The sequence below is a fragment of the Lactuca sativa genome, chromosome 7 (genome assembly GCF_002870075.4).
Source record: "Lactuca sativa cultivar Salinas chromosome 7, Lsat_Salinas_v11, whole genome shotgun sequence".
NCBI lineage: Eukaryota > Viridiplantae > Streptophyta > Magnoliopsida > Asterales > Asteraceae > Lactuca > Lactuca sativa.
In genome coordinates, this window is record NC_056629.2 from 17,033,894 (window position 1) to 17,105,982 (window position 72,089).

General features: G+C 36.6%; 6 protein-coding genes across 8 annotated transcripts; 4 read left to right on the forward strand and 2 right to left on the reverse strand.

Annotated features, from left to right (window-relative positions):
- Nucleotides 1-10,248: 10,248 nt before the first annotated feature.
- Nucleotides 10,249-10,782, reverse strand: LOC111885437 (uncharacterized). The gene has a single exon (XM_023881971.3). The coding sequence runs from the start codon at nucleotides 10,730-10,732 to the stop codon at nucleotides 10,442-10,444; it is 291 nt and encodes a 96-aa protein (XP_023737739.1). The 5' UTR covers nucleotides 10,733-10,782; the 3' UTR covers nucleotides 10,249-10,441.
- Nucleotides 10,783-13,190: 2,408 nt separating this feature from the next.
- On the forward strand, nucleotides 13,191-14,766 carry LOC111886303 (TPD1 protein homolog 1). Of its 2 annotated transcripts, none has more exons than XM_023882845.3 (4): nucleotides 13,191-13,289; nucleotides 13,498-13,590; nucleotides 13,979-14,101; nucleotides 14,189-14,766. In XM_023882845.3, the coding sequence occupies exons 2-4, from the start codon at nucleotides 13,524-13,526 to the stop codon at nucleotides 14,590-14,592; spliced, it is 594 nt and encodes a 197-aa protein (XP_023738613.1). In that variant the 5' UTR covers nucleotides 13,191-13,289; nucleotides 13,498-13,523; the 3' UTR covers nucleotides 14,593-14,766. The 2 variants fall into 2 exon arrangements, with proteins under 2 accessions (XP_023738613.1, XP_023739147.1); XM_023883379.3 differs by having other exon boundaries at nucleotides 13,192-13,269.
- Nucleotides 14,767-38,943: 24,177 nt separating this feature from the next.
- LOC111877264 (O-fucosyltransferase 29) lies at nucleotides 38,944-41,904 on the forward strand. Of its 2 annotated transcripts, none has more exons than XM_023874673.3 (8): nucleotides 38,944-39,447; nucleotides 39,549-39,785; nucleotides 39,866-40,036; nucleotides 40,120-40,208; nucleotides 40,327-40,516; nucleotides 40,598-40,882; nucleotides 40,970-41,313; nucleotides 41,392-41,904. In XM_023874673.3, the coding sequence occupies exons 2-8, from the start codon at nucleotides 39,627-39,629 to the stop codon at nucleotides 41,768-41,770; spliced, it is 1,617 nt and encodes a 538-aa protein (XP_023730441.1). In that variant the 5' UTR covers nucleotides 38,944-39,447; nucleotides 39,549-39,626; the 3' UTR covers nucleotides 41,771-41,904. The 2 variants fall into 2 exon arrangements, with proteins under 2 accessions (XP_023730441.1, XP_023729848.1); XM_023874080.3 differs by having other exon boundaries at nucleotides 38,944-39,409.
- A 668-nt stretch (nucleotides 41,905-42,572) lies between these two features.
- On the forward strand, nucleotides 42,573-46,240 carry LOC111878735 (uncharacterized). Its single transcript, XM_023875509.3, has 5 exons — nucleotides 42,573-43,088; nucleotides 44,265-44,434; nucleotides 44,512-45,216; nucleotides 45,397-45,616; nucleotides 45,713-46,240. The coding sequence occupies exons 2-5, from the start codon at nucleotides 44,375-44,377 to the stop codon at nucleotides 45,997-45,999; spliced, it is 1,272 nt and encodes a 423-aa protein (XP_023731277.1). The 5' UTR covers nucleotides 42,573-43,088; nucleotides 44,265-44,374; the 3' UTR covers nucleotides 46,000-46,240.
- Nucleotides 46,241-55,023: 8,783 nt separating this feature from the next.
- On the forward strand, nucleotides 55,024-57,260 carry LOC111879612 (uncharacterized). Its single transcript, XM_023876335.3, has 5 exons — nucleotides 55,024-55,714; nucleotides 56,272-56,490; nucleotides 56,591-56,692; nucleotides 56,800-56,883; nucleotides 56,962-57,260. The coding sequence occupies exons 1-5, from the start codon at nucleotides 55,166-55,168 to the stop codon at nucleotides 57,145-57,147; spliced, it is 1,140 nt and encodes a 379-aa protein (XP_023732103.1). The 5' UTR covers nucleotides 55,024-55,165; the 3' UTR covers nucleotides 57,148-57,260.
- Nucleotides 57,261-62,376: 5,116 nt separating this feature from the next.
- LOC111880460 (CASP-like protein 2B1) lies at nucleotides 62,377-63,323 on the reverse strand. The gene is made up of 2 exons (XM_023877170.3): nucleotides 63,034-63,323; nucleotides 62,377-62,959 (listed from the first exon to the last, which is right to left on the reverse strand). The coding sequence occupies exons 1-2, from the start codon at nucleotides 63,255-63,257 to the stop codon at nucleotides 62,566-62,568; spliced, it is 618 nt and encodes a 205-aa protein (XP_023732938.1). The 5' UTR covers nucleotides 63,258-63,323; the 3' UTR covers nucleotides 62,377-62,565.
- Nucleotides 63,324-72,089: the final 8,766 nt, after the last annotated feature.

Consider the following 72,089-nt stretch of genomic DNA (forward strand, 5'->3'; position numbering starts at 1 on the left):
TCCAATTTAATCCAAATAATAAATCATTATCATATAAAGAAATTATTATTCATTCAAATGGTAATTATCTTTTGTTTTGTCAAGAATATACTCATATATATCATAAAATTCGGATATTGATGACCCAAAATAGTTAAGGCAAGTATCCTCAAGCAAAACAACAAGAAATCCTGAGATAAGCTCTATCTGACCCTTGAACTCGCCGAGTACCACAATGGACTCGCCGAGTTGGTGCTACTCGCCGAGTCCAATATGGAACTCGCCAAGTTCACCAGGCAGATCCACAAAAATTGAATTATCAAGCAACAATCAATCAACCAATGCATTAATTCAATAGAAACCAATCAAGGCTCTAATACCACTGGTGGGTTTGAGCCATAAGAACTTTCCTATGTGTACATGCAAACCCTAAAGCTTGGATCTAGGTTTCTCTAATTGAACATGCAATGTATCCAAGACTTTCATTCATAGATCTAGTGTAAACAAACAATTCATAACATATGAAATCATATCTAGAAGAATATCTTGAGTTGCTTGCTTGAAACTTCTTGTTCTTGGAGCTTAGAGTCACAATTGTCACTCTTCTAATGGCTTACAAACACCAACTAGCAAGAAGACGATTTGAAAGAGATAGAGAGGAGAGAAATCGGCCCTAGGGTTTCTTCTATCAAAGAGTAGTCCATTTCCTCAACCCTTAGGGCCTATTTATACTATGAGCTCCTAGGGTTTCACCCAAAACCCTAATTGGATAACTTAGCCTCTAAGCAATCCAAAGATCCTTCTAGATGATAACCTTTGACGATTTTAAGATATCTTTATCCTAAAAATCGTCCCCCCTTATTATCCATGAGGATTCACAACCCAAAACACAACTATCATACATTTGACAGTTTAAGCCCCTTTATTCAATTAATCTCTTTAAGTCACCAAATTAATTCTTAATTAATTTATGACTTATATTAATCAAATAATATTATTATTCCTTTAACATATTATTCTTATAATACATTAATAATAATATCTCTTCTCTCTATATAAATCATCCTGTCAAGTTGCTATGGTGAAGGAAACCCAAAAGGACTATGCACAACCGGGTCAAGTACTTACCAAGTACAGTTACAGCCTTAGACACTAATCCAACAATTTTATCTTTCATTTAAGTTAAAATGTTCCCCATGTATGCTAGATAGGATCATGAACCTTGGAAATCAATTTTGCATGAATCTTAGACAAACATAGTTCCAAGGTTTATTAGGGTTGCATGTACACTTAGGAAGTATTAGAATGCTCAAAAACCATCAGGTTTTGGAGAAGGAAACACTTGGGAAGCAAGCTAGTTGAAGCAAGAATTTATGGGTTTCGAGTTCTGCATCAGAAAGGGATCTCTTGAAGGTATTAGATCGTTTTTCCCTTGGCTCATTTTCTCCTAAACCCTTTTGTGCTTGAGTTTAGTAAAGGATTCTTGTGCTTAAGCCAAGATCTGAAATTGTAACTTCAAATCTGGACTCCCCTGGGCTTCTAGATTCATAAAGCCATCAGCCTTGTCTAGTATGAGCCTTCTCTCAAGGATGTGACTTCATTGCAAGCTTAATTGTGCCATTTTAGGGTCTTACAGCCTTGCATGCATGTAGAGTTTGCAACTTTACGTGATAAGCATGCCTAAGGAAGTTAGATCTGCAATTTGGGGCCTTGGCATGGCTTAAAAAGTGTTTGCATGGTTAAAGGGCTGGAGGGCCTCGACGAGTCGCGTAGTCGACTCGGCGAGTCATATGAAGATAGGCATTGAACTCGATGAGTTGGATGAACAACTCGGCGAGTCCGATGAAGATTGTCGTAGACTCGACAAGTTGATAGAACAACTCGGCAAGTCGGTTAATGTTTCCCCAAATTGATGAATGCATGTGAACCTGTCGAGTTGCAAGAAGGAAAACTTGACGAGTGGCCTTAGGGTTTCGATCGAGAACCTTAGGAACTCGACGAGTCACTCCGGGGACTCAGCGAGTGGACGAGTATCTCGTGGAACTCGGTGAGTAGCCAAGGTTACTCGACGAGTAAGGGTCAACATGGACTGTTGACTTTGACTTTGACCATGGGTTGACTAGTTGACTTATGGGGTACCTTGAAAGGTTGAGAACTTACGAGTATGGTTCTATTAGGATAATAGGTGGTGGAGTTTGTGGCCGTGATCTGAGAGTTGGAGTTTAGTTACCGAGCCGACATTTGCAAGGTGAGTTATCCTCACTATACTATGGGGTCTAAGGCACCAAGGTCGGCCCATTGAATATGTTATCCTAGCAGTGTTAGTATGTTGAGTATGAAGTTAATGTTGCATGCTCAATGGTTATGCCAGTTCGGTAGATCTGTAGGACTACCTGTGTTGATATATGATTATCTGCATGCTCAGTGGTTATGCCAATTAGGTAGATCTGTAGGACTACTAGTGTTATATGATTATCTGCATGCTCAGTGGTTATGTTATATGTTGATATGTCATGTGGGATGGGTTGAGGTGGGACTGCTTCGTGCGGTAACCAACAAACCTGGGAGCATTCCAGTTACAGGCTAAGGGAGACTCGTACTGTGGGCTCGATGGCAAGCCAGATGTGACCTGTGGGCCCGCAAGGCAATCTAGACTCACACTATGGGCCCAGGGGGTAATCCAGTCTGTAAAGTTGTGGACCTGTTGCATTATGTTCAGTTTGTTATGTTATGATGTTGCTGACATGGTTATGTGAACTGTATGTGTATCAGTATTTTGGGGGAGCTCACTAAGCTTTCGGGCTTACAGTTTCAATTTATTGTTCCAGGTACTTCAGGGGATCGGGGCAAGGCAAAGGTGTGATCGTACAGCTCCTCACTTTTTATGAATTTGTTTCTAGATACTCAGATATGATACATTTTGAAAACAAGTTTGTAATTCTTAATGGATTTGAAATGTTTTAAAAGTTTAAATTGGCTTGAATTTTTATGGGTGTTACAAATTGGTTGAATTTGCTAGTTTACTATCACTTATAAATGTATCACCATCTGTAGTTATATGGAAACCAAAGAACTCAAGTGGCATGCTAACTCTACTACAGCGACGAAGAGGTAATGAATTGTCAACTGGTTTAACTGGAACCTCTTCCACTGGTTGAACCTAGCATCTTCAGAGGTTCCTTCATCGTTTGACTCTTGAATCTCTTCAAGGTCAATGCTACTCCCACTGTCCTCTTTACATATGAGCTCACTCTCTCTCTCTCTCTCTCAAAATATTCCTCCTCGTGCTACAAAGACCACGTTCTCACTAGTTTTGTAGAACAAATATCCAAAGGATTTACGTGGTAGCCGATGAAAATACATCTCTTAGTTCGAGGTTCAAGCTTTTCGTGAGTCTCTCGTCTAATGAAAACTTCACAACCCCAAACATTGATATGTGCTAACGAGGGAACTTTCCCTGTCCACATCTCGTGAGGTGTTTTGGCAACCTTTTTAGTTGGGACAAGATAAAAAAATATGGGCGGAAATCTCTAAGGCATACCCCCAGAATGAAATAGCTCGACTCATCATGTAACAAACTATGCCCAACGAGGTTTGATTGCGCCTCTTAGCCATACCATTAATTTGTGGTGTCCTAGGAGGGGACAAATTTCAAACTATTCCACATTCCTTGAGGTGGTCGTGGAACTTGATACTAGGATACTCTATGCCTCTATATGATCGGAGCATCTTTATCTCCCTGCCCAATTGACTCTAGACTTCATGTTTAAACTCTTTGAACTTTTCAAAGATTTCCGATTTATGTTTGATTAAGTAAATATAACCATATCTACTATAAACCATTACCTCTTTCATAAGATCCAGTGAAATGTGATTTTCTACATCTTGCCCAATAGACAAGATTCGTATGCATCATCCAACCTTAGGTCAAATGATTCCAATACTCCATCCTTTTGGAGTTGGGCAATGTGTTTCTTGTCAATGTGTCCAAGACGACAATACCACAAGCAAGCCTTGTCTATACCATTATACGAATCAATTTGAAATACATTATTGCCTAAATTGTCTACATTCGTCACAGTTTCATACACGTCATCACAAGGTAAAGCTTCAAAATAAAAATAAAAACACCATTTTTAAGCAGAAATAGAACCATTCAAATCATTAAATGAATATCTAAACCCTTGTTTGAACAATGCATGAAAAGAAATAATGTGTCGTTTCATTTCGGATGGGCAGCAATAATTTATTAAATCTAAACAAGCACCACTACTAAGCACTAGACTATAAACTCAAATCTTCATGACAAGTGAAGATCGTCTATTTCCCAAGATCAGGCACATTCTAGACTATCTAAACCCTTGTTTGAACAATGCATGAAAAGAAATAATGCATCATTTCATTTCTGACGGGCAACAATAATTTATTAAATCTAAACAAACACCACTACTAAGCACTAGACTATAAACTCAGATCTTCATGACAGGTGAAGATCGTCTATTTCCCATGATCAGGCACATTCTACCATGCTCCACCTCCTCACTTCTTCTTAGCCCTTGCAAATTAGAACAAATGTGAAATCCACATCTTATATCAAGGACCCAAGAACTAGAAGATGATGAGTTATTAGATGAAATAGTGTATATACCTGTAGAAGTTGGCTTCACCTTTCCATTATTGATATATTGTAGATACGGCAGGCATCGTCTTTCCTATGCCTCTTGTCGTTGCAGTTAAATCAAATAGCCTCTTTGGGATCAGAAGAGGGTAGGTGATCAGAACTGGACTTTCCTTTGGGACCACTACTAGATGGCCCTGCATGACCAACTCTAAAATGGCACCATCATCATAATCTCGTGGGTATAGTATCTCTCTTGCTTACATCAATTTAAGAATGTTGATAAATTGTTAAATTAGTTTATTCAAACGCTTGGTGTTTGTAGGGAGGTCATATTGAGGAGCAACTAAATTGTAGTTGGTGGTGCTATTTTTCACCTCAAGTACCTATTTATAGAAAAATCGTTGTTGTGATATTGAATGCTTCATATTTTCATTAGTTGTACTTAGTTATTGATTGCAAGAACCATCAAAGTTATGGAAAATGCTAAAAACCCTCATAATTTCATGTGTTTGAATTTGCACATTCCTTGGTAGTGGTTGATAGAACAAATGCTATTGACAAACATGGCCAGGTAACCAACCAAAATTATAGACACTTGCGTTTTCATTATTTTCTTTAATGTTAATTATCTCTTATCTCTCATTTGTTTTAATTTTTTCACACAAAAAAGGAAGCATCTACATCAGGAATCCATGCATTGAACCAAAGGCCAAAATCCATATCAGGAATCATCTTACACTTTTACATCAATAGGTACTAGAAATGGAAGACTAAAACATTATAGAAGATGGACCTACAACAGTCACTAACAAACCAATTCTAGAATCTACATCCATGTATGCCTCTGAATATGAAGGCAAGATGCACCTCCTCTTTTCTCTTTCTACATTGTTCAATTGAGCAGCTCATCTAAATGATAATGAGTTAAACCTCTTGATTTTTACAGGAAAAATCTACGATCTTGGAGCTTAAGTTCTTGCAGCAAATAGTGCCTGCACTGTTTTCCACTTGGCAAAAGAACTTGTGTCTAAGTGTAAAGGCTGGTAAAATAAGATATGCCTTATGCTTATGGATGGACTACTTTTGGATATGGATTTGTTGAAGATATGCCTTATGCTTAGATTCATGAATTCATAAGAACTTCAAAGGCTGGTAAAATAAGATGGTTTAAAGGTGGGTATATGGGATTCTGGAAGAAATTAAGCAAATCTTTCCCTAGAGAAGTTCTATGCAACACAAAATAAGGAAGTCAAAACCATGGAATTCGATAAGATCATCATTTACGGATCTTTTCTTTTTACAAATGAGAAAATATACAAATCACCAACCTATGTTCCACTAGGTAGGTGCATTGCAATGTGTCAGTTTGTGGTTGATATTGAGTTTTGGTTTCCTCTTGGGAAGAAACCAGTTGTACAATACCAATCAGCTTTGACGATAGGTTTGGGTCTGATGACAACAAAAAGAGAGTCGGGGTGATAATAATAAGTCTTTTACAACATGGAATACGATGCTATTTCCCACTCTTAAATATCAAGAAATAGCAACATAGTTACATTAATTTATTTATTATAACATCCTACTTTAAATGTAAATAAATTGTTATAATAAAGTTGGAGATAAGGATAAAGTTCTAATGATTCAAAATAAGAAGATGAATAACAAAGTTGACATATTTTATTGATATATATATATATATATATATATATATATATATATATATATATATATATATATATATATATATATATATATATATGACAATGCTTTTACCTGATCACACCTCATAACAATTTTCCTAACATATTCTTAGGTGAGACTGCAAGTAAGATATTGGGGGATCGATGTTGAAGGTGACACTTTCAAAACCCAAGAATGGAAATGCACAAACGGTCAGTCGTTGGTGGTATGGTTTAGTTCATAAGTTGTTAGTAAGGTTATGGGAATTTTAGTCTCTCATAATTTTAGAATTCGTTTAGGGAGTAAATTGGTCTAAATCCTGACACATGGACTTTGAATTCGCCATTGAACAACCTCCCTGCTTCGTCTCCTTTGACCTACTCACTTTCTGTATCTTGATACCCTCACCGATGCCTTTGATTTTTGATGATGACGAACTATATTCAATTTTTAAACATGTTAATGGTGTCTTTTTGTTGAAGTTGATGTGGGTTTGTGTCGTTTCTAATATTACCAGATAGACTACATGCTTGAAGAAGGTGATATGTCAGTTTTTGAAGATGATTTGGATCAATAGGAAAACAATGGTGGTAATCGAAATCTTAATGGTTACAAAATGGTTAGTCTCATAGTTTCATCACTTTTACTGTTTTAGTCCGGAATCTAATATCAAATGTATATGTATTATGATTATGTAATACACTTGATTCCGTATCATTCCTTTTACGATTTTTGCATTGTTATTCTTCATCCTAATCTATTTGCTTACTCTATTCAGTAATTAGGTTTCAGATAAGCACCATATAGCACATGCTATTACAAAAATTATTTAGATGACCTTGTGGTACCTTTTATTTTAATAACGATAAACAATGCAAATGTATTTCTATCGATATTTATGTAAATTATATGCATATACTTACTACTATGGTTTTTAAGTAAGCTTTGACGAATGTGGGAGTGTTGTTGGCCCAATTACTAGTACCAATGATGTTTATCTTACACATGTATCTTCCATTTATTTGTAGCATCTAGATGTGGCTAAAAAGAATATGGTTGTTTTAAAGTCAAAAAGGAGAAAAGCATCTACATTTGAACAGCATCCATGTCATAAAGAAGTAGCTGAAGGTTGTACAAAGCTTCATGATACGAGGTGTGTGCCAGATCATACCCCATTAACTTCTTACTACATGTGTTTGTACATTAAGAAGTTTAAAATTTATGACAATTTCATTGTTTTGCGGCAATGATGAGCTAGAATGGGCATACTCTGTAAACTGGATACCTGAAAAGTAGCAGAGTTAATTTCAATTGTTAACCGAAAGACAAATGGACTTATCTTAACAACACAACTTATGCAAAATGTTGTTTCGATCAGCACCAAATGTTGTCATTTCAAAAGATGCTACTAAACAGTGTCATACAATCACTTACGCAAAATCTTGTTACGATCTGCACCAAATATTGCACTGAATATATGTTTTTTTTACATATTAATTTGGCCTCTTATCGGAACAAGTTTGCAAAAACTTTCTTGATGCAGTGGAGAAAAATCAATATGGTTGATTTTCAGTTTGTAATAATGGGAATAAAGAGTGTCATTACATGTTCAAGTCCTCAATGAAGGCTTTTTTTAGAATAAAAAAACTAAGAAGCTACCTATTGAAGATCAGATAAGATTTCATGTTTTCCACAGAAGTAGTAATTTTCTTTATTTATGCTTAAAGTAAGGATGAAAGTGGGTCCAAACCCGGACCGGATGGACCCGGACCCGGAAAACCCGGAACCGATTAATGAGATTTTGAAGAATCGGAAACCGGACCGGTATGTAAGAACCGGTTCTGGGTACCGTACCAGGTAAAGTGGGTCTAGAACCGGAAAACCCGGAAACATCAAAGTGGGTAGGTTGGAACCGGATAAAGTGGGTTTAGAACCGGAAAACCCGGAAAAACCGGAATATTTTGATAATTAGTTACTACTTAGTGGGTTGAACTTTGAAAACTTTCATATTGATATCCCGACTTTGGGGGACTGTAACTCATCGAATATGAAACCAAAATTAACAAAATTATAGTCTAAAATCATGTCCAAACTCTAAAGTACACTTTGGGAAAAACCGTATGTCAATCCGACTTTAAACGAATGAGATATGCATGTGTTAACATTTTCACAGAATACAAAGTACAAAAACAAATAGCTAAAAAGTTGGAAATTTTCAGTTTTGATATCTCGAGTTCGGATATCTGTAAATCATTAAATATTAAAGCAAAAATGACAAAATTATAGTCTAAACTCATGTACAAACTATAAACTACAAGTTACAAAAAACCACATGTCAATCCGACTTCAAACGAATTAGATATGCATGTTTTAAAACTTTCACCGAAAACTAAAAAACTAAAAACTTCCAGTTTTGATATCTCGACTTTGGGGCAATGTAAGTCAATGAATATAAAACTAAAAATGGAAAATTTATAGTCTAAAATCATGTACAAACTCTAAACTACATGTTGGAAAAAACCGCATGTCAATCGGAGTTGAAACGAATGAGATATGTATCTTTTAAACTTTTCACAAAAACCGGTTCCGGCCCTAAAAGTGGTTTCGGTTCCAAACACCGGTTCCAGTTTTTAGACCTGGTTTCCCCGGACCCGATGGACCCAAACCCAGATTACCCGGAACCCGGATAAAGCCAATTTTTAAACCCAGAACCGGAACCGGTTTTATATATTCCGGTTCTAACGGTTCCGGTTCCGGTTCCGGTCCAATTCCGGTTCCGAGCCGGTTTCTCGGTTCTAAATCTCATCCCTAGCTTAAAGTACTCTTGAATCTTAAACGATCTATTTCCAAGTGTTCCTTAAAAGCAATTGACTTGAAAGTTAATTACTTAGTTGGTTGAATAATAGCATTCAGAACCTAATATTCTTGTGCTCAATGTATATTAATACATACATATGTGGGTAATAGGCTTGCATGAGAATTGTCTCTACAAACATATTAATATGATATTTTTTTAATAATTTTTTAGGTTGATAAAGGAGTTGATAATAACCCTTTGGATCCATAAGAAGCATGAGCTTAGTATTAATAGCTAACTTAGTAGATTTGGAAATTAAGGAACTTGTGTTTTTAGAAGACTAATGTATTATATGTTTTAAATAGTATACATTTTACTTTGTTGCTTATATTCATTATGATGTCATTGTATCTCTTTTGACAATTTATCTCTCTTGCTAAAAGATTTTAATGTTTTATGATGTTATTTGCAGAATTTTTAATTTAAATGGTTTTCAACTTGTTTCTAAATGATTGTTTCTAACTACCCATACAAGGTGTGTTTCACTGGCATGGTTATGATAATCTAAAACAAAGACCAAATTTGCAAGTTAAAACATTTTAGGAATAAAATTATAAAAGTTAGCAAAAGTCGGGGACCATTTTTGTAATATTAGACTTTTATTTTTATGTAAATATGTTAACTTTTTACATAAGACAAAAAAAAAATTGTTCTTTTTTACGGTAACACGATATTTTAAACTTTATACTGCAATTAGAACATCTTAATTATATTAGTTTTCATTGTAATTTCAATGCAGAAAATAATGGTTTTTTTGTTCTTAATTAGTTAACTTTTTACATAATTACATGAAAGGAATTAACACAAAAGGGCTTCTAACCTAACGGTATCAAGTGTTGTCTTTTCTCTTTGAGGTTGATGGTTCAAGTCTCATCTAGATGGTATTAGGAGTAGTTTAATAGAAATAAGATAGATTTGTGGTTCCAAAAAAATGAAATGAATTGATGATTATATATGCAAACGAACTAGATGTATTAATTCTTATAATCATGAGTATCCATGGAGTACCAGTAGTTGCACATACTGGTTCATCGATATCTTAGTTGATATGCCCAAAAGTGGTGAAGGTTTTTCATTCATACTCTTTGTATCTTTGGGTTTGATATCTGTATTTAAACAACCAATCCTAATATTATCCATATGTCGAGGTACATAGAGGGTTCCATATCATCAAATACTAACTTATTTATTTATCTTACATCAAACATACCACATATAGGCATTCAACGCCTATTTTTTAGAGCGAATCAAGAACATCAAAGTCTTGAAATCCCATTTAAAGTAACCTTTTTAGAAGAATGGATCTAAAGTTGACAAGGCCACAAGAATGTACCCATCGCATAGCACCTCTTCTCCTCCAAGCTCAAACCATCAAATAGCAAACCATATTGCTGAAGAAGCAAATCCAGTCTCCACTCCTCCATCTTCTCATAATCAACCTTCTGGTAACGAGGGTAATGCAGTGGCATTTGAAAGCCTGATGATGTTTTTTGTTTTTCTTTGGAATCATTGTTTGAAGCATTCAATCCTCCATAATTATGTTCTCCCAATAGAATCACACTCCAAGCATAATGTAATAGTGAACTCAAACTCATCTCGCTTTCTATCTCCCTCACCCCTAGCTATCTATCAACGTATATCAAAGAGCAATCATATATATATATATATATATATATATATATATATATATATATATATATATATATGTATATATATATATGTATATGTATATGTCTATGTGTGTGTGAAGTTGGTTTTAGTTCCGATGGCTTGCATGATTGATTTAAGTTTCGTAATCGGAATTTCTGGAATTATTATCTCTTGTTTTACAAGTTATTACAACATAAGGCGCATATGGAAGATTTGCATAGGCCAAATAAGTAGCTTGTAATAGGAGGAATGAATTAAATAAGTATCTAAGGAATTGCGTGTGGGTCATGTATTAAGAGATTTGTTTCTGAAAATCAGTGTATCTTTGTTTTTTTGCAAAAGGATGGCAATTTTAATTTGCACAATATGTTATCGTATCGTTATATTCTTTAAAAATTTTATTTATATTTTATAACTTTATTTTTCTATATAAAGTTTTTTCTATAGAATATTAGGTGTGAAACCCGTATATTATTAAAAATAAAAAATTAATATATATATATATATATATATATATATATATATATATATATATATATATATATATATATATATATATATATATATATATAAAGATATGAAAGTTAGGAATAGTAAACTTCCTAAGTGTTTGGCAAGATTGGTCCCTAAGGTTATGTACGTTTGCTCCTCTTTTTTTGTCAATTATTTTTGTCACTTTTGGTCCTCCAACTTATGTTGGTTTTAAAAAAACTACTTACAACATTGACCCTTCACCTTTATGCTTTTGTTCACAAACAACCCTTTCACTTTCGTTTAAATTTTTTATAACCCTCGTATTTTATTACATATTATTAGTATTTAGTCTTTTGGCAGAAATGGTCCATCATTATTATTATTATTATTATTATTATTATTATTATTATTATTATTATTATTACACAAAATTACACGATTGGTCCTTGTGGTTTACCAGATTTAACACATTGAGGACAACGATAGAAACCGAAATCACTCTTTTACTCCTAATCCGATTTTTTTATTAATTTATATTTCTCTTTTTGGTTTTAAATTAATGTTTTATTTATTAGAAAATGTTCACCCAATACCATAAAGTCACTCACCAGCTGTCATCACCACCACCACCACCACCGCCAAAATTACATAAATGGTCCATATGGTTTACCCGTCGTCACAAATTCAGTCTCTACTATCTTAAAAGACCAAATTACCCTCACATTAACGGACAAAAAACAACGGTCTATATTTTCCAGATTGGTTTTCCGGTCGTTGCCATACATGGCAATAAAGTTCAATTTGTGAGACCATTTCTTTATTTTCCTCATTTATTGCAAGAAATAATGATTTAGATTTCTTTACTTATGTAATTAAATGACATTGTTTATCTTCCTTTACTATATTATCTCAATACAATTCAACATGCTACTTTACTTTACAAAGCAATATCTTCCGACCCCGACAACGCCGGGGAACCTTTTCTAGTTTAAATCAATATGTAAACATTAAACATTTTATAGAGTAATTAAAAAAAAGAAAGTAAATCAATGAGTTTGTAACATTTATATAAATTTATTCTCAAATTAACAAAATCATAGTAGAATGAGACATTCTTTATATATAACCGTAAATTCTGAAAATTTAATGTAAGAAAGAAAAATCTAAAAAAATGACAAATGAAAAAAAAAATCCAAAAAAAAACCATGTGGCAAAATATATGAGAAAAAGACATGTGGCAAAAAAGAACTTTCATTTATTAAAGATTGATATAATAATTAAACAAGTATGTATAATTTTAACAAATTAGACTAAAAACAAACTCATAGGGAAGAGCTTAAGATTCTGTTACCTGTTTGAATAAATGCATGCCATCTCTTCATATTTACTATGCTGTCTTCATTATGATTAATACTCAAAATTGGTGAGGTTGGAATTTGTATAGAGTAGAGAGATAGCTTCATCTTTCCAATGTATTGAAAATTGTTAACTTATAAAACATATCACTAGTGATACAGGGGCCATTGGTGGCCATGGTCCCCAAGGTTTTTATCTTCTGAATATCAACTAATTATATTATCAATAACTATGCAAATTAATTTTTAAAAAATATCAGACTAACCGGCCCCTCCAGAATGATGGTAAATTAATAAAATGTGGGTTGACAGTTGAGGTGTTATCTATTTATTACAAAAGAAAATATATATATAAATATCATAATTGCCAACGAATGGCAGCTGTGGTTTGTAAATGCTTGTAAAGTGATCAAGGTCTATTGGTTCATGGAAAGCTAGCTATAGGTTATATATATATATATATATATATATATATATATATATATATATATATATATATATATATATATATATATATATATATATATATATATATATATATATATATATATATATATATATATATATGAGTCACATAGCACTCAGTCAAGTACAAATGCCACAGTTTGATAATCTCTCACTCACAACTTGGCCACTCCATCGAGTTATTACAGGTACAAGATGCTTTAAAGAGGTACTACGCTTTCACATCGTAGCTGTTTATCTCTCGTTTTCTATTTGTTTTTAACTGTTTAGTTCTCCGGAACATTTGATCTTTGCCATATATAGGCAAGTAGCTTGTACTTCATCTCCTAAGAGAACGATTTGATAAGTGGTCTTTGTTTTATAGCTTATATATTCTTGGCATCCATATACAATGTATCTACATAATTGGTTTGTAGGTACATGCTGATCCGATCCCATATATATGCAAGACATGGATATTTCATACAGGAAATCTTGCATGGCTTTTGGTATTGTTGCTGTACTCTTTGGTATGTATACTTTTCACAAAAAGTTTCATAAAAAATTGTTCTATATCTAGTTCAGAATAAAAAGATTTTTAACCTACTCCATTCGTTTTAGAACAGGGGTTGTAAGTATCCTAGAATATATATAGTAAATGCATCTTTAATTAGGAAAGAAAGATATGTATAGTATGTGTTCTTGTCATGATTCTTCTTATGATGTTGAAACTAATTAATGGTTGGCGAAAACTCTTATCATGAAAGACAGTCACTGTTTCTGAATGCTAAATGGTAATGCAGTATCTAATATGGGCACATATCTCCAAGCAATGCATGCATGCAGTTTATTAGTTTGATTTAATTTGGTGAACATTACGATATAAGATTCTAAATATGAGGAATTAATGTGCAACAGTCCTTGTAATGTTTTCAAGAAATCATCTTTTCCAAGGGCAATGTTTAAGGAGTAGAGAACATGCCTTTTCCAAGAACCAATTCATGACTGCTACCAATAGGAGGCTGTTGGCATTACCTGCAGGTAAACAACAGTATATTAATTCTTAAACAAGGATGATAATTTTTAAACTTTTCACTTTTCTTGTATGCCTTTTTCTGTTATCATCAGATTACGATATTGGTGGTGGTGATGATGGTTATGGTGATGGTGATGGTGGTAGTGGTGGTGATGGTGATGGTGATGATGACCGTATACAGCCACAGTACTGCTCAGCGGATAACATCTACATATCACAAGGGCAGACCCCTCCTCTTCCTAGTGGCATTCCAACATACACTGTAATAATTCAAAACATATGCATGTCAGGAAGTTGTATAATCTCAGACATTCACCTGAGTTGTGGGTGGTTTAGCTCAGCCAGGCTGATCAACCCAAACATGTTTAAACGAATATCTTACAACGACTGCCTAGTTAATAACGGAAACCCTATTAGCCCTGGTCAAACTATCTCTTTCCAATATGCAAATACCTACCCTTATCCTATGTCAGTAGCTTCGCTGTCATGCCAGTAATTGGATCCTACCACGTACATGTACAAGTATGATAGATAAAGGTGTGTAGATTGTGTATATTGTTCTTTGTCTTGGTTAGTTATGATAGTTAGGGGCTTACTCTTTGTTTCACCGATAATAAAAGTGTAATTTTGTTTTTGATGAAAATTGAGAACAAAAAGTGTCTCGATGCAAGTTATGTTGAATTTCAATAGAAGTTTAAAAAGGGCCGTGTTTCTCCCAACACATGTATACATACAAACGACAAAAACTGACGCAAAACATCAACCCGCCACGAAATAAACATGTAACCTTGTAGTATGCGACATGTAGAAGGTTTTTGACATAAAACGGTGAAGCCTAATGCTATAACAGGTAAGGGTATCCTACTATGAGTTATGCGGTGCATAGCAAAAGTGCTACACGGTGTGTATGAAAGTACGATGTTGATCTAGAAGGGTGAACAACATGATGTGTATGTGTTATGCTTTACATGACGCAACTTAATAAAAGGTGGTTTGTTAATATAAGTTATGCGATGCGTAACTGATAATAGAGGAAGTGTTTATCAGGCCTTGAGTCGGTTATTTTTATCATCTTTCTTTCCATATCAGTTCCAAAACGTTCCCACAACGATTTTGAGGTTCTGAGGTCGATTTTGAGGAGCAAATACAAGAAATACAAGATTTAAATTATAGAAGTGGAATAATGTGTCATCTCTTTCTTTAGTCAAGCTTTTATGGTATATCCATGTGTTATGGGTGATATTTTCATAACTTTATTCTATTATGCCTAACATCTTGAACTTGTACTAACATCTTGAACCATCCAAGATTTTGAACAAGCCAACATCTTGGGATTGCGATTGTATTTCTTGTGTGTGACTAAAATCTTATCTCACAAGGTATAGACTAAGTCAACTAAGCATGCTGTCAACAAGAAAAGACGTTGAGTCTCCCCGAAATACCTGGTCAAGGAACAATAGGAAAAATCTCAGATTTTTAAAGAAGTTAGTTAGATATCAAATATATAAATATAGGAGTCGAGATCATTTCACACACGTTTACTACTAATAACACACATACACTTGGTCACTCTCACTACCTCTGAATCATACTATTCACGATCAATTTGTACTTGTAACATTTTTGCTTATTTCTAAATAAAAGTTCTAAAGGCAAAGGGACATTAGTCATCTCCCAAGGTTTTATGTCAGAGATCATAAAGGATTAAGGGTCTTCCTCGTATATTATTATGTTCTTGTTCTTACATTTATGTTTACATATATCTTTAACTTATTTTGTTTATAAACCAATATATGAGTTATATTTATACAAAGCATGGCATTGTGTGTGATTGAATGTTGAGAAGAAAAGTGTGATCCTGCATTATTGAGTGAATTGCATAGTGATGTAAAAGTAAAATTTGACTAGCATAGGATACCCCCTAAGAAGATTAGCTAAACTATAATCGGATGGTACCTCTCTTTGTGAAGTAGGAGTCTTTGATGAGTCGATAACAATATGATTTGTTCTCTTGTGGTGGTCGGTATTAAAGTCACACAACACGACCTGATCCTTAACGAACCGAAGCTATGAAATGGGAGACCATGCCAAAGTAAGCTATGAAAAGGGAGAACATCCCAAAGTAAGCTACGAAATGAGAGAACATCCCAAAGTAAGTAATGAAATGGGAGAATATCCTAAAAAGGTAATGAAAATGAATAGTGAAATGGGGTGAAACTCATAAGACTGCATTATTTGAGAACATGCATTGCATAGTTAGTGAATTGTTTTAAAGTATTAAAGTTTATGAAAATGATAGCTTTACTAAATATTTGTAAAGTTATGAAAGTTTGTGAAAGGGAAAGTTTTAGTAAATGTTGTAAATGTTTGGATCTAAACCCATATTGCTCACCAAATAATGTTGTTTGGTATATGTTTTATTTGAAGTCATGTATCTCAGGTTCAGGTGTGAAGGATTAGAAGGTCGTGGCCTTTAGCAATGAACTTTTGAAGGATAAAAATCAAACATAGTTTTTATCGTATGTATGTATTCACTTATTACTATGGTTTTCTCTGTAACATCCCAAAATTTCATTTTTAATTAAGGAGTTACAAAACCATTAGTTCAAAAACATTCATAATATCAACCATATCAAAACCCAATATGTCACTAGTCAAAACATGTCGTAGTAAAACAACATCAGAGTATAACTCCCAAAGATCTCATGTGCGGAAACTATGGTGTGATGCGTTGCAATCATGTCGACTCCTTTCCCTTCAAAGAAGAGGTACCTGAAACCAAAACTGAAAACCGTAAGCACAAAGCTTAGTGAGTTTCCCCATCATACCACATACCATACAACAAATGCATTGCCAAGCATATCTGGGTGTCGGCCTCCCCTTCAGTCTATTTCAACCGGATACTGTCGAGCATATCTAGGTGTTGGCCTCCCCTTCGGTCTATTTCAACCAGATATTGTCGAGCATATTTGGGTGTCGGCCTCCCCTTCGGTCTATTTCAACTGGATATTGGGTCTATTTCACCTTTACCATTACCACATAATATCGTAACAAGTAAGCACATAAAACATAATAGATAATGGCAAGTTAGACAATTATCACGAAGACAATCATCTCTACTACAACAACTACTAGTGGGTCGGCATTGGTGCCTTCGACCCACTCATACAGGAAGGTAACTAACCTCATACTGCTGAAGTTCCCTACAAGAAATCCTTAGTTGTTGTCCTGGAAACTCTTCGAGCTATCAATACCAAAACATCACCCAGTTAGCAATTAGGTCCCAACTCATGATCCATAATCCATATTTAGGGTAAAATGACAATTTTACCCCTGGCCCAACAAAATTCATAACTAAGGCCCAAGCCCAAAAACATACGAGTCCAAAAGTCCAAAATTCATAAAGCCCACTAATGGACCAATTTTCCAAATTGGGCCCAAACCCTTGCATGGGCCTTACCCTAAAGCCCAATAACTTATACCCAATCCAAACATACCTCCTTAGCTGGTCCAACAATCCACAAACCTAAATAATAGCTCAAACCCGAAATGGACCATGATGCCCAATAAGGCCCAATCCATAATTGACCTAATCCAAGAAGGCCCAATATCCAAAAAGGCCTGAAATACTGAATGGTCAACCCTAGTTAACTCCTGGTCCAAGGTCCAAAGCCCAAAAAGTCAATAATCCAAGAAAACCCAATCTAGTCGAATACGCCCCTCGTACTCAGCTGGTACGCCCAACGTACACCCCTTTGGGTTAGTACGCGCAGCGTACCAATTGGGTATGCCCGGCATACTCCTCTAAATTCCAAACTTTTCCAATAAGTACCTAACCACTTCAGCCCTTGCTCCAACTCTCTAGTCTGACTCCTAAAGGTGACTTTTTAAGTAAATTTGGCAACTTTACTAACATGCATGGCTTAATGGGACTCTAGATCTTAAAAGAGCTTAATGAAAGGTCTTAAAAAATGCATGAACCCAAATAAATCATAAAGATTACATTTTTATGCCTTTAGGACTGTTAAAACGTCCAGATCCACAATATCAACTTTTGAAAGCAACTAGAGCTCACAAGATCCACCCAAAAGATGCTAAAATGGTTAAGAACAACCCTAAAAGAGGATCTATGAAATGAGAAGACAAGATCAAAGCTTTTTACCTCTAATGGATTGAAAAAGGTGAGAACTTTCTGGATCTACAAGCTTCCTCCAGGAAATGAGTCATCAACTTTCTTCTTCTCTTACACAAACCACCATGAACACTCTTTTCCAAGCTCCAAAAGCTCACTCAAGGCACTCTAGGGTTTCTATGATGCTTAAAGGGGTGGAGGTTGATCTGAAATGACCCAAGGAAGGATATAATGTTTCTTATATAGGTCACAAGTCGAGATATTAGGGTTTTGGTCTGAAGGGACTATGCCCCGCGTACCTTTTTGTACGCCCGGCGTACTCAATGACCACCCGACGATCATCCTCCTTCATGTGTTGGGCGTACCCAGCTGAACAGGTGCACGCATCCTTGCATGCATGGGGCTAATCTACCAAGTATTTTCATTAGGGGCTAATTTTGCCAAAACCTTTAAAGTACCATAACTCCCTCATTCTAAGGCTGTTTCCGACGAACTTTATACCCACAGAAAGGTGACGAGAAACCCTACGCTTCTAGTAACTCACCCTTGTCTAAAAACTTCCCGAACAAGAACCCAAAATCCATAAAAGGTCGAAATCTCAAATTACGATTATACCCTTGGCCTCTAAAGACACAATCACACACTTGGATCACTTAACCATGTCAACTACATCCAAAATGAGCTAAATCCTTCCTTTTCTAAAGCCCTAAACCCTAAGGCAACTGATGATTGGGTCGCAGTCCCCAGCAACGAAGCACTTTCAAAACCGGGTGTTACATTCTCTATATCGATTCTAACGCCTATTGGAAATATGTTTTGAAATAAAATTTAAAGTCGTTTGTTTAGTTACTGCAAGACTAGATTTTTTAAATTATAAATTAATTGTTATAAGATGTTTTAAAACCATTGTATCTTGTTTTATGAAAAATAGGGTGTTACGAGTTACTACAGATTATGAATTCACTGTAAACATTTGAAACATCTCAAAAAATGTAAGATAAAATTTTCATTTCTAATTTAACCATAAAACCCCATTTAGTATTTCCAATCATTCAAAAGATCATTAAGATGAAACAGTTATCAGAGTACAATCCCAAATCATAAAGTTGCGGAAACATGGGTGGATGGAATGCAGTCATGTCGAACCCTTCCCTTTTGTACTAGAAGTACCTGAAACCATAAACAACAAACCGTAAGCACAAAGCTTAGTGAGTTTCCCAAAGTACCACATACCATATATACAATAGAGAATGTTATGTGTCAACCATAGTCTTGTCATTATGCCACGAGCCATATTATGGTATTTCCTTGCCAGGTCGGGGCCAAAACCCTAGGTCTTACTGTCACACCCCCAAACCAAGGATGGCGGAAACGTCCGGGGTGGCGGACTTCATGTTTAGTATCATAACAACGAGTGTAATATTGCTCAAAGTAAATACAACCATCATCAATATAATTGAAAAAGTTACAATGTAGCATGTGTTCACATATTTCAAAATCAATTACATTATGATGACAAAATCAAATGTTTGAGGTCTGAGCGTCCCATCCTCAAAAGCTATTGTTTATCTGGTTCACTGATTTCCTAAAAATACAAGTAGTTTCGAAAAAGTGTCAACAATTAAGTTGGTGAGCTCATAAGCTTTTGAACGCGGTGTTTGAATTTCTTTCCTTGTAAAAGTAATGCTTGTTCCAGAAAAATCCAATATTTCCCTTATTAAATGTATTGTACTCATAAAAGTCAAGACCGAAATGTACAAGTATTTTACCGTACTTAAATAATTTATGCAAGTTTAAATCGACATAAACTCGTTTAATTGGAAGTAAAACCCATAAATCTTATGTTTTGTTAATACCTCATGTGAGTTATTATAACCATATTATGACTTAGACGGCCTCGTAATACGACGTTCTTCAGGCATCACAAAGTTAACTGACACTTGTCACCCCAAACCTGCCGGTCTAGCTGTTGCATGCAGCTCAGGTGTGGGTTTGTCAGACCCAATATAGATCTATACACAACTATCACGCTATCCCTACAAGAGACTCTGGTTACAATTTACAGGACTTTTGATTTCGTTACTTTGGAAGTAACGTGAAGCGAATATCTCACAAATTTATTCATTAACAGATTTACGTGAACTGAACTGAAAACCCCTTTTTGTATAAACTCGGTACTTTGTATTCGCACCCCGTTTAAATGAACTGAAAACCTTTGGTAATGAGTTTGAAATGTAAATGAAACATAAACTATACCTATTATAGTTTAACATAATTGTTTATAATGTATATGAAACATAAACTATACTTACTATAGTTTATCATAAGTGTTTGTAACGTATACAAAACATAAACTATACCTATTATAGTTTATCCAAAACGTTTGTAATGTAAAAGAACCCTTTTCTATGTAAGTTGAATGTATAGCAAAAATATAACTATGTTTATCATGCCTTGTCTTGTACTATTGGTAAAGATAGAGGATTCTTACAAATCAGTGAGTATTTTCTGTTATATAATTATACCACAACAGGAAACACATGTAAAATATGAAATCCTCAAAGATGAACACTTTGCTCAACATGTTACAAAGTGTGATGAAAGTTATAAGTTGTTAACTTGTTTCTAACATTTCTACACTGTTTTGGAAAAATCACAGAGAAATCATACAAAGTAGAAAACTAAATTCGTAAACTCTGAGAGTTTAGAAAATGTGTCTAGTTTGTTCTTAAATTTTATTATGATTTTTAGAAGTCTCTAACTAGTGTGAAAACGTTCATATTCACAGACTGGTCCAAATTCGTAGCTACAGTGATAGGCAGTTTTGTAAAAATCACCATCAATTGTAGAAAAATCGTGTGAATATGTGCAAGTAGTCATTTTAAAGGTAAAAACCTGAACTATTTGCATATAATACAGTTTTGAAAACTAAAAAGTTTAAGATGTTCAAAACAGTCTGTGAATGGAACTAAACTTTCTTGATGGAAAGCTGATGTTTGAGTTTAGTTAAATTGTTGGTGTTTTAACTTGTATTCTCCCCCTAAAACTTGAAGAAAAAATGAAAATGTGGGGGTATGAACTCACCTTGAGTGTTTTCAGTGGATGGATGATGAAGAAAAGGAGTTTCCAAGTCAATAACACTTGGGAGATGCTTGAAGATTTGAAGGTTCTATGAACAAATATGATGATATTTGTGTGAGGAATCCATGTTTTGAGTGAAAGGATGTAAGATATTCAAGTGTAGGATGGAAATACTTACCAAAAGTGAGTGAGAAGCTCAATCATAGCCTTGGAGTCTCGAGTTTGAAAGCGAGAGAGAGAGAGAGAGAGAGAGAGAGTGAGAGAGGTGTGTTTGTTCTTCTTGAGAAAGAGTGAAAAATATGGGAGGAGAGATAAGAACTTCCAATCTTTGAACAGACAACTAGTTGACTAAGTATGGAGGAATAGTGACTGAGTATGGCCCTGGAGTAGGTGTGGAGGGTTGCTTGTGTCATACATTAAGGTAAAGTCAACACTCCACCTCAAAATATTACCCACTAGATTTTATTCTTAGACAATTATTTTTCCTCCAAAAATGATTAAAATATGGTTATATAGGGTCTCATACGCCAAACTACGAGTTTGGGTGAAAATCCCACGTCAAAATCATGAAAAACGGGCTTAAAACGCGAAAGTGGTCGAAAACCGGGAAAAAGGGCGAAGTCTGCGAAATTTCGGATTTGGAGCCGAGGGTTCGGTCTTTAGGGGTTGAGAACCGAAGGTGGTTTCGGTTGTGGGTGAGAGTCGAGCAATCTCGCAGGCGAGAAGGAAAGAAGCGAAGGCGGAGGTAGAACTAGAAGCGAAGGCGAGGCTCGGTTCGGTCTGCGAGGTTCGGTCCTGTCTGAAGTTTCGGTCCTCTGATCTTTGGCTTCGGACATATTACTTTCGGTTCTTCATAGTTTTGGTTCTAATAGGGACTTCGGTCCTATAAGGCTATTTTCGGTCCAAGAGGCTTCTTAGGGGTTTCTGTAACGTCCCAAAAATACGAGCCAAAAATTTCATTTTTAAAACATATACTTAGCTAAACATTAGAAATAAAACGTTCACCGATCATATCATTTCATAAAAGATATCGCATGTCTGGAAAACATTTTTATAAAACATAATAATGTCAGAGTACAAATCCCCAGGAAGATCTCATAGTACGGAATACAAGGCATGTGTGTGATGTGCCGCTACCACGCCAACTCCTTCCCCTTCGAAGAAGAGATACCTGAAACCAAAACTGAAAACTGTAAGCACGAAGCTTAGTGAGTTCCCCCAACATACCACATACCATACAATCACATAACATACATATATGGTCAGGCATATATGGGTGCCCGACCTACCCTTTCGGTCCTCTCGACCGGATACTGTCTAGTATATCTGGGAGCTGGCCTCCCCTTCGGTCCTCTCGACCGGATACTGACCAGTATATTTGGGAGCTTGCCTCCCCTTCGCTCCTCTCGACCGGATACTGACTAGCATATATGGGTGCTAGTCTCCCCTTCGGTACTCTCGACCGGGTACTGGGGACTATTTCACCCCCTACTACTACCACATAACACATATATCACATAATCTATCTAGCATGGTTGGGCATGACCACCCCTTCGGCCCTATCGACCGGTAATCTGGGGGACTATCTCCCCTTACTGTTACTAGCACATAGCATCATATCATACTAGCACAATAACATATCACTGGTAGTAGCAACCCTAGATGAATATCATAGAGACAATCATCTATCATACAACTCCTAATGGTGGGCCGACATTGTGGCCATAGACCCACCACTACTAGAAGGTAACTCACCTCAAAGTAGCTGCTGATCTGCGTGGGAACTGACTGCCTTTTGCTGCTGCTGCCCTGGAAATCCTCCGGCTATAATCCCCACAAAACACTCAGTCAAATACTGCTAACCGACCTCAGGGTAAAATGACCATTTACCCTTAACCAAACCAAGAGTCAAAGTCAAAGTCAACTTCCAGTTGACCCGACTCGCCGAGTTGGCTTGCCAACTCGCCGAGTCCCTATCCATTCGATTGACCATAATCCCGTCTCTACTTGTTGAGTTAGGCATTGACTCGACGAGTTTTCCTTCTAAACCAAAGTCCAATAGTCCTTCATCATACTCGCCGAGTTGTATGAACAACTCGTCGAGTTCATCTTCATCCGAAGAACATTCTATGCTGAGACTCGCCGAGTTGTATGAACAACTCGCCGAGTCTGTTCTTGAGGCAAGAAGATTGCCTTGAACTCGTCGAGTCAGGGCATTGACTCGCCGAGTTCCTTCATGAGTGAGTCTAGCTTCCGACCCACTGAGTCACACCCCATGACTCACTACTCCACCCAGCAAACACGAAAAGGGGGAAAACTCGGGGACTCGTGACTCGACCCGCCGAGTCTTTCACATGCAAATACTATATACTCGATTTTGCTTGAATCCAACTCATGCCATTCATAGATCTGGGTTTCTAGGGCTTTATTAACACGTAAAGTTTCCAACTTTACATGTAAATAAACACCAATGAAGGTTTTAGGGAACAAAATGCACTAAAAGAGTAGATATAGGGCTTTCATGCAATATGGCTCCATAAAGGCAGTAGATCCGAGCTCCTGGAGCTCAATCATGCCTAGATCTAAAGGTTAATCAACTTATTACAAACCCTAATTCATAATCAAGCTTGGAAATGGCTCAAGAAGGACTTTAATGGAGCTATAAGGGACTATAAGCATGAAAACAGAGGGAAACTGAGTTATACCTCAAGGAAATCACTGAAATAACACCAAGATGTCTGGCCTCCTTCTTCTCTTCTTGATCTACTCTCCTTTTCTCTCAAAATCTTAAGGAAAACACACCAAAGCACTTCAATCTCACAAGGAACAAGGGTTGGACGATATAGGGAGCTCTGAGGGTGAAGGGGGAGAGCTTGGGGGTGCATAAGATGACTTAAATAGGGTGCAAACCCTTGAAATTTAGGGTTTCATCAGACAGCGTGGACTCGCCGAGTCGCCAACTTAAACATGCTCCATACCCCGTCTCTACTCGGTGAGTCGGGCCTACAACTCGCCGAGTCCAAGGCTAAAAAAATGCAAAACACTTAGATAAATTTTTACATACCAGGAACCAGGTGCTACAAATCTCCCCCACTTATTTTAGACTTCGTCCTCGAAATCTGCTGCTCGATCCTGAAACAGCTTGGGGTAATGCTTCATCCTTTCTTCCACCGGCTCCCAAGTCCATTCTGAACCCTTTCGGTGCTGCCATTGCACCTTCACTAATTCCACCCTCTTGTTCCTCAGATCCTTCGACTTCCGGTCGAGGATTGCGACTGGGCGCTCAATGTAATTTAGGTTGTCATCAACCTGTATATCCTCTAGCGGCACCACCGCTGAGTCATCCACTAGGCACTTCCGTAGCTGGGAGACATGGAAGGTGTTGTGGATCTGACTGAGCTCGGCTAGCAGATCCAGCCTATATGCCACCTTGCCCACCCGGGCTACAACCCTGAACGGACCAATGTATCTCAGGCCCAACTTGCCCTGCTTCCTGAATCGAATGACGCCTTTCCAAGGCGACACTTTTAGGAGAACCATATCCCCGACCTGGAACTCCAGGTCTGATTGACGCTTGTCGGCGTAACTTTTCTGTCGACTCTGCGCAGTCTGAAGCCTGCTTCGAACCTGCTGGATTCTCTCGGTCATCTTGAGCACCACCTCAGTGCTCCCTATGACCCTCTGGCCAACTTCACCCCAACATATCGGGGTCCGACACTTCTGTCCGTACAACATCTCGAATGGAGGACGGTCAATACTCGCGTACGCGCTCTATTCTTAATCCATCTAGAAAATGCCTTAAACCTTTAAGCCTAAACGTCCAATGCACATAACTAGTTCCAAAATATGACTGAATACATAAAGTCATTAACTTTGAGCTTTTTCACTGATCAATGGGTCCCAAATCTAATCCCTAGCTTCACAACTTCAACAAAGGATCTAATACACGTGCAAGGGAGGATAACAACCATCAATATGACATTTTTATGCATTTGGGACCTCTAAAACGTCCAGATCTAGTGACCAAACTCTTGGAGCAACTCTTTCTCATAAGGACAAACCAGAGAGACCAAAATATGCCATAAATCACCCCACACTAAATCTACACAAAGAGATGTCAATATAAGAACTTTTTACCTTCAATAGATTGTAGAACTGACAACTCTATATCTCTAAGCTTCACTCCAAGTGATGAATCTTCAATAACCTTCTATCTCTTCAAAATACACAAGAAAACACTAAGATTCTTCACAAGAGCACGAGAACACTAATATGGTGCCTAAGGGTCGAGATTAGGGTTTAGAAGGTACGGAGGTTGATAAGAGGCAAGGCCCAATGGACATAATACGCTTAAATAAGGGTAAAACCATAAAGATTGGGGTTTTTAGTTGGTTGGAGTATGCCATGCATACTCCTGAGTACGTCTGGCGTACTCGAAAGTTACCCGCGACTAAGACCACCAATACGCGCTGCATACTCAAAGAGTACACTCTGTGTATTATCCTAAGCCCCAAAACCCTCCTAACTTCAAACGGTCATAACTTCTTCGTTCCAACTTTATTTTCAACGATCTTTATATCCAAGGAAAGGTAACGATAAGCTCCACAATCCTATCAACTCTCCTTTGCCTTAAAACTTCCGAACCTAAACCCAAAATTCATAAAAGGCCCAAACTATCACTTTACGGCTATACCGATGGGCTCCAAAGCACCAACCGAACTCTCGAATCATCTAATCAACATTACTTACATCCAAAGGGGCCTAAATCTTTCCTTCCCCCAAGGCTCGAAGCCTTATGAAACTGATCTTCGGGTCACGACCCCAAATTAAGCAACGATTCAAAACAGGGTTTTACAACTCTTCCCCATTTAAATCAGATTTCGTCATCGAAATCATTCCTTACTACCTTCCATAAATGTCAGACACCTAAAGCGATACTCCCACAACCCTAATTCAAACTGAGAAGTTGACTTAAGGATACAACAGCATTCCAAAACTGATCATAACTCTTCTAACCCCTGGATTAACTAGTTGTTTCCATTGGGAAACAAATTCACTAACCATTCATTGTTGCTGAAAACTTTCAACTTGACTGAAGGATTAAATAATCCTTCGAGTAAATGAATCATCTCCACAATGGTTAGACTCAAACGAGAGCTAGGAAGTAGGGTCAAATCAATTACTCTGTGATTATTTAACCCATATAGCAAGTGCCTTAACATATTCATTGAATAATAAGCGACTCCATACATGAGTCCCAATCACTAGTACCATATCATGCTCATCTAGTTGCCCCATAATTACACTCGAGATGTCACCGAGACCTCCCTGGTCTCATGCTTACCTACCAATTAACCAATATACTGAATTTCCAATCGGTTGCTGAGACTAATAGCCTCACACAGTCACACCACGTGACCTCCGAACGAGGGTGGGTATGGCATGAGCTGACCTAGCTTGCATTCCATAATGGCTCTATCAGCCCTCCCGATCTAAACGAACATAACCAACCATCAAGCCTGATGTAACCAAATCCACTTTGCTATATGTGAATGCTACATGCCCAACTGTCCTCTTATATTACAACCGACCTCATACGGCCCACAACCTTCCTTAATTCGATGAATGTTGTGGCCTTCACATAGTCTCACGACCTGACCTACCATGGTCTAATCCTACCTAGAGGAACTACGGGTCAACCATAAATTTATCATGCTCTCACAACTGCTCAAGAACCAGGTTAACGTTATGGGTCACCTCACAGTCTTACAACACTACCACACTACCTGCCAACCTAGTGAATGCTACGGCCACCCCGCAGTCTTACAACACTTTTACCACTACTTTCCATTTGATTGAATGCTACGGTCACCCTACAGTCTTACAACATTCCTATACTGCCTACCAATTTAGTAAATGCTACGGCCACCCCACAGTCTTGCAACACTTCACCACTACTTGCCATGGTCACCGCATATGGTCATACCGCTCAACTACCAATCCAACCATAATCATCTTAAGTCGAACCTGTATCTGAATATACCCCCAACTATGTGTTTGGGTTATGCTTTGAAACCCAAATGAACTCCTACACACCATGCATCCAAACCCAATATGTCCACCTCGCGAAATCCTTGTTGAAACTACCAAAGATTGAATCGACTGCTGATCTGCTCTCACTTCAAGCTTGTTCCAACAATAGCTAATGCCTCCCACATTGCAATCCAAATCTGGCTCACCCAAACATCCCCTAAACACGGCTCTCAGCATGTAAAATGGCATATGTAGATTCTCAAGATAAAATGTCTAGACCATCATGAAGAAAACTATAATCCCAGGTGGAGACTTAGATACACCCCACATAGCATCTCATACATAAACATATTATGATAAACACAATCAATAAGAGAATGAAGGAAAATAATACAATACATATATGCGGCATCAACTGATGGTACTCAGATCCCCTCGACCTGTGACTGCACTGCTCAGCTCCTCACCACAGGAACCTCCACTCTACCCTCGCGACCATCAGTAATCCTCAGAGTGGCTGGAGCAGGTGCCCTCACCGCTACTCTCATCAACTTCGGACAATCAGCCTTCTTATGGCTCACTTGGTTGCAGTGAAAACATAACGAGCTCGTCCCCTGGGGAAAATATTTGTTGGCATGACCAATCCTACCACACTTGTAGCAACCCATACCTCTAGATCGACAGACCCCATCGTGTTGCTTCCCACACGTGTTGCACTGACCTCGGCCCTGTTGGCCTCTCAACCGTTGGTCTGAAGTCTTGGGTCTCTTCGCATGACCCCCATTTGCCAGCACTTGCTCTGCCTCCAAATCAATCTCCTGTTCTCAAACTCTAGCAATCATATCATTCAGGTGCTTGCACCCTGTCATACTCACGAACTCCCTGATGTCATCCCTCACCATATCATGATAACTTACCTTCTTCATCTCCTCGTCTGCTGCATGCTGCGTAACCAACAAAGCCCTCTCTTGGAACTTGGCAGTGATCTCTGTCACCGTCTTAGTAGTTTGACGAAGGTCCTGAAACTTCTTCGCCAACTGTTGTACCTCAATAGTCGGTGCAAACTCTGCTCTAAACTAGATTACAAACTCATCCCAAGTCATCGTCTCCAGGGCTTCTCCTCCCAAAGTGAAGTCTACCTCCTCCCACCAATCTCGAGCTCTGTCTTTCAGATGATAGTAAGCAAATCTAACCTTCGACCCCTCATAGCAGAAACTCGTCTGAAAAGCATTCACCATGTCTGCTAACCACCTCCTACTAGTAATAGGTTCCTTCTCCCCAAAGAACTTAGGAGCTCCAAAAGCACGGAACTCACAAAAGGAAAGAGTGTGAGCACTTACAATTTCCATAATCTCAGTGCGGAACATGCCCAAATGCTCATCCAAAATCTCTATAACCCCTCCTTGACCATACCGAATACCATAGGAGTCTGCTCCAAAATGCAGCGGGTGATCTTCGACAAGATAAACTCCCACATCTGCTCATTGATTAGCTCAGCACTTGCACCTGACCTTGAACCAGAACCTGAACCTCCTCCTTGTGTGCTCATCACCATTCTGAAAAACAATCATACAACTGATCAGAACATACCCATGAATCCTCATCCAATAGGCTTCCTAGACTCTCTGTGACTCTCCTCGATTCGAGTATGGATCTTGTGCTTTCAGTAGTACGGGCCCAATACTACCTTTAGTGTTCTAAAAGGCGCGCCATGGCGCGCCATGGCGTGAGGCGTTGCTCTGCCGTTACGAAAAGCCTCATAACGTTGCTGTTAGGTGTGGCGCGTGGCAAGGCGTGATATGGCGCGCCATGGCGCGTTATGGCGTGTTATGGCGCGTATTTTTTCGTTTGAGACACAGTTTTTTGCTCTTTGTTATGTCTTTTCTAATCGGAGATACAAGTAGTGTGGTTTTTGTTAAAATTTTGTTACTAGTTATTAATCTAACACTTCTAAAAAATAGTTATATTTAATATAAATTTATATTTATGTGGTAATATAATTTTAAATTAATACAAAATCGCCGTCTTACATCACGCCTTGAAAAACGCCATGGCTCGTTAAGCTTGAGGCTTGACCTTGCTGCCACGCCACGCCTCACGCCATTTAGAACCTTGACTACCTTCCACACCTATCCAAACCTTCCTCAAGAATCATCCCGAATCCTCTAAGTCACCTTTTCAAATTGTTACTTCAAGTACTCACTAAACAACCCACTTCCTAGGCTCTCCTAGGGCAAACACCACACCATTCTTTGCCATCAGCTGCAGAACGAACTCCCTCTAACATCCTCTAACTAGCTCACGAATACAACCACATATTACCAACACCAAATAATTCTTCGAATGAAAGGTCCCACACTACAATGGTTCGACTCAGACAAGAGCTACGCAATAGAGTTAAACCTAACCTTCTAAAAATATTTAGTTTCAATAATAAGTAGCTTAGCATATTCACTTACTATTTAGCTGAATTTAATGAGAACTCCTAAAAATAGCACAAAGCAAGCAACATTCGGGTATTGAGTAATCGGAACAAGCATAACCTAAAGTTATAAACAGGCAATCCTATCACCGACTGATCAGCACTACCCATACTTGTTGGCAATAGGAGACATAGAGAACGAAGTCTGATTCAAGTGGGGGAGATTTGTAACACCATGGTTTCTAGGTATTTACATTTTTAACCTTATTGTATACTTGTATTAATTTTTGGCATTTTGGTCCAAACGCCAGGCATTTGGCATAGAACGCTAGGCGTTTAAACGCCAGGTGTTCTATGATGGACGCCAAGTGTTTGGCGGCAGAGAGCAAACCCTAATTTTTAGGGTTTGCACCCTATTTAAAGAACATTATCGCCTCAAAACCCTTCACCACTCCAACCTCCATCCTCATTTCGAAAACCTTAAGTGTGTATGAGAGTTTGAAGCATTGGTTCATCTTTTTGGTATAATTTAGTGTTCTTGATAAGAGAAGGAAGATCTTTGGAGTATTGTGGTTGCTCTCGAGCTTGTAGATTTGGACTCTTGACATCTTGGAACATCATTTTAAGGTATAAAGTTCAGATATTGATGTCTCGTTTGTTAGATCTTGATTTAGGGCTAGTTTATGTTCTTTTTGGTCCCAACGACTTGATCTTTGTGAGTTTGGAATGCTCTAGAGGTTTGGATTGTCCTTTCAAGCATAATAGTGAGCCTATAATCATACAAATGCAATCTTGGGTCTTCATAATCTTCCATGCAAGAGTTTTGGAGCCTTATAGTTGATTTTGAGTTAGGATCTTGGTGTTAGGCATGTTGTAGCCATGCATGACCATAAAGTTTGCAACTTTATGGCTTTAGACGTTCCATTATGATTGGATCTGAAGTTTGGACATGAGATCTTAAGCCATTAAGACATTGGTTTGGAAGTTGGTAATCAACGAGCAAATGCCAGGCATTTGCATGGGAAAGCCCAACTATAACATCCTAATTTTCAAGACCAAAAATTTCATTTTTGATATAACGATTCATAAAACAATTTATAGAAAAACATCATCAAGTTATCTCATTTCATAAAAACCATAGATCACATGTCTCAACCATATCATAAAATAGTAACAATGTCAGAGTACAATCCCAAGAATCTCATAATGCGGAAATCATGTGTGTGATGCGGTTCTACCGTGCCAGCTCCTTCCCATTCGATGAAGAGGTACCTGAAAACAAAATTGAAAACTGTAAGCACAAAGCTTAGTGATTTACCCCATCATACCACATACCATATATACACATAATGCCTAGCATATTTGGGTGCTGGCCTCCCCTTCGCTCTCTTTCAACCGGTAACTGCCTAGCATATCTGGGTGCTGGCCTCCCATTCGGTCTCTTTCAACCAATAACTGTCTAGCATATCAGGGTGTTGGCCTCCCCTTCAGTCTCTTTCAACTGGTAATCGGGGACTATTTCACCCCTACTACTACCACATAATAATCTAGCATAAAACATATAAATTATATACTATCTAGCATATATGGGTGCTGGCATCCCCTTCAGTCTCTTTCAACCGGTAATTGTGGGCTATTTCACCCTACCACTATCATATAATAACATAACATACTAGCACGTAAAGCATAACAAATAGCGGCATACCAGACAATTATCACAAGGACAATCATCTCAACTATAGTTACTTACTAGTGGGTCGGCATTAGTGTCTTCGACCCACTCCTACTGGAAGGTAACCCACCTCAATGTCGTGTAGGGTCTGAACTGTCCTCGGTGCAGCGATCACTCCTCTCAAACTCCTACACATAACAATATTCCTTAATTACCTTTTCATACTCATAACCCTTTCAAGGGTTAACTCAGGTCAAAGTCAAAGTCAAGGTCAACACCCTGGTCAAAGTCAACATATGGTTGACTCATCTCGTCGAGTTGGTTCATCAACTCGTCGAGTTCCTTAATCCCCAAAATTCTGGAACTTCGGTTCTACTCGTCGAGTCTTTCAAGAACTCGTCGAGTTCCCTACTACATAGTCGAGACTTTTACTCCTAACTCGTTGAGTTCTCCTTAAACTCGTCGAGTTCTCCTTCATACAAAATTGGGACCTTTTGCTCATGACTCGTCGAGTTCATCCTTGAACTCGTCGAGTCCTGCTTCATATCAGTTGGGACGTTTAGCCCTTGACTCACGGAGTTCTTCCTTGAACTCATCAAGTTCTTCTTCAAGTCCATATTCGCGTCCATCTTGTTGAGTCCTCTCCTAGACTCAACCAGATTACTCAGCACAAAAAAGGTTAGGGAATCATGACCCAACTCACCGAGTCCTATGAATGACTCGTCGAGTCCCCCAAAGTCCAAGTCCATCCAGTCGATTTCAATCGGGCTTATTACATCCACAGTATATATCTGACCTCCTAGGGTCGATATAACACGTAAAGTTACAAACTTTACGTGCATGCATGGGTGTTATGAAGCTAAACACCAAAACTAAGCCATAAAGGAGTTCTAATGCATGGGATAGGCCCATAGCTCAATAAAGGTGGCAACTTTAAGCTTCCTGAGCTCAAAAGTTCCTAAATCTGAAGTTATTACTCTAATATGCACTCAAATCCCGAGAGTGACTTAGAAATGGCCCAAAAATGACAACATGCAAGTCCTAAAGAAGATCTAATTGATGGAAAGCCAAGTTATAGGCTTTATACCTCAAACAAGCTGGAAATGCAACCCAATATCTGGATCTACTGCCCTCCTCTTGAATCTCCAAGCTTTTCCTTCCTTCTCCAAGATTTAAATCACTAAAATGGCACAAAATAGCTCAAGAACACTCACAAGCTTATTAGGGTTTCGTGAATAAGGTCTGAGGGTGATGGAGGCTGGAGTGGAGGCCATATAAGGTGTTTAAATATGGTGCAAACCCTGAAAATCAGGGTTTCACTATGGCAGACCTACTTGTCGAGTCGGGGGCCTCCGACTCGTCGAGTAGACTCTTCCACCCGCGACAAAGATCTGGCCCTACTCGATGAGTTTAGGGCCTCTAACTCGTCGAGTCCCAGTATAAAAGTGTAAAATTCATATTTAAAATACATACCAAGAACCGGGCTTTACACCAACGTTCAGACGGCAGGCGTTCTCAGTAGAAGCCTAGTGGATCGACTTTGGGCCTTGGGCCATTAGAGGTTTTGGGCTTATATATAAAGTGCAAAATGGTCTTTTGCCCTCACCATGATGAGGAATGGACTAGACCATGGGTTTGGGTTAAACCCTAATTATTGATTGGGTTTTGTTTCTGGTTTTGGTTTAGCATGAGGAGCAGTGTTCGCCACGGATCAAGTGTTGTTTCAGTTATTATCAGTAGAGGTGAGTTTTCTCACTGTATTAATGGGTCAAAGACACCAAGGCTGCCCCATTAATTGTGTTATAGGATGCTAGATACATGTATGTTATGTGTATGAAAGTCCAGGATTTTGCCCCTGGCAATTACATGAGAGGCCTGGATCTGGCCCCTGACATCTGTATGAAAGACCAAGATCTGGCCCTTGACAATTTTATGAAAGACCAGGATCTGGCCCCCGAAAATTGTATGAAAGACAAGGATTTGTCCCTCGACAGGAAATTATATGTAAGGCTATGATTCAACCCATAGCATTAATTTATATGTTTGGTATGTGGTACTTTGGGAGGAAACTTACTAAGCTTTTGCTTACGGTTTATGTTTACGGTTTCAGGTACTTCCAGTACTAAGGGGAAGGACCCAACGTGATGGAAGAGCATTCTCTCCGATTATTTTCGCATTTATGATATTTTACCCTGATGATTTGACATTTATACTATGTGATGGTTGATCATTGTAGTTTGTCGAATAGATCGTTGATCCTTGGGAGTGGATATCTATTCTTGATCATCAATTTGTTCAACTCTCGATAATTGATGCAGATCTTGAAGGTTCTGTCCTTCTTCTTAACAAATAGCATTAGGGCTCCCTAAGGTGAGAAGCTTGGTCATATAAAGCCCTTATTGAGAAGCTCTTGAAGCTATCCATACATTTCTTGTATTTCCGAAAGGTGCTAATCGGTAAGGAGATTTTTCCACTAGTGTTGCCCCTAGGACTAGGTCAATTTGGAATTCCACATCTCGAATTGGCGGTAGTCCGGTTAAGTCCTCTGGAAATACATCGGGACAATCACATACTTGATGGATGTCTTTGATTTCCTTCCTTTCCTCCTTGTTTACGACATGAGCTAAGAATGCATAATACTTCTTGTGAAGGTACTTTTGCACCTTCATGCAAGATATGATTCTAAGGTTTCCACTCGACATATCTCTGTAGATCATTAAGGATTTTCCGTTGGGTAAGGATAATCGTAATTCCTTATCGTAGGAGAGGATTTCGGCTCGGTACGGTGATAACCAATCCATGCCAATTATGACATCGAAGCTCCCGATGGTCATAGGCATGAGGTCGACATGAAAAATGTGGTTGTTTAGAGATAAAATGCAGTTTTCTAATATTTCCTGAGTACTACCAAATTTTCTATTAGACATTTCTACTATGTAAGGCTCATCTAGGATTTTATACTTATGCATTAAAAGTTCTCTAAATTATGTGTAATAAAGCTTTTCTCAGCACCAAAATCAAATAGTATAGTTGCGTATAAATTGTTAACAAGAAATGTACATGTTACAACGGTTGGGTCTTGAATGGTGTCCCTTGCGCCAATCACGAATGCTCTACCCCTAGCATTTCCTCCATCATTCCTCAATTTTGAGCATTTCCTCTTGAGATGCCTAGTTATTCTGCATTCAAAAGTATAACATCCACAATACGCAATCAAAAGTGCCATGAGCTACACTAGCTGCCTGTAAACATAATCTATCCAAACATCAGAGATCCTCGGTTGTGCTCTATCCACCTGTTGATCCAAACTCTCGGTATGACTGAAAACCTCTTCTAATAACTGTCGATGAAAATGCATCTCATCGCGAGCATCTCTGCCACGTTCCTCTACTCCTCTAAGTACTCCACCCGTCCTGCCAGCTGTTCCAGGGTCATCCTCGACTGAAAAAGTTCAATGTCCACGGCTCCTAAGCGATCGGAGTGTTGGGTAGTATGTGGTACCAAGAAGGAGATAACATGCTCTATCAAGGTGTCCGTGATAAGGGTCGGTACAATAGAGGACTCCCCTACCTTTTAGTGAAAACCAATATCCTCTTCCGGTCATCAGGCTCTAATATGGGGCATCCATGCATAGTCGCTAGAGGGTTTCTTTGCTGGAGGTGGGGATGTTGGTCTCTTTCGAGAGGGGATCATCGTAGACTTCCTCAGCGTATTTTTAACCCGAGTACCAGTAAGATGGGACTGATATGATCAGTGCGAGAGAGTGGGAGGTATGGTGAGACCTCTCTATCCTCCTCGTCCTAATCTGGGTCATTGTCTAAGCTGATGTGATCATGCTTAGCCAGTGTGTAGTCAGGCACGAAAGGGACTGGGTCGGGGTGCTCTGCTAGAGTGTAATAAGGCTCGGAAGGGTCCGAACCAATGATGTTGTTAGCCTTGATCTCATCACTGTCCTCAATCGGCTCCTCATCATAAGCAGTGAGCATCGCATGAGTATGAGCAGGGATAGTAGCGTCTGTCATGACTCTTCGGAAAACCTGCACAAGAAATCAAACATGAGAGATGTTTTATAATAATTGTGAAGATCAAGTATATAATATATAATATCTAATTATAACTATGTAATAGATAGTACCTGTGACATCCCGAAATTTAGGTCAAAGATTGTGGACGATCAACTCACAGTAAATCTCATTGTCATTTGACTCATTGAGTTTTAGTGCATCTTTTGTAAAATAAATGAATTCATTTCAACTATTATAGGATACAAGATGGTATCTTACTTCCAAATTTGTAACTGGCAACCAATCAAACAACTCAAACTGCAACCCTAGTTAATGCGTATGAAAAACTAAAATTTCTTATTAAGCAGTTGTGAGCAAAGCAAACACTCTAGCCTCATGGTACATATTTCCTTGTTTCCAAAAAATATAAAAAACGTCCAAAACGGAGTTCGTATGCAAAGATACAACCGTTTTAAGAATCCAAACCAATATAATACTGATTTTTCTTAAAGTTGTTAAAATTGTTTCTATCCGTTGAGGGACTTGCACATCTCATATAGAAATTCTGAGAGCATTTTTGGACTTATGCTATGATCTAACTATTAAATTTTATAATCAAAATATTTTTGCTAATATTTGCAAAAGTCAAAAAACCAGACGTTTCGAGTCCAATTAAATGCAAATCCTTAAACAAGATTTCCGAGAGTTCTACAATTTGAAAAATTAATCGGTCTGAGTTTTTGGAATCCTTGTAACCGAGACCATTATTCTTCATTTTCAGAAAAAAAATATTTGATATCAAGATCGATGGCACATAAATCGAGAAAGTTAGAAAATATTTATAAAAGTACAAAAGAATTAGGGCATGTTTGGCACGGAGCTTTTGGAAGCGTTTGGGAGCTTCTAGCTTTTAGCTTTTGACAAAACGCTCTAGTTTAAACAAAAAGTTTCATTTGGCAGTACGAGCGTTTAGCTTTTAGTTTTATCAAAACGTTCCGATTCTAAAAGCTACTTCATGTAGCTTTTAACAAAACGCTCCAGAGCTTTTGAAATCAATTTCCATAATTACCCTTAAAAATATATTTATATACTTTTTTATTTTTAATCAATTGTCTTTTTATGTAATTTTATATATTTCAAAAGCTTCCAGCTACTTTTGCCAAACATTCATATAACAAATAAAAGCTACAGCTTCCTGCTACCGGCTACCAGCTACACGCTACCAGCTACCCGCTACCAGTTAACCGCTACCCGCTTCCAGCTAACAGGTACTTTTGCCAAACACACCCTTAGTTTTTAAATGGTTTGAGACCTATACATATGTTTGTATACATAAGCTATTCCGGAACTTCAAAGAATAATAATCAATCATGTAATCATAATGTATATATCTTACGTAATGAAAATTATATATATATATATATATATATATATATATATATATATATATATATATATATATGGGCTTGTGTTATTCTATTCTAACTAATTATTGTGCGGATATTGTATGCTATGAGAATGATAAAGAAATTATGTTGTTTGATAATATAAATACGTTCAATCTTACATAACTATTGTCATTTAACACACATTCTCACTAATTAAATCGTCTATAAGGTTATTATACACTTATTATTATTATTATCATTTATGTCAGAATGTTTATTGGGTCGTATTCTGTCAGAATGAAAATGAGTGAAAAACGATGTCTGATAACAAAAATAAATAATAATTAGCGAGAATACATTGAAAATGACGATATTTTTGTAAGGGTGAACATATTCGCATTACTAAACAGCTTATTCTCTTAGTAATTCTCATAGCATACGATATCCGCACAATAATTAGTTAGAATACTTGAACCTAACTCCCTCTCTCTCTCTATATCTCTCTCTCTCTCTCTCTCTCTCTCTTTCTCTCTCTCTCTCACTCTCTCTCTCTCTTTCTCTCTCTCTCTCTCTCTCTCTCTCTCTCTATATATATATATATATATATATATATATATATATATATATATATATATATATATATATATATATATATTTCCAAATACTAATTACTAGCTTATACAACAATATGAACACTTATTATATATAAATCTCCAATTCTTTATATATCTTAAAAGCATACATAGTAAACTTTTAATATGGGAGTATAAATATTGTGTATGCATTATTGCCTTCAAATGTCTCAAACAAATACCCACATGCATACAATATTATTAAACCGTACATTAAATCCATTAGAAATATATACCAATACACACAAATACATACCCAATTAAATCAATACATCAATACATACAAATTACATACTTATTGAGCTAATATAATGCTTACAAGATTAACCCAAAGTACATCAGATTGACAACCAAAAGTAATAAGATCCTCCCACATTTCAATTTACATTAAGTGTAATTCACACAATCAGTTAGGGTACAACTCATGAAGTGTTCATCTAACCAAAATAAATTCTACAAGTTCCACTAAACATCATTCAAAGTATCCTCCTACATCATACCAACACCAGATACGTGTTTGTTGTTGCCATTCCCTTCCAGTGATTGTTCAAGCTAAAGAAGAACTACACTTAAAACGGATCACAATGGTACAACTAAATCCTAAAGAATTATGAGAAATTATACCCTTTTAGGCTGCTTTCAATCATTCATAGCTTCACCTCACCTCTCTTCTTTCTCATTCTCCTTCGTGCCAGCCAAGAACACATACATTAAAGGTGTTGTTCTTGTGTATTCAACAAATTAATGGGACATCAGGCCTCCCTCATCCTTCCCCATTCTTTTGTCGAATAAGCATCCCAAAAACAGCCTCTCAATCTTTGCCTTTTCATGTATCAAACAAACAAACAAAACACCCTCGTGGATCATTTTTTTTTCCTTCCTGCTTTCATCCTCTTTCTTGTTGGCTATCAAATCAGAAAGAAGAGGATGCAAGGCGATTATCGAAAATGTCGCCATTTGATTTCTCCACTAGAGCAGCTTGCCTCACATCCCACCCCATCGTTGCACCGCTGAGACCATTAGTAACTCGTTGCTACCGTCTTTCTCTTTTCTTCGGTCCGGCCAAACACCGGAGGTGATCACCACTCAAAATCTCTTAGCCTCGACCCAACCTTCGATCAACAATGTCGTTGATCGCCTTCCTCACCCCATTCACACCTCACTGCATGAGCAACCTTTGTTGCTTTCGCTTTCTACCTTCCGTTCGTTCTTCCCCTGGTTCGATTGAACCCTTCCCATCCTCGATCAGACGAGGATCGAACCCCCCAATCGATTATACTTTCGATTTCTTTTTGCCTATGTGCTTTCCTTCAAATGCAAAGGAAAATCACAAGAGATCGTTTAACCCAATATACGAAACATTGTTGGGCTAAAGTAACGATAAACCATAGAATTATCAATTTATCTATTTTCTTTATTTTTCTTCAAGCAATATATAACTTTAAAAAAAAGGGTCTCTTTTAGTTTTTCTCTCCCATGATTAAAAAAAAAAAATCAAACCTTTTGTTCTAGGGCTCTTTTTCACTGCTTCTACTCGTCGGTGGCATCCATACGCCATGGTTAAAGAATCAAGCTACAGCGAATTCAAGCAAAGACCTCAAATCATCAATCGACCTTCCATCTTCATTGATATCGACTAATGTGACTTTCTTTAGTCTTCACCGACTTTAAGACTTCAAGGATCGATACTTCATCTTGTTCTAGCTTCAGCGAGTTCATGAATCTATACTCCATCGTTCAAGCTTCAGTCTTCTTTCTTCAGAAATTGATCTTCCGCAAATCAAGAAATCAGAATCGGTGCCTTCAGTCTTCCTTGGTTCATTTCAGTTAGTTTGAGTGGCGGAACCCTTAAGGGGCCAGGGGAGGCCGTTTTTTGGCCGACTAGGTACTGCTTGCTGGCTTTAACTCTGTGATGACGACACAAGATTCAACAACTCCTAGCTTTCAAGGTCTGTAATATCGCACATAATCACAAGATAGCTAATAGGTCAATATTCATTACGAAATTCCAATTGTTTAGTTCTTGATTTGGTAAAAGGAAATTTTGGTCTAGCTTGATTTTACAATGTTGTTTTCAATTCCTTTCAGTCTTTCAACTTCCAAGTCAGTAAAGGTGAAGGTGACGTGGTGGGGATGCCCTGACCACCCGAAGCAAAGCATTCTGCAATGGGGAAAAGGCAGAGGCGGCGGATCTCATGGGCGGTGGTTTGTGGAGTGATGTTGTTTACAGTCGGTCTGATATCTTTGTTTACAGGTCATGTGGCTTCAAATCTCGAATGGTATTCTCAGAAACTCGTTAAGCATCGATTGTGGTATAGTAAAGTGGTAAAATTTCTTGAATCACATCGTGTGAAATATTTGCATTACATATGCGAAATATTTATGAGAATTTTTTGAACATTTAGGGTGGATTCCGTCATCATGGACCAATTAACATCTGGAAATCTGAGTTTTCAAACTTGTACTACGGATGCAGTGAAAGAGGCCCTCATTACAAACCTCCTGTTGCTGAGCTACTATCAAATGGATATCTTCTTATAGCCACCAGTGGAGGGCTTAACCAACAAAGAATCGGAGTAAATAAACATTCTGCCTTTCATCTTTCTTCATTCGCTACACATTCTTTGTTTATTTTTTGCAATCAATCTTGTGAACACAGATAACAGACGCTGTAGTTGTTGCACGGATATTAAATGCCACATTGGTGGTTCCTGAGTTTGATCATCATTCATTTTGGAAGGATGATAGGTGAGCTAACTGCTAAGTAAGATTTCATTAATCGAAACTGAAAACTAAGATGTATGTGAATTGTGATTGACTGATTGTTATCTTATTATTTATTTATTTTTTTTAATAAACTTTGCAGTGACTTTTCAAACATTTTTGATGTTGATTGGTTTATCTCTTTCCTTGCAAAGGACGTGGTTGTTGTGAAAAGAGTCCCAGACAAATACATGCGATCACTTGAAAAACCCCCATACACCATGCGGGTCCCACGTAAATCTGAACCTCAATATTACCTTCATGAAGTTCTTCCTGTTCTCTTGAGGCGACATGTAATTACTCTTCATTTTTACTTTACACCTACTGAATTTTTTTTTTTGATTTGTGAATTGTGATGAACAAACTGTGTGTAGGTTGTTCAGTTGACAAAGTTTGACTATAGGCTTGCTGTTGACCTTAATAAAGAACTACAAAGATTAAGATGTCGAGTGAATTACCATGCTTTTCGCTTTACAAAACCATTGCAAGATGTTGGAGATCATCTGGTGATGAAAATGAGGAAGATGACAAATCGTTATATTGCTGTTCATTTAAGGTTTGAGCCTGATATGCTTGCATTTTCTGGTTGTTATTATGGAGGTGGTGATAAAGAGAGATATGAGCTTGGTGAAGTCAGGAAAAGGTGGTCCAGTTTAGGAGTGAGATTCTTTTCTTTCCCAAATTTCATTTTTTTTTTTTTTTTTTTATAATTTTCTGTCGAAAATATCTCATTATTGATTAATTAGGAAGTGAATCCTGATGGAGAGAGAAAGCAAGGAAAGTGTCCACTTACACCACATGAGGTGGGGTTGATGCTGAGTGCACTCGGTTTCAAGAATGACACATACATTTATGTTGCATCAGGTGAAATCTATGGAGGTGAAGAAACTTTGAAGCCTCTTAGACAACTTTTTCCAAATTTATACACCAAAGAGATGTTGCTCATGGCTTCTCAACAAGAACACCTTCTTCAACCTTTTCTTCCCTTTTCTTCACGTCTTGCAGCCATTGATTACATTGTTTGTGATGAGAGTGATGTTTTTGTCACTAACAACAATGGGAACATGGCAAAAATTCTTGCTGGAAGAAGGTAAGGTGTTTTATTTTATTTAACTCTATTTCAATTGTATCATATTCCAATGTTGTGTATTTATTTATTTATTTAAAGGAGGTATATGGGGCATAAAAGAACAATTAGACCAAATGCAAAGAAGTTGAGTGCTTTATTTTTGCAAAGAGAGAAGATGTCATGGGGGAGTTTCTCAAGTAAAGTGAAATCAGCTCAAAGGGGGTTTATGGGGGACCCGGATGAGATGAAACCTGGACGTGGTGATTTCCATGAATACCCTTCCACCTGCATCTGCAAGACATTCAATTATCATCATCATGACAACAACACAAAACAAGATATGCTCAAGCTCAACCATGAAAGAGAGTATGAATTTGAAGGTGTTATTAGTAGTAATACCACTACTACACATAGAGATGATGATGCTGATGCATCACTAGAAGAGAAAGAAGATGATGATTTTTTGGCTGGTGACTAGTGTAAACCATTGTATTTGACCGATTTGTTGTCATTACAACCATTCTTATGGAAAATTCAAAACAAGAGTCTAAGAAATGTAAATCATCTCTCAACATTTTTGGTTATATAATTAATGAGCTTTTTTTTGGTGTCTTTCTGCAAGAATAATGTTCTTTTTTGTTGTCATTTCGAGTCACTTAACTTATTGTGTATTTGTATATGTATGTACAATTGGACATCCATGAATGTATGTGATTATTGATCATAATAGACGCTGTTTGGATCGAAATAACTTATTTGAGGGATGATTAGAAAAATGACCACATGGTTTTTCTACAAGACTAAAACAATAAATTTTTGCATAAACATGATTTTTGAGCATTAGAGCAAATGACCCAACTTCTTTGCAATTATAATCGGGTCTGAAATGGGTTGTTTTTTATTTCGAAAATATAAACACTAGAACTTCCTCTCGTTTGACACAAACACTTTCAAAAATTTCAATTTGAAAAGTTTATTATTATCGGTTTTCAATTAAAACGACAAGTTTTTATGTTGTATAAATATTTGAAATAAATTTTGTAATGTTAACTAGTTAAAAATAATAATAATGGCTTAATCCTTTTAACGAGATTTGGGATTGATGTGTTTAATAATGGCTTAATCCTTTTAACGAGATGTTAGAACCTTATTGTAAAAAAATGTTTGGGGACTTAAAATGTTAAGAGTATCCCAACTAGGCTACATGTTTTGAAAAGATAAAGTTGCGGGACTAGTTTTGCCTAAAAATCAACCTCTGCCTTTTCAATTGGAACGACCTAGAGAGTTAGAGAAGGGAAGGAGATGCAACTACTAGCAATATCTCCAACAATCATGAAAAAGTTTCAAAAAAGTTTGATATCCTTATTGCAATCAGAAGCAAACTGTATTGCTTTAATTTCTGATTATCATTCTTTGCTTTGAGCCACACTCAATTGCACAGGTTTAAGTTTTCGTAATCAATCCGCCCTCTTTCTTCTGTTTTCTGATCTATTTTGAGGTGTTATGTGCAATTTGATGTGAAATTCGATCGCAATCCTCTCGTTTGGGGTGTATCAGAATGTGTGCAAGCGAGCAAACATTTTCTGGCATGAGACGAGCATGTGATTTCTCAGGAGAAAAGAAACCAAAGAGTTCATTAGTAATTGCAGGTCTCCTTTGGGGATCTTGCCATTGCTATTGTTGGAATATTGACTATGGGGCGCGTGATCTATGTTGTACCAGATGGTTTCTTCTTCTTCAAGACTTATTGATCCCGTGTCACCATTAAATCCCCTTCCTTGATTTCAGAATATCAGGTGCGGCAAGTAATAGTTTATATTCCTGGTTTTGTTAATCCATGCTCATTATTGTTCTTTTTTTCATGATGATATGAACCTGATATCTTATTTGTGATATGTCAAAGTAAGTGTTGGAACACCAAGAAAATTACATATAGGATCTACTCTGATTCTACTCAAAACAAAATTGAGTCCCCCAAACTTCAGATTATTCTACATAAGAAGGTGTATTTAACTTGATATCAATGAAACCGAACCTACATGATTACTTGTTTGAGTTAAGTGAGAAAAGATGGCCTAATGAGGCACGCCTTTACTGTATAAGATTTATTAAGTGTGTAATTGTGTTCAATTACTTGACTGTTTATAGTTCATTCCATCCACTTTCAGAAATCAGAACTACCTACCTCTAATCTTCATTTGAATTAATGAAATTGCTTTGAAAATGAAATCTTGTGTGAGTGTGTTTATAGTGTTCTAGGATACTGTTCCATTGATTCCCAATTAATCAACTCCAAAATAATTATGTGGTTCATTCAATTCTCTAGTAAGTAAAAATTCCACGTGGCGTGTATATTTGCACAAGATTTTGCCACTTGGACTTGATGCTCCTTTTCGGGATTTCGCTCACTATAAATTTCTTACCCCTAATTCTTCTACTCATTGAACTGAAAAAATTTGGAACCCTAGAGTCTTCTCCTTACCATAGAGCATTACTCGTGTTTGGCTTGATGATGAAGCAATTAGGTATTTCTCCTTCTCAATTTGTAATTTCCATATGTTTCTAGCATTATTGATCATCGATTCAATCGGAGATTCAAAATGCTTGCTTTAATTCCCAAAATCATTTGGAAACAATCAAATGTGTTTCTTAAAATGCCAACTTGTGATCTGATATCTAATTTAACCGATTCAATAGGATCTCATTCCGATTTCATGTGCTACTAAAATTTGCATCTTTTTCTGTCCCTCATTCACGATTTCATCCCCATTTTGATCTTACAACACTTAGTGTAGACTGTAGAGAACCTCAAGCTTAGATTTTGCATGATCTAAACATATTAGTCAGATCTTCTTGATTTTTTGTGTACTTGAGCTTTTATCTATGTTTTCAGTTTTCCCCTTGTGCCAATTTTATGATACGCATTGTTAGTAACGCCTTACATTTTTTATAAACTCTACTTTTACTAACAGATTCAAAGAAAAACAAGGAGCCTGAATCTTCAGGATTACAGATCCAAGAAGAAAAAGAAGAAGAAGATGATGATGAAAACTTTGAAATCATATGGTCAGGCGAATCTTCAATGTGCACCAGGAACCTAAAGCATTATCAAGCTTTTACCAAAAATGGAACCACAATATCTGTAAGCATCATCTTTTGTCCCTCTTGTTTCTTGTTTCCCCTCCTTTTAAAACATAAGTTCTTTCATGTATTATACAGGTTTATTCATTTGTATTCATCCTAGCTGGTGAAGGAGGTTACCACATTGGTTACTTGGAAGACATGTATGAAAATTACAGGCAAAAAAAGATGGTGAAAGTGAGATGGTTTCATCGCAGTGAAGAACTTAGTGAATTAATCTCAAATCCTCAGCCTCATGAGCTTATAATCACCTCTCATTGTCAGATCTTAAGTGCAGAATGTATTGATGGACTTGCCACCATTTTAACTCCCAAACATTACAATCAATGTTTGGCTTTTGTTACACAAGACTTCTCAGATGGGATTTACATGTGCTCTAAGCAGATCAAAAATGACCAAATTTCCTCATTTCCTTTTTCTAAGTTGCGTGGCTACTATACCCAGATCATATTTTCTGTTCTTAATCTCCCAATTGGCCACAACAAGAACAACCAAGAAACCTCATCCAAAAGAGAAGAAGAAGAAAAAGGAAAAGAAGAAGAAAAAGGAAAAGGAAAAGAAAAAGAAGAGGGTGTTCAAAGTTTCAAACAGGGTGTTACAATTTCTGATAATGAGGTAGAAAAAACACAACCTTTTTGTGTTGGTGAAGAGATTGAAGTGCTTAGTAATGATAGTGGGATAAGAGGGTGTTGGTTTAGATGTAAAATCTTGAAGATATCAGAGAAGGGATTGAAAGTTTTATACATGGATGTGGAGGATGCAGCGGGTCCCGGAAATCTTGAGGTATATATTCAAGTTTTTGTTAAACCAATTCTTGGGTCCCACATAGATGAATCACTGTTAGATTATCGGAGACTTCTAATTGTGGTACCAAACAGTCTGAATCCGAGGCATATCAAACAGAGCCCCTAACACCAATGTAGTAACTTTTTATATTTTCTTTTATTTTTATTTTTTTTGTAGGAATGGGTGTTGGCATATAAAATTGCAGCTGCTGATAAAATGGGGATGAGATGGTTAGGGCGTAATTATATACGTCCTGCATGTCCTATAATGGAATCTTCAGATGATGATTTCAAGATTGGATCAGCAGTGGATGCATGGTGGTGTGATGGGTGGTGGGAAGGTGTATTGATTGGAATCAACATCTGTGGAAAAAATGATTTTCAAGTTTACTTTCCTGGTATATATAAACTATAAAAACTCCACCTTCATATCATTCATTACCTCTTGATTTTCTTTTTGAAAAATGATATTGGTTTTGTTGTGTTGTGTGTAGGTGAAAACAGATTGCATTATTTTGAGAAGATGAATCTAAGAGCTTCAAAAGAGTGGGTTGATAATAAGTGGATAGAGATAAAGCCAAAGCCTGATATAGTCTCTTTTCTCACATCAAATCTGAAGCTTCAAAAAAAGTCAAGCTTGGGTGGGCCCTCTGGATCTGGATCTGGAAGTGGATCGTCTTCTAATACTGGAGCAAATAATGTTGTGATGAAGAAGAAGAAGAAGAAGGCATTGATGGGATTCTCAAAACCAAAACATAGTAAAATGGGTGGTAAATGGTAAGTAATATGCAGGTTTTGGTTCATTATGAAATACTAAGAATAAATAAAAGACTTGGTTTATACTTATATATAAATTAGAGGTTGGGGTTGTTGAACTTTTTGGGTGGAGTCATATGTTATGCTCCATGTGTGTTGGTATTTCGTTTTGAACCATATTTAGTTTGCAATTAACAATCTATATTATAAGGATTTCATCTAAAGATCTTATGAGCTTGAATTGATGATACCAGTTTTTTTGATAACTGATGAGGAGCCTTTTAGATTTGAATGGAGTCATCAATCTATGTTGAAGTTCATGTTTTCATTTTAAAATTTGGATGGATGAAATATTCATGTTTTAATGTTTGTTAGTAAGCCGATTACAACCCATTCTTTAGAACAAAATATTATGTGTAGATATATGGTTGTCTTTGCATAAAATCATGTTTAGCTCTTGTACACTGCTTTGAAGAAGTTCATCTTTGTTCTTGAAACATATGGTGAGTTGGATTGGAGATTATTTGGCCTTTAATATTTCTCATATGTAATCAATCATCTTGTAATATTTCACATATATATAAAATTTCTCGAAAATTAGTTTGCTTTACAAATTATCCTAGTCAGATGAGATCTCCCTGCTTAGTGAGTTTGCAATATTGGGCGAGGGTATTCCATGCGAGATCACAATATTGGAAGTGGGTTTGAAAGAACTTGTTGACGTTGAATTTAGAAATGGAATTAGAATGAGTGTTTTTAAGAAATCAATATAATGGATTTTATTATATTTGAGAAATATATAATATGATCAATTAAAACAAAATGTAAATATAAATTCCATTGTATCATTTTAATATTCGGTTATTGAAGCTTAAATTATATTTTGGTGTTAAAAATCATATTTTAGTTTTTTTTTTAAATAATGATTTAAAATGGTAATACACTTTTTGATTACTTTTTTTTAATCACGTTTGACCATTTAACTTGTTTTTTTATCCACATTCAGTCCTTATAACCGACTATTTCATGTTAAGCCAGAAAAATGATAATAAGGTAACAAAATTTTCAGTTTGTACACATTTAGTCCTTATGACTAGTTTCTTTAGATTTTGCTCACAACAGTCTACGTGGGACAATCATTAATGAGATCTTTTCAAACATGGTTCGTCCGTCACTTATATTAGTAACCTAAGTTACAAATCAATCAAATAATATTGGTGTCCTAATTTTCTCTAAGTAGAAGATGTCTTCGTCTTCGGTTTCATTTATCTCCACAGCAAACAACAAGATTTTTATGATTGTTTTCTCCTAATTCAAATTTACACTTCTAAGACAAAAGGAATTAAGGAAGATGCTAGAAGAATTTTCACTTCCAAGACAAAAGAACACACTGGAAAAAAGTTTCCTCTATCTCCATAGAAGACAACGAGATTCTTTGTGATTGCTTCCTTTCCACTTGAATTTGTATTTCCAAGACAAAGAATATCGTTATTTGCTATGAAGATAGATGAAACCAAAGACGGATAGATCTTTTGTTTACAGAAAACTAAGGCACCAAAATTATTTGACCGATTTATGAATTAAGTTACTGATATAAGTAAAAGACGAACCACATACGAGAACACCTTGTTAACAATTGTCCCATTTAGGATGTCGTGAGCAAAATCTCAAGAAACCGGCCATAAGGACTAAATATGTACAAAAACATTAAGAACTAAATGTGTACAAAATGAAAAGTAAATTACCATATTAAGTTATTTTTCCGGCATAACCTTTAGTAGCCGGTTATAAGGACTAAATGTGGAAAAAAAACAAGTTAAATGGTCAAATGTGGATAAAAAAAACTCAATAACCAAATATATACAAATTAAAACATATAGACAAAACTGCAAGAATGGTCCCTGTGGTATGTCAAAACTCACATGTTTGGGCCAAAAAAGTTTGGACTTGCACCAGTGGTCAAATACTTTAATTTTGTTGCGAGTTTAGTCCAATGCCTTAACAACCGTTACCTTGGTCCCATTAATTGCCCCATGCCCTCCCTTACGTGAGGTTATTTTAGTCCATTCATGTATTCTCCTCTATTATTTTAATATTATTTATGTGCCACATATTGTTCCCACTAATATCACTTATAGAGGCCAATTTCCTCCGATAGACCCCAAAAAGCAGTTGTCTTAACAATTCCGATCGTCATTTACCAAGATAAAAAAAAAACTAGACGCTAATTCTGGTCTTTAGCTTACGATTTGTAGTGATTAACATTGTATGAACATACCAATGTGGAATCTAAGCTTGTCAAACAAACCCATCAATTCCAAGGTTGCTTATGGTACGTAATTTTCCCTCTTCCTGTTGATTACTTGATTTGTTTGGAAAAACTCCACCTGGAGTCTTTTTTTTCTTGTTTTGAAGATGGATACCCAAAAATGTTTATCATTAATTTGTACCATGGAGGTCAGTTCACCAAGTACCTTGATGTTCGTTACATCGATGGAAGGGTAAATATGTTGACATGGTTGATATGAAGAGTTTTCAGTTTATTAGCTCGATGCAATCATGAAAGGGTTAAGATACAGGGTTCCTCCAGTTATATACTATAATTTCCTTGTGCCTGGTGGAGACTTCCACTTTGGTCTTCGCCCTTTAGGAAATGATGAAGATATTGTTAATTTTGCTCAATATGTGAGTGAGCACAAAGTCATGAAGGTATACACTGAACACGGTGAGACAAGACTACTCACCTATTTTTTGAATCCTAAACCTGTTCAGAAGGTTACCTTCGTATGGTTAGATGAAGATATTCCTGAAGAAGTGCAACACACTAATGAAGCTCCTGAAGAAGTGCAACACATTGGCGAAGCTCCTGAGGAGAAAGCAGATGAAGCACCTCTGATACCTACCCTTAATGTTGATGTGCAAGAAATTTCAACACTACCTAGATGCACATCCCTTCTTTTAGTCGATGTGGTGCCCACTCCACCAAACCAAACTGAAATACACGGAAATGAACTACTTCAAGTTGTGTCATTATCACCTAAATATAACAGGAGAAAGGTTACAAGGAAGGATTGCAGTAAGATATTATACATGGACGGTATTGGTGAGATGAAATAGATAGCCAAATACTTTGTTGAGGTAGCTAGTGATTTTAGTCTTGGACTATACCAACAAATATTAGAAAGCAATATTGACAATGAGGTTCTCAATTTTCAGAATGTGGATAAAGTCAATGAACCTAAGGTGAATGAAGACAATGCACTTCATATGAATAAAGACATTGAACCTTAGATGAATGAAGTGAATGAACCTTAGATGAATGACTGGAATGACTTTAGGGATTTTGACTTTTAAACCGATGGTTATGTCTAACATGCAAGTGAAGATGAGTTTCAGTCTAACATGGAGAGTAGTGCATGACACAATGAAGATGAACCTAAATGTGTAGAAGGAAGTCAAAGAGACCAGGAAGATATTAGCAAGGACAATGATTATTGGGTGGATGAAGATAATGTAATTGATGATGTCGAAGTTGATATGAGGGATTTTAATATAAGCATTGATACAAAAGCAGAGTTCTTAGATAAAAGGGTTAGGAATCCAAGACAACATGAGAGTGATGAAGTACCTGATAAGTTTGATGTCATTGAAAATGATGCTTTTTATTATATGGATGGGGATTCCGATCATGAAAGGAAAAGAAGAGCAGCTATAAAACGACTATGCAAGGAAAAAAGTTACTATTTAAGTGAGGTGCATAAGTTTCATTTTCAAAAAGGTCAAAAGTATAACAGTAAGCATGATCTGAAAGAGAAAATCAAATTGCATGCACAAAAAACAAAAAAAAAATATTTCCTTTCAAAAAATGACAAATTCAGATTGAGGACCATATGCAAGGGAGTTGTGGCATTTAGTGGTGATGTAGTTGGTGAACCTACCCATGCTGAGAAAAGTAAAGTGAAAAGTAAAAAAAACAACAAAAGGGGAAATGTAAAGAAAAAGTAGATTCCTATTGTCCTTGAGTGCTACAAGCTTCGAGGTCTACAGTGGAAAACAGTTGGTATATTAAAACTTATGAAGAAGCACACACTTGCCTGGATTCAAGGAAGATCAAAACTGCAACAACAAAGTTTATATCCAAACAAATAACGGATCAGGTAGAATCCAACCCCACTATCCCAGTTAAAGCTCTACAAGAGCAGCTATAAAAAGAATTATGGAGTGGGTTTTTCCATTCATAAAGTTTTTATAGCTAGAGAATATGCCAAAAAGCATGTGGTGGGTGATTACAAAAAACAAACTATATTCTAGAGTTGCAGTCAACCAATCTTGATACCACAGTCAAATTAGAACTTGTTTCAAAACCCAATATGAGAAATTGTACTTGAATATGTTTCAAAAGACTTTATGTCTGTCTAGGAGGGATGGAGAATGTAACTTCCCAAAAACACGATACAATTTTTCATTTTTAAATTAAAGGAAAACATAGTTTTCAAGCAAAACCATAAAAAAATCAAGTATCAGAATACAAATATTTCCCAGGATCAATGTATCATAAATCTCTAAAACATAACACCGAAGGATCTATATGATCACACCTTCACCTTGCCTCGATCATCTGAAGTACTTGGAACATAAAATTAAACTGTAAGCCAAAACTTAGTGAGTTTCCCCAAAGTACCACACACAACCATACAAATAACAACATGCATATACGAGCCTACAACTTGACTGGACCGCCACACTAGGCCTACAACGTATCTGGACCGCTCTCCAAGCCTTCAACATGACTGGACCATCGCGTCGGGCCTACAACCTATGAGGACCACTCTCCAGGCCTTCGGCCTGAATGGACCGCCTCGTAGGCCTTTAGTCTATCTGGACCGCCCTGACTATCTTGCCTTTCAGCACAAAGCAGGATCGCCTCAACCCAACCGAAAATAACACATCAATATATATATATATATATATATATATATATATATATATATATATATATATATATATATATATATATCATAACAATCAATAGCCAGAAAAAACAAGTAGTCCTATAGATCTACCAGTCTAACACATATCTAGTAATATAGGTAATTATACAGTTCTATTGCATACTCAGCATAACATCTATCAATATACCAGGATATCAAATCTAGTGGGCTAGCATTTGTGCCTTTAACCCACGAGTACAGTGAGGAAAACTCACCTCACATCCTGAAGAAATAGCTACACATATCACTGCTCCAAATGCTAACTCTACCAGCCACCTATACAATCACCATCACTTAAGCTCATATTAATAATACCCAAAACGCCCCTAAGCCAAACTTAGGCCAAAGTCAATGGTCAAAGTCAACCTACAGCTGACCGCCATGTCGTGACCATCCATGGCCATGCGGTGATTGTAATTCGACAAAACAGGCGTGCTTATCCCAACCACCACGTTGTGGTGAGGCTCCATCACGCCGTGGGGATCAATCATAATGACTTAATTCCTTAAGCTGATTTCAAGTCCATTCTAGGAGTTCCCAAACTCAAACTAGGTCCAAAACATAACCTAGATGGATAAAGTTTCCAACTTTATCATTTAGGCCTTGCCAATAAGTCAAGATCCGAAGCCCTGAGTCCTTAATGGAAGCATAAAGCATATACTACTCATTTAACACTTAATCCTTAGAGTTACTTCTTTAAAGTTTCTAGAAGGGTTTCCTACACCTTATGGACCATAAAAATCATAGCTTTAGGGACATGCATGTCCAATGCATGTCCTTTCCATTTTTAAGGCAAAACAAGGGCAAAAAGGGCCAAGATTTCATGCATGGTCTCAAAACTCAAGTCTAATTCATATCCAAAGAGTCAAATGCTCTAAATGGCCCTGGAGATTCATAAAGTTGCAAGCTTTATGAGATCACACCTTCCAAAACCCACAAAGCATGAAGAAAAGGGACCAAAATCCAAGATCTAATAACCTAGTAAAGATAGATTGAGTCTTGAACACTCACCCAAGTCCATAAGAGAAGCTAGAAGGTGAATATGCTGCTTGCAAGATGGTAATCCTCACCAAAGGCTTCATTCTCCTTCAAAAATGCCAAAAAAGTATGAAGAATGAACTTTCAAGAGTGATGGAGGCTAGGGTTAGGGTTTTAGTGCTTGAGAGGGTAATGGACGCTGAATGACCCTGAAACCCTAGTTATAATGACCTTTAAATAGGGCTCAAAGCCCAAAGGATTAGGGTTTCACTGAAACTGGCTGCCACGCTGTGGCACTTGATGGCCACGTCGTGGTAGTTCATTAAAACCCGTGACCCATAACATAATGCCATGCCGTGGCCACCTAGAACAATATTGACATTTGTAAATTAAATTTGTACATGAAACATGTGTTACAAAGAAGGGGTACAAAGCTTGTTTAAGAGATTTTTTTAGGGTTAGATGGGACATTTATGAAAGGCCCCTTATCGAGGATAGATCTTAACTACAATAGGATTAGATTCAAACAATGGCATATACCCACTTGTATATGCCATTGTAGGGACTGAAAACTCTCAAAGTTGGAAGTGGTTCCTTAGATGTCTTGGATTTGCATGCTTTGTCTAGCTTCACTTTTTTACTGACAGACAAAAGGTAAGGGTTATTTATTTTTAATCTATTATGTTAACCTAGTTAGATACTCATTATATGTAATTTGTTGCTAGAGTTTGCTACAAGCAGTACAACAATTGTTCCCATATGCTGAGCACAGGTTTTGTCTCAGACATATACATGAGAACATGAGAAAAAAAATAAAGAACCAAGGAATACAAAGTTCACCTTTGGAACTATGCCTCAACTACAACGGTGCCGAAGTTTAACCATTTCATGCATGAATTGAGTTTATTTGACAAATCAACATACGGATGGTTGAAGTCAATACCCCCACGATATTGAGTAAGAAGCCATTTCACAGGTAAGATGTTATATTGACAATTGTAATCTTAAATAACATTATGACACTTTTACCCTCTTCTTTGTAGGGAGAGCAACCACATACATGCTATTACACAACCTTTGTGAGGTGTTTAATAGCAAGTTACTTGATGGGAGAGACAAACCATTTATTAGTTGCTTAGAGTATATTAAGGAGTACATGATGAAGAATATATGTAATGTGATCAAGGTGCAAACAGAAGCGTGTAGGCCTACTCACCCCAACATCAACAATGAGCATGTAGAAGAATGAAACAACAGCTACTCAGTACATTATAGACTGGTGTGGTGAAGAAGAATACCAAGTCAAAGGCCTGTGGAATGATCAACATGTTGTTGATATGGGAGAAAGGGTATGCAACTACATAAAATGGGAATTAACAGGTATCCCACGCATGCATGTGCTTCCTGTCTTGTTTAACAAAGCAGACCATGTTAAGCATATAGGAAAGCTCTACACTCATGCCCACAAGGTGCACTGGCTACAAACTTGGAAAACTGTTTATGAGTACAAGGTGGAACCAATTAAAGGTCGGACAATGTGGCCTAGAAGTGAATGTCCAATGAAAATGACACCTCCCCATACCATAATCATCCTGGGAGGACCACGAGGAAGAGAAAACAATCCTTGGAGGAGAGAAGTCAAAACTAGAATCAAAGTCAGACTCAAAGGTCATAAATTGGTCCCATTGATATTAATGTTCATGGCCCATATGGCAATGGGAAACTAACAAGAAAGTTGGTTATTGTGACTTGTAGTAAGTGTGGAAACAAGGGTCACAATTCCAGGACATGTAAAGATCAGGGGTGAGAAATGATGGACTATATCAAGAACTACTATTGCTTTTGGTTATATCTTTTGGTTTGATTATGTTGATGTGTTAGGAATTACACCGTTTGAATAAATTTTTATTTTTTGTTATCTTTTGGTTGACTCCTATATGGATGTCTTTTGCTGCAAAAGTTGTCTTTATATTTTCAATTGACTATGTGACATGTATTTTGAACATGGTAATACCTACTATGTCTTTAGTATGCTTCTGTGTTTAGTTGTTTACGTTTTGGATGCATACTATGTTTTCTTCATAAGGTTATGTACATGAACAAATCCATAATCGGGCAATACATACCAACATTTCATTACAAGTGATTTGCATTACAACAAGGCTCTAACTTTGCAAGAACCACCCAAACGAGTTACATTACCTTGCATATAACCCTAACCTTTTAAAAAAGATAACCCTAATATTTTTGGATCTACACCAAGAACATGAACACAAGAGCAAAGAAGATCTAGCTATAAACTAGGCAATAATTCAACGTCGTAGCTTGTTCTTCTATCTTCTCCATTGCCTTTTCATGTTTAGTTGCTTGTTCTTTGATATTCTCCACTTCTTTTTGCAACTTATTGATTGTCCTAATCATCCTTGGTATTATAGCTTTCGAACGAGTACACATGAGTTAATCATACCACCCAATAGACCCACATGACGAATTCTTGAAACAGAGAAGAAAGAAACATTAGATTGGGGACCAATGATCAAAAATCGAATATTCCAACTTACTTACAACTCAGGACATCCCCAAAATCGACGCTTTGGGTTTAGATCTTTCCATACTGTTCAAACTATGGGCAACTTTCTGCAGAAGCACATCACCATTGTCCTTAGAGATGATGAAATCATAGATGGGAGTTCGAGTGAGGGCTCATTGCAGGTTTTTGGTCATAGACGAAAATAAAGACGTTATAGTCTCTTTATAGAGGTAAATAATATTAAAATAATAAAGGAGAATGTATGAATAGACTAAAATACCCTCACATAAGGGGGTTACTGGGCAATTAACGGGACCAAGGTAACGTTGTTAAGCTATTGGACCAAACTCGCAACAAAATCAAAGTATTAAACTACCGGTGTAAGTCCAAACTTTTTTGACCCAAACATATGAATTTTGACGAACCATAGGACCATTCTTACAACTTTGTTAAGAAAAAATATATATTTTTTTCTTTTGTTTTATGCTTGGTATTTTGAACTTATTATGAATTCAAATCCACGTGAATAAATTAATCCCGCGCCTCTCATGTGAAATCATTTCGAATTCGTACAGCCCGCCCCTAAATCAATGTCTCTTACAGTCGGAGTTCAAAAACCCTAGAAATATGCTTCTGATCATCTCCCAACAAAATTTCGAACGTTAATCTTTAAGTCGCAGATTTCCCTCAAAATGTCCTCTTTCAGGTCATCTTCTCGTTACAGTTCTTTCAACAATCGATCTTCCACTCAATCCGATCCATCCTCCTCTACCGAGCTCAACAACCTCCACCTCAACCAAACCAAAAATCGTCGCCAGTCTCCTGATGTCTCTTTCGCCCTTGCTAAATCCAAATCCACCAAGAACGACCAGAATTTGACTGCCATGGTTAAAAAATTCATGGAGAAGAGGTCTTCATCGTCAACAAAGGTCAAAGGAAGGGAGTTTGTGGTGGCTGCGGATGTTACTACTTTCATTGCCGAGGATTTCAAGAAGAAGACGACGATGAGTGCGAGGAGAGGTGGGGCGACGGGTTTGGGAGGGTTGCATAAGAAGTTGTTTGGTAGCAAAGGGAAAGGCGATGAGAGTGAGGGGAAGAAGAAGGCATTGACGGAGGTGAAGCCAAATGCTAGGACTTTGGCGATGGTGCTGAGAAGTGAGAGGGAGCTGTTGAGTCAGAACAAGGACCAGGAGACGGAGATAATTGAGCTTAAGCTGATGCTTGAGGAGAAAAACAGAGAGGTACTTGTACACACTCGCTACATGAATCATTAATAATCTTTCTGCGAGAATTTTAAACATAGCATATGTTTAATTCCTATTATTCGAAAAACATACCACTGATTGATGATATATGTTTTCAAAGCTTAGATCTAAGGAATAGTAATATAGAAGATTTCGAGCTAAAGTCATATATCTAGGAAATAGTGTTTGAATTTGCAAAGATAAAAATGAGGCTTAAGAATTGGCTTCTACAGTATGCCAAAAACACTTGACTTATAGAATTCCACAGTCACAGTCTTTAATTATGGAACTCTACCTTTAGAAGCTAGCATCTTCATACCCTTCTCACTCATTGCTAAGTCTCAGTAGTTGCAATAATTTGAAGGAGCAATCAGACTCCACAACTCAACAATGTCTTTGTTTTTTAGCCATCTTTACCATACATCATATATATGTACCCAGTCTTGTTTCTACAAGCCAACTATGTGATACACAACTTACTGTTCTTTTGATCTCAAATTCTATGAAAATTAATATCTGGAGATCATTTTCATCTAACCTGTACCTGTTTGCAGGTTGACAAACTGAAAGATTTATGTTTGAAACAAAGAGAGGAGATCAAAGCATTGAAGAGTGCCATTCTGTTCCCAGATGTTATGAGCACTCAGCTCCAAGGACTTTTAAACCAACAAGATTCCGAACTAAAACATGCAAAACAAATCATCCCTACTCTCCAAAGACAGGTCACTTCTCTCACTGGTCAGCTTCAATGCCTTGCTGAAGATCTTGCAGAGGTAACACTACCTAACCTAATATTATTATTCTAAAGGCTAAAACCCTAATCATGTTCATATTTATATTAGTCTTAACTATTTGTAAATATGTTGATGACAGGTGAAAGCCGACAAATATTCAGTCACAGCAGCTTGCTATGACAGTCTTGTATCTTCTCCAAGAACACCAACACATGAGCAAGAAGAAGCAACCAATTCTCTGGTAATTACATATCATTTAAATCAAGTTGAATTCTTTCATACTTGTATTAAGTTAAAAAAATTCCTACTTGTATTATAATAATAATAATAGTAATAATAATAATACAGGAATTCAGCTCTGGGAGTCCAGATGATATGTTCATAAATGATCTAAACCCATGTTTAACACCTTATTCCAAGACCAAATCTAAGGTAAACACTCAAACAAGATTCTTGAATCTTTCTTCTTCTTCTTTTTTTTTTCTTAACATGCAAGCATTGATAATGCAGGAGTTTGAAACCACCATTGAAAATCATGCAAGAAGGTTTCCTGAGCTTGGGTTTGGTTCTCATGGTGGAAAACTGTCAAAAAGTTCAAATCAGGAATATGTTGTAAACTCTGGCAATTCAAGGAAGATTCTTGGTCGTAGATCAGATGAAAACAAATATTCATATGGTAAGCATATTTACTGTTAATTAAATCTATCAAGAGAAATAGTTTTCATTTGACTTGAATGTTCATCCTGTTTTTGCATGTTGTTGTCAACTCATGTTCTATAGTAATGCTATAAAATAAACTTGTTCAATAATTTAATCATCATCAATCACTGTTTTCTAGTCCTATTTTCTGTTGTTTACATAGCCGATAAAGTTGTATATTTAAATATCGTATTTATCTTTCACGTTTTTTTTAAAGATATGTTACAATCCCTTATTAATCTTGATCATGTTTTTTTGACAACTATTAGAAAATAGGGTTCGGTAATCAAGAATATGAATTTCACAAGGATTGTTTCAAGTTCGTTTTCGGTATTGATTTCTCCTTTATGCATGAGTTAACAAAAAAAAAAAATCCAATTTTAAATACTATGCGAGGACACTTACACCAAACGGAGTGGCCTCGACGAGTACCTGATGACCTTGGCGAACCTCGGGCCGACCACGCGGCGTGCCGAGCTCGGTTTGGCAACTCGGTTAAATATTACCGATGAGAGAGTGTGGGGGGGTTTGGGTGATTTGCATTTGTGTCCGTTTTTCATGGTCAAAATTGATTGTTTTTATTTTTTTTGCAATTTTTTTTTCAAAATTTACCTTCTTTCCTTTCTACACTATATTAATACTATTATATATCATATTTTATCTCACTTCACATTCTTCAATTTTTTCAATCAAACTTCATTTTTGTGAAAAAATGGCTTCTTACAATCCAAAAATGTCAAAAAATACCAAAAGAAACACTCAAAACACAAACTTAATATCACATTCTGTATCGAATTTCGTCCAAAGCAAAAGTGATCTGCTTATTTATTCACCTCCAAATTTACATTCTGATGGTATTTACTACCTATATCAAGTTCAAAACCAACCTTAATTTCAAAACCTACCAAAAATGAAAATTTCATCCTAACTCCAATCACAAATGGAAAATAACTTCAATCCATTTGACCATCTTCCCGACTCACTAATCAATATCCCAACCTAATTCCAAACTCAAGGAGAACCTAAAGTCGTCGTCGGAATAGACTTAGAGTTCGAAGAGCTTTGACCAACAACCCAAGAAAAGTGGAAAGGTGGGTCCAAAGCAATGTGCTGCTATCGAAGAAACGATGTTGGCTCGTGCGTGAGTCAATGTTTTTGAAGAGTCTGTAGTCGGAAATAAACAAGATTGTCCAATTTTTTCTTAAAAATTACAAGGCGTTTTTCTCGTAGAAATGAATCTTGGAGACTATCGGAAAAAGGACTAAATTACCTGAAGTGGAGAAATGTACAAAAAGTTGTGACAGATTTTACTGCGTTGTTTTTGAATGTCAAACGACAATAACAAATTGGTGCAAATGATGAAACAATTTTGCAAAAAGCTTTTGAATTATATCCGAGTTAGAAAGGGGCGGATTTAAAATTTCTAAATGTTTGGAATATTGTGAAATTGCAAAAAAATAAAAATAAAAATGGCAAGACGTTGAAACTTTTGAAATGTTTACGGATGGTTCTTCTAAAAAAATCAAAACATCCAAAACGATGCATAGTCAATCGTTCGATGCGCATGTTGGTATTGACCTCAATGAAGAGGAGTTGAGGTTCCAAGAGCCACTCGTCCATGGGAAAAAAACCGAGCCAAACGAAAGGGAAAACCGACGGCAAGTGATTCGGATGATATCGAGCAACTAACAACCAAAATGGACAACTTGAAGGCCCTCTTGGAACAATATTTGACGGTTTCACAAGAGAGAAAAAAAACTGTGCCATGACGATCATAACATTAAACACCAGCAATATCACCAGACACGAAAAAGAAATGACGATAAAGCGAAAGAGAAGATTGCAGAAAAATATAACATCTAGGTTTCGTTATTTAAGTTTCATGGTTTCATTATTTAAATTTCTAGGTTTGTAATTTGAAATTATATGTTTTTTTTGTTTGTTGTAGTTTCTTTTCTAGTTAAATGAAATTTTATTTTTTAAAAAGGAATGTGTCTGAAATGTTTATTTTTTTATATTATATAATTTTAAAGAAAAATTAGCATGACAAATGTGACAACTCATGTCATGTAAATAACAAAAATCTGAAACAGCGTGACAAATCCTAGGTGGTGCATACATGGACCATGACAAACTTGACACCACTCCTTTCACGAGACCTAGAATTTAAAAATCCATCGAAGTTGAATTATATTAAAATACAGTTCATACAAAGTTTCCCTCTTATTTTCTAGTTATGTTTTAACCTTTTAGGCTATGTTTGACATATTTGCTAATAGTTGAAAAGCTAGTCGATAGCTGAAATTTAGTAGTTAGAGAAATGATTTTTGGTAATATTGAATAACCCTAACTGCCTGTTATGCGTATAGATGCCATTATCATCTTGGCCATGGCCATGTGACATCTTATGAATAAACCCAAAATTTACATGTTTTGGTAATGATCCTTTAATTTTGATCACTGCCACGGGCTCAACCTTTTAGACTCTGCTAGGCACAACTGCTTGTTCTTTTTTTTTTTTTCTTTATATCTGGGATCAAACTTGTCTTATATACAAGTATGTATCTCCCACGACTTACCTTGTATTGGATTCATAGTTTATATCTATCGGCACTCATGTAAATTCTAATTACACTAAATATCAGTGATACTAAAATCACAATCATCACTTTAAAGTCTTTGAAAATAACACCGATACTAATTACGATACCTAGTCTCCATTAACGATCTAAATTGATCTATTGCCATGAAAAAACGATTTTGAAGTTTTACAAGACAATTAGGCTGAAGGGAGTGATGTCAAACTTGTCACAGTCTACTTAAGCGCCAACTAGGATTTGCCACACTGCCTAATTTTTTTTGCTATTTACAAGGCCGTAGGTTACTATGCTTGTTACATTCATTTTTTTTTCTAAACTTAATTAATATTAAATTTTAAAATTTCAAACATGTTATTTTTATAAAACCTAATGATTCATTAAACTAGAAAATAAAAATACCACAAAAAAATAACATATTATTTAAAATAACAAAACACATAAAAGAACATAGAATTTAATATTACAAAACTTAGAAATTTAAAACATGCTAAACATAGAAATACAAACAACGAAACCTAGATATTATATTTTTTCGTAATCTTCTCTTTGATCTTTATCGCCAATTCTTTTTTTTGCGTCTGACAAAATTGCTAGTGTTCGTTGTTAAGATCGCCATGACACACTTTTTTCTTTTTCTAGTGTGACCACCAAGTAGGGGTGAGCAAAAACTGCACCACAACTAAAATTAACCGCAAAACCCGAATAAACCGCAACCGCAATAAAAACCGATGGTGAGGTTTTTTGTTTTTCAAAAACCGCAAATTTGCGGTACGGTGCGGTTATTAATTTTTAAAAACCGCAAAAAAAAAAAAAAAACCGCACCGCACATATTATATACAACATTTTTTTATTAATTATTAATATATTAAATATTAGAAATAAAACAAATTTCATGAATGAAAGATGAATAAAATACTAGAAGACAAAAGTATGGTTTTTTGTTATGTTTAACTTTGAAAAATGATGAAATTAGACAATTTTAAGAAATTTATTGTTAATTAATATTGATTTGACGTTTTTAAGATATTAATTGTTTGTGATTTAAGTTAATTGTCTTATACATTATGGTTTTTTTAATTACAAGTAATATGTTTGAATTCGTAAAACCGTTTGAGCTCTAAATTGTTGTTAAAAACCACACAAATAACCGCACCAAGTCAATGCGGTAATAACCGCAACACAAGAAAAACAAAACCACACTGCAAAAATAACCGCCTAACCGCACCGCAAAAATAACCGCACTAAATGGTTTTGAAAATGGATTAACCGCATTTGCGGTTAGTGGTGAAGTTTTGGCTAATAACCGCACCGAACCGCATCGCGTTCACCCTTACCACCAAGTATTGCTCCAATGTTGACTTCAAGCTGTCCGTTTTCCCTTTCGCTTTGCTTGTTGTCGCTTTTCCCTTTCACTTCGCTTGATCCCTTCATTGAGGTCAATCTAGGCATGCGCACAGACGATTGACTATGCGTTGTTTTAGAAGTTTTGGTTTTTTGGAATAACCATCTGTGAATGTCTTAGAAGTTTCAACGCCTTGCTGTTTTTTTGATATCTTCACGACATTCCAAACATGCAGAAATTTGAAATTCGTCCCTTTTGACTCTGGTATAATGCAAGAGCTTATTGCAAAATTGTTTCGTCATTTGCACCACTTTGCTATTGCCGTTTGACAGATGAAAACAAGTGCATTAAAATTCATCATAGCTTTTTTGATGTTTCTCCACATTGAGTAAATTTGGTCATTTTTCCTGTAGTCTTCATGATTCATTTTTGTGAGTAAACGTCTAATAATTTTCTGGAAAAAACATTGGACAGTCTTGGTTCTTTTCGACCTTTAGATCTCTAAAAACATCTACCCACGCAAGAGCCAACGTCGTTTCTTTGGCCGTAGTACATTGCCTTGGAGCCGCCTTTCCACCTTTTTTGGGTTGTGGTCGAAGCTCTTCTGACTCTGAATCCATTTCGGGGATGACTTCGGGTTCTCCTTGAGTTTGTAATTGGGTTTGGATATTGGTCACTTTGACTTTGGATGAAAGTAGGTAAAGAAGGTGAGATTCGGGTTGTGTGTTTCTTTGGTATTTTTCGGAGTTTTTGGGTTGGAAAGGAAAACCATTTTTCACAAAAATAAGGTTTTTTGAGTGAAAAATTGAAGAATGTAAAGTTGTATGAATTGTGGTATGTAGTAATATTAATATAGGGTTGAAAGGAGGTAATTTTGATTTTGATTTTTTGAAGAAAACTGTAAAAAATGGGAAAAAAACAACTAAATTTTCAAACCCTCAAACACCACACACTCTCTCTAACCGGTGTTCACCGAGCACAAGTCTGATTTACCGAGGGCCTCACCGAGCCACTCCGTCGGGCCTTAAGAAGTCGTCTAGGGTGTTAAAAACCTTTTATGGGGCCCGTTTGTGGATACTTTTACAAACTTTTGGAATTTGGGGATGGGCTGGGCTTTACCTTGTTTTGGGTTTTGGGGTGCCATATTTTCTAATTTACCCCTAAGTTAGACCATCATCCCCTACAAGACTTGAATTAACGATTTATATTGAAGGCACCATATCAACACACTTGATACCGACAGACACAGTAGACTATTGGTTTGTTTTCGAATCACTTGCCAAATTACAGTAAATCCTCTATTATCTTATTATTATTTAACGATAGAAACACAAAAAAAGTTGCAAACTTTCTTCCTATCACACTTCCTAGAGGCAGGCGTATAAAACCAGCAAAAGATCATGAACACAAAATGAAATTGCTTATTTTAATTAGCGACCCCACAGTCCTTTTTTTTTTTTTTTTTTTTTCACTTCACCATGCTGCGCTTGTCTTCCTTCCTCTTTTATTCCCACCACCATACAACCGAAACAAACTAAACGCCGATAAACCAGAAACCATCACCATACTCACACAAACAATCACCGAACTCCCAATCCCTTCACCAACCTGGTTACAAAATTTATCATACATAACACATATCTTCATCCACTGAAGCTCCGCCTCTCCAAGTTTTGCAAACGCCGCCGATTGTGCCGCCGCCCCTACTGCCGCCACCGTCATGTACGCCATCACCTGATCACCGGAGAAGATTACCCACGCCAACGCCTTGTTCAACACCACACTTCCTCTTATCATTCCCACCACACACCTCACTATGTGTATCAACGAGTACGCCGCCGCTATCCCATTCGCCACCACCAAAAACCTGCATTCAATCTCTTTCTTTTTTTTTAACTTATAAAAAATTAAACTCGATCAACAAGAAAATGACTGACTTACTCTAGAGATTTCATGTCTGTGAATTTGGCTTCCTTTCGAACGGTGAAGATTTCTTTCACCTGAGTATCGGTAGCCACAAGAACAGCTGCGACAAGAGCCAAACCGCAAATCACACTTCTCAATATTAACTCCGCCACCCTTACCCGCCGGTCGACCACCTTCAAATCGCTGCCGTGGTACACCGGAACATTCCCCGGACTTACTCCGACACCCAAGTAACTCATTTCTTTTCGAGGGTAGTGAGTGCTCAGTGGAGGTTGACACCCAAAACGTTAATTAAACCACCCAAAAGTGGGATCACTTAAATAGACAACCCACCTACTACCATTTTCCTATATTTATATAATAAATATAAATATTTAAATATATATATATATATTTTTTACTTTATTACACGTGTCTGTTACATGTCTCTTTTTCATCATTTGCATCATCATGAGTTATGACATTAAACCAACAATAATATGTTTTTGTGTGAAAAAATAAAAATATTTGTACAAATGTAAATACCAAACACCCTCGTTATCTAATGAAATAAAACGCTCAAGTGTGTGGTTTGGGACAAGTTATAGATTTTTAAAACACAAATTCCTGTAATTTACTAAATATGGAAAACGAGTCTTGGATCTTTAGTAACGAAAAATTACATGAGAATGGCAATGGTGATGTAGATTTCCACATGGAACGTGCACTTTAAAAACAGTACATACGTCAATATTGCGTCATTTTCTATTCTTTACAAGATTTTACATATGTCACGTAACTTCCTATTATTTTTCGAAAAGTATAATGAATGTATTGTTATCTCTGGTCATACGACCTATATCCATATTTATTTTGAGAATGTTTATGTAACCCGTAGCCAAGTTTTTGCAAACAAGCAAGAAATAATCAAATAATAAAAGATCTTAAAGCTTGAAATTTGAATGAATCCATAAACTTCAATTAAAATGATTTGTATTAAAGATAAAAAAAATAAAAACGGAGAATGTTTGATTGGGCCGAGAAGAAGGGGATTTAATGGAAGCTTACCTCATTTTGGAGTAATAAATTCTGACACATATGCATGGGCAGTAGTTACAACATTTAAGTAAAGTTAAATATGTTTTTATTTTTATTTTTTATTTTAAAAAAAAAGAGGTGGAGGTCCTTGTCCCAAGAGAAAATCGAGAGGGCTTAGATAAGGGGAAGAATTCTGTCGATCTTTCCAATGGAAACAAAAAATAAATAATGAGATTCTGGAATTATTAATTTATTCTTGCTTTGAATATAAGGGGAATTCCGTATATTGTAGGGAAATCTAAGTAATTTAACCCATATAAAAATGATTATTTTAATAATAATAATAATTAAGTTAGTAATTTTTTTTTTCAAAAATTTAAACCATAATGTTTGGAATATAGCATTTCGGAGAAACACTATTCATTACGGAGCATCTATTCCAGAACATATCTCCGTATATTTTGGACTGATAAAGTCAATTTCGAAGTATGATAGTCAGCATTACGGAATCACGGACACACATTCCGGACTCCAAAAAAGAACATTTTATGTCTTATATATAAATGGTATCCCATGTTCTTAGTTACTTCCGATCATCCGTAATTATCTATTATAACCACTTCAAGATGAGTTTTATTGACCACAAAGAAATCTTTACCAACCTCCTATTTACTTACACAACATTCGGCAGACCAACCTTCATAGTTACACCAACATCATCACGTCATCTTCCAACTCTGTTTTGTGACTTTTGGATGTATGGTAGACCGATGACAACCATATCATCCTTAATGGTTATTCAAGCCTGAACGAATGCGATCTCTTCTTGTGTAGTCCATGGTTGGGGTTGATTAACTGTCATTCCGGAGATATAAAAGCTCTTGTATTTCAATCTCTTATTTATAGAGGTCCATTCTGAATTATATGTCATTCCAGACTGATTCCGGACGTCAAATCAATCGTTATGGCAAGTCAAGCCATCATTTATGTCATAGATTCCTGTCATTCCGGACACATGGACACATATTCACAGACATAAATTACGGAGACATATTTCAGACAAACCATTCCGAACACCTCGTCCCAGACACGTTCTGGACACACTATTTTATTACAACCTCACACTATTAATATGGAGGTACCATACCTCGTAAACGCATAAACGCAGTACATTACCAAAGTAAAAACTTGACAATGAGTTCATCTAAGTTTGGTGTCTAGCATTATGAAGAAGAAGATGCCGTGTTTTTTTGGATATTAACCCATTTCTTGAAAGCCTAAATTTCCCACTCACAGTTAAAATGTATGATGACATTTTCGAAGGTATGACGTCCACTGCCATCATCCTCTAATCCTTCCCCTACACTTGCTTTGTTCCCGACCATTTCATCTGTCTTCCTGTAACACCATAAATTTCCAAACAAAATTTCCATTTAAAAATCACATTAATTTCATTAACACAACCATAAAAATCCCCAAATATCGATTTATCAAAAACACTTGTTCATTAATTGTTTAAAACACAATCCAGGATCCTCCAAAACATATCTTGGCTTTATAGAGATTTATTTGAGTTGATCGAGCTTGAGCCCTTACAGATTCAAATGTATGTTGAAATTGGGTAGTGTTGAAGCTCTTCTCCATTCACCTTGTTCAGTCAGAACATAGTTGCAAACCACAATTACAGACAAAAGGGTAAAAATGTCCTCAAATCTCATCCATTAGACATCTTGTGTGACAACCTGAAGTTTATTCCATCGATGTAACTCGTATTTGTCAATAAAACTCGTCTTTATCGATTTGTTCTGTTTACATCTTGAATTAGGTCATTTAATTTAAGACTTTTATTTTAACCTCGTAAGTGTCTAAACCCATTTGAAACAAGTGAAAACGCCCCAAATTATTATTTGAAATTTTTTTAGTTTCGACCACGTCGGGTTACAACAACTAAATCGGGTACAACCATAAGCCTCATTTAACGTCAGTATCAGATAGATTTCCACTGGGTCTCAAATTCAAACCATATTTAAGGTTGAAAGGACCTCATTTGAAGCCTTTTCCCCCTCTCTCTCTACTCTCTCTCTACAAACTCAATCTTTGATCCAAAAATCACCCATTTCAAGCTCCAATTTGGTAAGAAATCCATCCTAGCTCATAGTGTATCATGTTTAGCTTTCAAATTTGTGCTTAAATCATGAAATAGGACCAAGAACTTGTGTTTACGGCCCAAGAACTACCCCAAGCCGCAAACACACATAAATGGGGTTTTGGAGCCCCAAAACCCTTCCAAAACACTTCTGGAGCTTAGATATGACTTAGGGGCTTACAAGATTGGAATTAGAACACCAAAACCTTAACATTTGAGGGGTAAACATGAGTTTACGGCCCAAGAACATGCTTGGACCGTAAACACCCTTTCTTAGTCCGTAAACACCTTTTAAGGTGTTAAGATGCCCCTTAAACACCTCATAAGCCTTGGAATAATGTCTAGAACCATCCACCTTTGTGTTAGGGACCTTAAACATGAAAGAAACCATCCCTTTAGGAGATTACGGCCATAAACCCCCCAAGGAATGGTTCCTGGGCCGTAAACTCCTATAAGGTGGTCAAATGGTGCCCTAACTTCCTTCCATGGCTTGTATATTGAGCTAGAAACACTTATGCTTGACCCAGGACCACCAAAACACAAAAGGATTGAGTATGTGAGAGTTCACAGCCGTAAACTCCTAGTTTACTTCCGTAAACTCCTTAAATGGTCCATATGTTGATCAAATCCCATTCCAATGCCTTAGAACTAAGCCTAGCATCATCCCACAAGTGTTGTAAGACCATTTAGCAACCAAGAACCCACCACCCATGAGTTTACGGCCGTAAAATCATGGGGATATGGTCTTAGGGCCGTAATCTCCATTAGGAGTTTACTCTTGAAGAGCAAACTCCATATTTAGGCCATACACCCCCTTAGATGCTACCCGGATCACTCCTAACACTTGAAATGAAGTGTTTTCGTGCCTCGGAGTGTATATTCTTATCTAATTAGTAGTTCAAAGTCTAATTAGATACAATTATGTATCTCTTCATATTACATAGGAACCTCGCGTGTATTCAAGCCCCGAACTGACACTTAGCATCCAACCGACACATTTCTCGTCTGGTGAGTTCATACCACTACACCTTTTTCCGTGTTTTCAATGTTTTCAGGGGGGAATACAAGAAAAAGTACAAGGAAATCTTGTACTCAAACTTATGATTTTATTGGAAATGTTTCATATTTCGTATGCTTTTAACATTGGAAATCGTATTAACCTACTGTTTAACTTGCAAAGTTAGTTTTCGAACTGTTTGTGAAACCCATTATAAAATGTTGTATTTTATCTTCACAAATGAGTTTTTCACATCATTACTGTTAAAATCATTAGCTTAGTACTTTTGATTCGTCCTCGGTAACAGTCCACAGAGATACGCGAGTGGAGGACCAACTTTTTGTAACAGGATTTTCCGCATTATTACTTGTAAATTTGTTATTCTTAAAAATTGGAGACACGTCCTCTGAAACACTCAACAGAGATACGCGAGTGGAGGACCGCCCCTGTAACCAAAATCTCCTGGAGGGAGAACGTGACTTGAGTGAATAGATCTATACAGGGCTGACTACCCCGCACCTGGCTGCTAGCTACAGTCGGACCGAAAGGTCCAAGGGTGACAAAAGTCATAAAATGATATTGGACTTCTTATTGCCATATCTAGTCTATCGTATGGTTATGGAACTCGCAATTTAGATAACAGAGATTTACTTGTTAGTAATAATGAATCTAGTAACTAGTTTACTTCCTACTTATTAGTTTTATATACGTGTTAAAACTAATGTACTTTACAAGGATAACCAGACTTTCAGAATACTTCTGTTAACGCTACAAGTATGGTAGATATTTGTACACTTCATTCCGGATCGATAACCAACCACCAACTTTTAGGAAAATAAGGGTTTTTCCTGGGATAACTTAACTGTTCTTAAAAAAACTGGGTAACATTAGATAACTAGACTTTTCTTATAAGAAAATATGAGATTTTCTTGGATAACAACTTTTTCAGAAAACTAAAGGAAAGTTGTTCATTTTCAGAAAACAAACCGTTTATGAACTCACCAGCTTTATGCTGATTTTCAAACTGCTTGTATTCTCAGGTCTGCATTAGACAGGTACCTTGCGATCTTTTGGAGAAGACAGAGCGTCTAGAAGTCATGTCTTAACTTTTGTTCATTTTGGATGTATATATAAACATGTATAACTTTGTTTTCAATCAAATGTAAATACTTCTATGTAATGTAATGGTTGTGTTTACTACGCTTACTATGTATATTGGTTGTGATACTACATGACGTCCTCCGCCCCGGAACGTTTCCACCATCGGTTTCGGGGTGTGGCATCTTGAATATGGAAAGCCATATTTATCGTTATATAACTTCAAATCATGGTTGTATATTTCAAATGGAGCTAGACCTAATTTAATTGATAATGCTAGCAAAGACTGTAGTGTGCTTCATTTTGCTTGAACATATTTGGTTTTAAGCACATCATAATACAATAGTCATGTTATTTGAATAATCTTATTTCCATGCTAATTTCTTTTTTTAATACAAGTCTTTGTTTACTAGTTAGTTGAAGATCTAAAGTCAAAGGAATTAAATTCCCTTCTAGGAAGAATGAGAATGAATATTCTTTCATAAATGATATTGTATTCTTATAGAATGAAGATTTTTTCAAGAATGACTTACTATAAAGCTTGTATTCTTATAGAACGTGACAAAAATTCATAAAATGACATTGTATTTTTATAGAATGTGATACTAAAAATTGTTTTTTTGTTTATTTTTGGATCTTAGCTTCTTTAATAATATTAATAATAGATGATTATTCTTTAAGAATGTTGTTATTCTTCGACTCATTGTTCAAAAATTTGTTATTCTTCAAAATGTTCATTCAATCAGAATATGTATTTTATAAGAATATGTCTTTTAAACTTCTGGTCTACATTCATTCCTACATCCACACAATACTTGTCATCCATATTATAACATAGCCATATATATATATATATATATATATATATATATATATATATATATATATATATATATATATATATATATATATATATATATATATATATATATATATATACACACACACACACTAATTTTTTTGAAACGATAAATACTAAACTACTCTTATTATTGTACCTACGTCTATATCGAGACTTGAATACTCGACCTCAAAGAGAAAGAACAACATCGAATATTGTTGGACAAGAAGCTCTTTGATAACATTACGCTAATTATATGTATATTTTATTTAATAAATTATTGATTGAGCTGACATATTATATGGACGGCTCTGGAAGAATTGATTAAAGATTTAGACGAGAGACATAAGATAGGAATGGCCGAATGGGTTAGGTTGGATTGTGTGCATGCATGCATGCATTAACTAATCACACAAGTCGGCTTAGCTACTCGAGAGACATCTCACTTCTATCTAAAACAATAAAATATAAATAAATAAATATAATCTTTGATGCATTTATTCCTTATTATTGCTTCATGTCCGACAAAAAACATGAGTTTTCATCCTTATTCTAAAACATTCGAGAGTTGGATAGAAACGTCCAACCAAATATGGATTTAAATCCAAACCACACAATTATCAACCTATAAATAACATAAAGAACTCAATGTATTTCAACCACTGTTTTATTAACGGGAAAATGAGTAATCCGACCTATGAATAATTTGATAACAATGACCAATTTTTTATAAATTTTGTATAATGACCCTTTATTCTGAAATATCATATTCCGGAGTAGGTATGTTCATTCCGGAGTTTGTGGTGGTTGGTAGGTATCAAGTTCAAAATCAGACACCCGTACAAAAATGTATTCTGGCCTGTGTACTCCAGAATACACGATTCAGGAGTATTTATGTGTTAGTATAATGTCTTTGTTTTCGTCGTTGAAAGCTTCATGTAAAGAAAAAATTAGATGCAAACGATGTGGCTGAGGCTCGAGTTGGACTCGATTCCCTTAAACAGATTCATCGTCTGTTCCCAGGGTACAACAACCTAAACAGTATTGTGTACTGTCAGATATCACCACTTGCCTGAAAGAATCGCTGTAAGCAGGAGTGCAGAGAAGGAAGAAGAAGAAAAGTAATTTCATTCGTGTGTTTGAATGAGAATGCAATGTCTTCTTTTATAGTTGAATCGCGGAAACAAATCACTAATTGATTGAGCGTTTAATGGTATTAAATGTCATTAATTAAACAATTAATGCATCCGTTACAGAATTCAAAAATAGGGACCAAAACTGTCAAGTTTAGCAAAAATGAGGGTAGCGCGTGCCCGAGTTTTCGGAGCTACATTCGTGTCCGCAGGTCGTGCCCATGCACGAGTTCGGTGTTTTTAGTCTACGGAACCAAGATTTGCACCCCCCTGCGCGCGGGTAGGAATTGTAGCATAACCATAGACACAAGCTTGTAAGCCTTCCATGCAATGAAGCTTATAAACCTTGTTGAGTTTGGTCTCTCTACCAATGTGGGACTCATTCGCACATTCCTCTCTTTTGCTAAACTTATTCTCAAATACCCATTTTTGAGTATCGATATCTCATTCACTTATACTCTATTTTGGACATATAATATATCGTTTCGAAGTCCTCATGGAGGAGAACACAAACCACTTAGAGTTTGTTATATATACAACATATGTATATATATATATATATATATATATATATATATATATATATATCCAACGTTAGTAAAAAATATAAATATTTATACTTTATTTCCAACAATCCCCCACATGAATGGAGATCGATCTCTGCACATCCAATTTCCAGACGAAATTTTCAACAGTTGAATCCTGCATAGGATAGGTAGGTATTACCCTTTGAACCCTCCCTTAATAAGTTACACTTAATCTCCTAGCAGTTAGTAGATCTCGATGTCTTTGAACTAAGCTGCCATTTATGTAGACGACAATGTAAATCTCACAGGACTCTCCCTGACAAGGTCATATCCTCATAGACGTGTTCGTTTTGGTCATGAACACTAACTTTGTTCTACAAGAGTTTAGGAATTTTGCCTCTATAATTCCCTTCGAAGCGACCCCACTTCTCTCTCACATAGGTGATTCCAAGAGTCATTAAAAACCATATGTTTAGCCTAATTTTGTCACTACATAAATGAATGGACTAGGAAGAGATGTTAACTCCCCCCACAGTGACTTACCCCACTCATACAATTAGGTTATCCTTTTGAACCCAGATCTTGGGATCTCCAGTCTTCTGGGTAAGGTATCCTTCATATGAATTTATTCATTCATGGGCTTTAGTCCCATTCCTGCATACGACTTATAAATTACATCTCTACTCAAGCCTTTTGTAAGTGGATCCACAATGTTATCCTTTGACTTCACCCAGTCAACCGTGATAACCCCCGTAGAGATTAGTTGTCGTATCGTTTTATGTCTACGTCTAATGTGCCTTGATTTCCCATTATACATTGTACTTTGAGCTCTACCAATTTCCGATTGGTTATCACAATGTATACATATGGCCGTTACTGGCTTAGGCCATTCAGGAATGTCCTCTACAAATTGACGTAGCCACTCCGCCTCTTCAGCACAAATATCTAAGGCGATGAATTCAGATTCCATCATGGATCTAGATATAACTGTTTGCTTGGATGATTTCCATGCTACAGCAGCACCTCCAAGTGTAAACACATATCCACTTGTAGATATGGAATCTTTTATGTCAGATATCCAATTTGCATCTGTGTATCCTTCGATAACTGCTGGATGTCTACCATAATGCAGTCCATATTCTCGCGTGTATCTCACATACCTCAACAACCTAGTAATACTCTTCCAGTGTTCAGAACTGGGTTTACTAGTGTATCTACTTAGTCTGCCTACAACATATGCTAAGTCAGGTCTGGTACAACTCATTAGATACATCAGACTGCCAATAATTCTTGAATATTCCACTTGATTAAC

What these genes read in the sequence shown, in the direction of transcription:
- LOC111885437 (XM_023881971.3), bottom strand. Translation starts at nt 10,732, where the DNA reads ATGAGTTTGAGTTCACTATTACATTATGCTTGGAGTGTGATTCTATTG.
- LOC111886303 (XM_023882845.3), top strand. Translation starts at nt 13,524, where the DNA reads ATGCAAGACATGGATATTTCATACAGGAAATCTTGCATGGCTTTTGGT. An exon ending in TATTGTTGCTGTACTCTTTG is followed by an intron (nt 13,591 to 13,978) that starts GTATGTATACTT and finishes AATGTGCAACAG; the next exon opens with TCCTTGTAATGTTTTCAAGA. An exon ending in GCTGTTGGCATTACCTGCAG is followed by an intron (nt 14,102 to 14,188) that starts GTAAACAACAGT and finishes TGTTATCATCAG; the next exon opens with ATTACGATATTGGTGGTGGT.
- LOC111877264 (XM_023874673.3), top strand. Translation starts at nt 39,627, where the DNA reads ATGGGGAAAAGGCAGAGGCGGCGGATCTCATGGGCGGTGGTTTGTGGA. An exon ending in TTAACCAACAAAGAATCGGA is followed by an intron (nt 40,037 to 40,119) that starts GTAAATAAACAT and finishes TTGTGAACACAG; the next exon opens with ATAACAGACGCTGTAGTTGT. An exon ending in AAAATTCTTGCTGGAAGAAG is followed by an intron (nt 41,314 to 41,391) that starts GTAAGGTGTTTT and finishes ATTTATTTAAAG; the next exon opens with GAGGTATATGGGGCATAAAA.
- LOC111878735 (XM_023875509.3), top strand. Translation starts at nt 44,375, where the DNA reads ATGTGCACCAGGAACCTAAAGCATTATCAAGCTTTTACCAAAAATGGA. An exon ending in AAAATGGAACCACAATATCT is followed by an intron (nt 44,435 to 44,511) that starts GTAAGCATCATC and finishes TGTATTATACAG; the next exon opens with GTTTATTCATTTGTATTCAT. An exon ending in CGGGTCCCGGAAATCTTGAG is followed by an intron (nt 45,217 to 45,396) that starts GTATATATTCAA and finishes TTTTTTTTGTAG; the next exon opens with GAATGGGTGTTGGCATATAA.
- LOC111879612 (XM_023876335.3), top strand. Translation starts at nt 55,166, where the DNA reads ATGTCCTCTTTCAGGTCATCTTCTCGTTACAGTTCTTTCAACAATCGA. An exon ending in TTGAGGAGAAAAACAGAGAG is followed by an intron (nt 55,715 to 56,271) that starts GTACTTGTACAC and finishes ACCTGTTTGCAG; the next exon opens with GTTGACAAACTGAAAGATTT. An exon ending in ATTCCAAGACCAAATCTAAG is followed by an intron (nt 56,884 to 56,961) that starts GTAAACACTCAA and finishes TTGATAATGCAG; the next exon opens with GAGTTTGAAACCACCATTGA.
- LOC111880460 (XM_023877170.3), bottom strand. Translation starts at nt 63,257, where the DNA reads ATGAGTTACTTGGGTGTCGGAGTAAGTCCGGGGAATGTTCCGGTGTAC. An exon ending in ACAGACATGAAATCTCTAGA is followed by an intron (nt 62,960 to 63,033) that starts GTAAGTCAGTCA and finishes GATTGAATGCAG; the next exon opens with GTTTTTGGTGGTGGCGAATG.